The following is a 72,089-nucleotide window of genomic DNA, read 5'->3' on the forward strand; positions in this document are numbered from 1 at the left end:
ACGGTCATCTTATGCTTTCGCAGGAATTTGATTTCTTTCAATTGGAATTAGAGTCAATTCTTGCATTTTTTTTTCATTTTTGGTATTTTAAAACAAAAATTAGAGAATATTTTGGGTGAATTTGTGTATTGTTTTTGTGTGATGATCACTGTAAAATTCATTTGGGTATTTTTGACTTAATAGATGTTTTTAGTATTTGATATATAGACTCGTTTTACTTAATTTGATCATGTAAGGGCCCATTGTTTTTGGGCAATTTAATTTAGTAATCGAGTTTGTAAGTCCGGGTCACTAGTTTTGCAAGTGTTGCTAATGATCGAGATGGAAAACTGAGGTGTTCAACATAAATTTGAAGCAGAATGTTGTAGACTTGGTGTTTCTGGCCTACAACGTCATGATGTTGCGACGCAAGGTGGAAGACAATCTTTTTCGTAGCATGCGCTCTACTCTAGCGTTGTGATGCTACGACCGTTCAACATTAAGGCGCACGCGAGCTAGAGCTTGCCGGTTCGAGGCCTACTACTGCCCTTTTTCCTATATTTTAATTGTAATTTTATTTGTTTATAATTAAATTAGTATGATTCGATTATATTAATTTAATTATTTTTATTAGGGTTCCAAATATCGGTCTATTAATGCATTTTATGTAATTTAATGTGCATGAGATTTATGTTTAAATTATATGATTTATATATTGCATATTGTGTGCTATATAGATTAAAAATCTCACCTTAAGATAAACATGTTTCATCCATCCTTTTATTAGAAGTATGCTTGCATGATTATTAAGCATGTTCATGCATCATACTAGAATATAATTGTTATATAGTATGATAGCATGTGAATTATTTTCATTAGTAGTAATGTATTGTTTTATTGTTTAATGAAAAGGAATATGTATATGTATTTTCATGGGTGATAATTATAAGTGTTATTTTTATTAGATGAAAATAAACTTTGCATTGAGCATAACATTACTTAGATAAATATAATGATTATATTTGATTGATGTCATTAGATGAAAATTATAGGTTTTAATTCATTATATTATAATGGTTATAAGTTTAATGAAATAGATTAAAATATATAATCAAGAGTTGCATGCAAACATAGGTCCAAATTAATTTTAGATAGTTTAAAATTAATTAACTTAAACTTACGTTAAAAGCATTTCTAATGTGATTAGAAATAGGTTAATCTTTTAATTTGTTTTAATAGGATTAAAATAAATTCCGTAAAAGATTAAATTTATAAAATAACTACCTATAAATGAACTTTTGTCCGAGGAACGTTTTGTCTAGGCTGGGGTATTTAAGTTGACGAAAATGAAACACCGCTACCTTAAAACCGACCTGGAAGGTTAATTAGACAAGTATTTTATAAGCATGCAATAAATGGTTTTGTTTATTAAAGAGTTTAATAAATAAAATCACATGTTGTTAAAATATTCAATATAAACCATATATTGAGCAAATTAACAAGGACTTAGATAAATTAATTAGCTGGATTTACTAAAGTAAGAAACCATAATTTTTAAAATACTCAATGGGAGGAAATAGATGTATATGATACATCAATTTTTTCACTCACGTTTCTCCCTTAATGTTCACACTGTGAGTCCCCTTCGATGGTGTTTACATTGGTCAATATCAAGGTGAACGGAGAGAGTAAGTGGGAGAGAGATGTGTGTCAACATGTTCTATGATCTCCTTCATTGGTTTGCATCATGAGACTTTGCACAACCTCGAGGTGCCTTGGGAGCATCCCCATTTGGATAGTGTGTGCATTAGGTCAATATCAAGGCGAACTTCAAAAATGGAGAAGATCACTTTAGTTTTTGCCCCAATTGATTTTTTCTTTCGATTGGCTCATTGGGACGGAACTTTAGGATCTAAATTGGAGGGTCACACTTACAAGAAATTGTTAAGTAAGTCAATGATTTCTTGACCAAATTAGGTGACTAATTGTTATAGGAATAAGAGTTATTCTGGTGTAATGATTAGTTGAGAATGTTTCAGTTCAGTGAAGGGGTGACTGACCACCCTTCAGTGGCTTTTGTCCTAAATCACTGAAGCATCATTGGGGTTCATTATTTCTTTTGCTAAACTGATTGGATTAAAACAAATTTTTGCATAAGTTTTTAATATAAATAATTTGTTCTGTATCAACAAAAATGACTAGTGTTACACTGAACCTTCTTAAAACTGAAAAATTGACTGAAAATAATTACATAACATGGAAAGAGTCGATTAAAACTATTTTTGTGGTTAACGACCTTAAATTCGTCTTGACTAAGGAATGTCCTCCAGCCTCAACCCTGATGCAACACAAAGTGTTCGTGATGCATACAAAAGATGGACGAAGGCCAATATAAGGCTGAGTTCACATTTTGGCGAGTATAACTGATGCCTTAGCCAAAATATTTGACAACATGGTCACCGCACTTCAAATCATGCAATCAAGGCAAGAATTTTTTAAGTGAGTGTTCTCACAATTCAAGCAGGACGGGGTTGATATCGATGAAGCCAGCAATGTCAACTCCCTAATCAAATTCTGATCCATATTGAATGTTAAGGGACTAATAGATGTGGTAAATGTTGCTAACTCTGGTGAAGTTTATCAAAGACATTCATCCTCTGAGAAAAAACTTGAAGTGTACAATAAGGGTTTTCAAGCTGATCCAACTACTCTTCAGAAAAGGAAGAAATCCAGTTATAATAAATCTGATTTACTTGTCTTGGAGTCGTGCCTAGTAGAGAATGGTGATTTTGCTTGGATAGTTCCTTCAGGGGCTACTAATCATGTATGTTTTTCCCATCAGAGATTTAATTCCTGGAGACAATTGGAAGTTGGAGAGATGAATCTTCGAGTTGGCACTGGTGAGGTTGTTGCAGTTGTTGTCATAGGCAGACTTAAGTTATTTTTTGACAAGAAAGATATATGTTATTAGATGATGTATATGTAGTTTCTAATATCAAAAGGAACTTAATCTCTGTTTCTCGTCTAATTGAACAGAAGTGTTCTCTCTCATTCTTTGAAAATGAAGTGTTTATTTTTAAAAATGGAATAGAAATAGGCTTTGCTACAATAAAAAATAACTTATATTTTCATAATGGAAACAATTACTAAGAGACCAAGTGTTTCTCCTAAAGAAAACGCCCAATTTTGGCATCTAAGATTAGGTCACATTAATCTCAATAGAATTGAAAGATTGGTTAAAAGTGGACTTTTTAAATGGTTTAGAAGAAAACTTTTTACCTATATGTGAGTCATGCCTTGAAGGTAAGATAACAAAACGACCTTTTACTCTACAAGGTTACAGAGCCAAAGAGCCCTCTGAGCTTACACATTCACATTTATATAGTCTAATAAATGTAAAAGCAAGAGGATGATATGAATATTTCATCTCTTTCATAGATGATTATTCAAGATACGGGTATCTTTATCTAATGCAATACAAGTCTGAAGGACTTGAAAAGTTCTAGGAGTATAAGACTAAGGTTGAAAACTTGTTAAGTAAAAAGATAAGAATGTTGTATTGGAAAGGAGAAATAGAACCCTGTTAGACATGGTTCAATCTATGATGAGCTATGCTCAACTTCCTGACTCATTCTAGGGATATGCAGTGGAGACTGATATTTATATCTTGAACAACGTTCCCTTACATAGTGTTTCTAAAACATCTTTTGAGTTATGGAGAGATTGTAAAGGTAGTTTATGCCACTTCAGGATTTGGGGATGTCCAGCTCATGTACTCATGAAAAGTCCCAAAAAGTAGGAACCTCGTTCGATAGTATACCTATTGATAACTCTCCAAAAGAGCTACTTTTATGCCTTTAATCTATCTTGGTTGTCATGTTTAATGTGCTTAAATGATTATAAGTGTAGCTTCATCATCAAATCATGCATTTTGAAGCGTTACGGGCCACTCAAGTTTAACTTGGATCTATTATAAGTGATCGGGCTCTTCCGAGGCTTCAAATGGAAGAGAAAATGTCAAAACAACCCTCATGTGAGAGCACAGCGGCGCCATACTCGGCGCCATGCTCAGGGCTCTATGCAGAAGCCGAAAATAAGGCACAATGCCGCAATGCTGACCTGTAGCGCCGCTGTGTTATTGTGCTATTATAAAAACTGCTCTTCGGTATTGTGGTCGTAACTTTCAATCGAGGTGGCCGATTTGGGTGAGTGACCACTCATTTTCTTCGTTTTTTCGTTCTCTACTCCATCTACAGTGTTAATGTTTAGGTTTTCTTTCGTTTTTTTTTTATTGCTGTAACATGGATTAAGTGCTCCATCTCTTCTTCATCTCTACAAATTGTTGAGGTAAGTGAGATTTTCTAGTTCTTGGGGCAAGTTTATGTATATTTCTTGAGATTTTATTTTGATTGAACTGAATGTATTTGGATTTACGCTTCTTTGAATCTATTTTAACTTCTAAATGTATGCTTATGCTTGGATAGACGCTCCTCTCATGGGTATATGTTTTTGCCAATCGATTTATGGCTTGCATGTCATATTCTTTTTCATCTAGCTATAATCACCATTAGTAGAAATTAATTGAGTATGTATGCTAGGATTTATAGGCTGGACTTGAATCTTAGGATGCATACTTTAACTAGGTTCAAAGAGTAATTGGTTAATTAATTGGGCTCCTTAGTTAGTTAATCACACAATGGAATCCTTAATTGTAATGGACATGATTTTATCTCTTTTTGGATGTTATCAACCCAATAGAATTTAGAAGCATGTATAGAGCTTTAATTGATGATTAGGGCGCTTAATCGATTCGGTTTTAATTAGTTATCCACCTTTGAATAAGCTAGTTAATTTGTATCGATTAGGTCATTGTGCACGCATAATCAAATATATGTTCAATCGATATATTTCAATGATAGAGGTTACATAGGAATCCACTTGCTCCCAAGACTAGATTATCCCATCCTAGGTTACATTGGAACCCACTTGCTCCCAGGACTAGATTATCCCATCCTAGGTTACATTTTCCCATGCACTTTATTTTTCACGCTTTATTCTCATCCACACCAGCCCCCTCTCCCCCATTTACTGCTCTAGTTAGGAAATTGGCTTATGAAACGAATCGCGCTTCCTTGCGGATTGACCCGAACTTTCAGAGTTGTGATGATCACTTCTGCCACACAGAACTGTAGCAAACGTGTTAGGTAACTTTGTCACGTTCGTTGTTGCAATTGTCGGTGGTCCCCTCATATGCGTTTGGCTATCTTGTTCATCGCATAGGTTGCCTTGCCACATAACTTGCTTTACGTTGTTGTTCTGCATTATGTGTCCTATACATAGCTCCTCCTCTTTATGATTTCATCTGTATTCATGCATATTTAACTCATCAGTGATGTAATCACTTGAACTCTTCTTTTGAATTATTGAACGCATGGAAAGGAAATTTTGCCCTATTCTTTTATGATTTCAATGCTTTTTTAATCAAATAGTTCTAAATATTGTAACTTTAAAAGATATTAACTTGTACAAATACAAGTTATCAACCATATTTGAAGAGTTTGAATCCCCTGCATAAGCGATTGATCGCATATACTTTTAATTAAAGTTTTGAATTTACAAAATAACAGAGAAGAATAAACATATAATTTTAACTAAGCATGCAAAAATAGGGAAGAGTTAATACATACCCTTGAAGACTGTCTTCAAAAATCTCCTCTCTACATGAAATTTCCACGAACGAATCTTTTGGAAGACAACACCGCTTAGTTACCTTACTATTCTTCAGCAATGATTTGGACTGTGGGATCCAATAACATTTTGGAACAAGGGAAAAAAGAAATATACAAGGAGGTTTTTTCCTTCTATGTTCTTAAGAGGGTTAAAGATAGAAAGAGAAAAAACTTTTATTTACAGTATGTAAAAAAAACTAAGGAGGTGTTTGGCTTACCAACATGAGTTGAGTTGAATTGGTATAATATACCAACTCAATGTTTGGACCGCCAACTTTAAAATGTTGGTGGAGTTGAGTTGATATACCAACTCACTCCAACTCTCCCTTCTTCTAGTATTTTCAATTGCTCCACCCATCACCATTTTTAGCAACTATCGTGTCACGCTCTGGGAACTAACTCTGAGCTTCGACAACCACCTTCGATGACAACTCCAACGACCAACTTTGACAACCATCTTCGCACGACCAACTTCGACAACCAATTCGAGGCTTTGAAAACCATGTCCAATGACAACTGTATGACCTAACTCCGACAACCACCTTCGCACGACCAACTCCGACAATCATCTCTGACTACAAACTTCAGCAAAAATCATCTTCGATGACCACCTTCGTGTGACCAACTCCAGGCTCCAAAAACCACCTCCGATGACCAATTCCAATACCACCTTCATGTAACCTACTTTAGGTTCCGATAACCACCTTTGACTACAAACTCCAACGAAAATCATTTTCAGTAATCAACTTCGACAACCACTTCTGACTATTATAAGACTGATGACTTTTAAAGTATATTGTAGGGTTGTTGATATAAATATAATAACATTTTGCCAACATCAAAAGCAATGTTTATACTTAAAAACTCGTAAAATTTATTTTCGTTTAATTGAATTCACATACCAAATGAGTGTTAAGAATATTTAGACAAAAAGTATGTATGTGGTTGAAAAGTATATAATATATAGCAAAAAAAACCTATAAAATGAAGATTTTTTCCTGTAACATTTTGTAACAATAATTAGTGAAAAATGGAGATTCGCTCTTTGATGATCCTCCAAACTTGGAGGAATTGAATGTGAAATTGTTGAAGAAATGTCATGACATTCAATTGGCTATTTAGATGATGAGGCAGATTCAATTAAAAGAATCACGACAGAGTAAAAATATGGAGCAATAATAGGAAGAAGAAGAAAAAGAAGATGGTAGTGAAATTCAGAGAAAATTAGGAATCAAAAGTTTTGATTTCTCTTTGTTTTTTTCATTTTATTTAACCATATTTCTGCAATAAATGTAATGAGTTAATTGTTGTGCAATACTAGAAAGAAAGAAGAAAAATTAAAAAATTAAAAGAAAAAAAGAAAGAAATTGCAGTCCATATTTTATTCAAACAGAGATGGGTAGAATTATTGAATAAAAAGTATAAAAAAATAGTAATCATAAAAACAGATTATTTAGAGTTCAAAAAGCTGCACTAGATACCCCAGAGATATGAACTCATACCAAATAACTTTGAACCTCAAGCACATATATATGAACTTCACAAATATATGAATTTTACAGACATATGAACTCCAAACATTTTATCTTAACTCAGCATCTAAACAGTCCATTAAACTTCTTTCATGAATCTACATTAAAGAGAGAAGATGAATTAACTTTATTATTTAATTATTATAAATTACATCATATTTAACATAAATAAATAAATATTAATTAATTAATACATTTGAATTATATTAAGATGCATTTGAATCATATTAAAATGCATATCTCTCTCATAAACTATAGTTTAAATATGAATCTCATTCATATTAATTTTAAACTTATAGTTTTTATATGAATCTCATTCATATAGTTAGATTCATGTAAATAATATTTGAATTTTATTCAAATATCTCTCTCTTGTATTATATAGTTTAATTTTGAATCTCATTCAAATTTATCTTTATATTATAATGTATCCACATACATTATATTAATTGTATTTAATATAATTAATTTACATTCTCTTATTTAATTCGAACAGTTCAAATTATCCCAAAACCAATAAATCATCATTTTCTTCTTAATGAGCTAGCAAGTGGATCTAATGGACCTACATATTAGAAGTTCTAATGATAATTAAACTCTTTAATTAAATTAATCAATGCTCATTGACTGTGGGTCACTCCACTAAAGATCAATGACAGCACTCTTCGCACTGCAAAATATTCATGTGTCCATTGATATAACCATTACCAATAAGCCAATCCTTCACAAACTACTCGTAATTACAGTTGGGTCAAATTACCGTTTGCCCCTATAATTACCTCATACTCCTTAAGTCTCATTGATTCTCTAGTGAACTATCTATTTATGGTCATATCATAAATAAGTCCCTCTTGTGCCAATGAGAGAGAGGGACCCCATTGTTCAAGACCCAAGTCAGCACTTAAGGGAACAATTAATCTACTTACTCTAAAAATGGAAAAGAGTGAATTCTATCTTATGTAGCTATGTTCCCAGCTCCCTAATCGGACAAATCTCCAAAATGGTAGTTTTATTGAGTCGCCGACTCGGGCCACTCTCACGCATTCCAATCAAAGGATTGCCTGTATAGACATGAGTTCATAACTGACTCAAGATTGAGGTCGAGTTACCTATGACCATCCTATGAAATGTTAATCTATTTAGTCAACTGTGTTATAGAGAGAGAATAATCATTTCATAGTTCGATCTTATACAAACTCTTTATATAAGATACCTTCACTCACATGTCTCCATATGACTGATTTTGATCAAAACGTTTGTAACACTTACAACTCTTATAACATATACAAAGTGGGTTGTATCCGTAGTGTCACCAAGATAAGACACCCAACTTATCCATATACTACAGACCATATAGGTTATTACTTGAGTATGATCCACCTATATGTCTACAATGAACTATTCAAATTACGTAAAATAAACTTGAATCTTAGTTTCTTGGATCGAGTCACACGAGTCTAATTATTTTATTAACGAATTTTGTTTATATATTACAAACTACAAGATTTATGACATAATCCTCAACAATATTATCGTTTTTTTTTTAAATCTTATACCTAGTACAAAGAGAAAAAACTGTTATAGTAATTAAATTATCAAATTAATATGTTAATATTCCAATGTTGTAATATATATAATGCAATTTTTATTCTAATGTTATTATATATCTACTGTGAAGTCATTTGAAAGAATGCATTGTTTCACCGTATTGATTATTACTTTCATTCAATTAAATACTCTATCTTTTGTATTTTTCTTTAAACTTTGGATCTCGTAGAATTATTGTTTTAAGAATGTAAATGTAAGTATTTATTTATTTTTCTCTTATACGTGCATCTCACATATGCATTGGAAGAATCAATGCACAAATGTGATGTGTGTAACCACATCCGCCATGAACAAATGAATCCAATTGGCATCTATTTCATTTATCTCAAAGAGTCGCGTCCAATTAACATCAATTGCACTTATGTGACTCAAGACTTTATTTTTTAAATATATAAATTTATTTTGTAAACTAAAAATTCGAAAAAAACACCACCATGGACTTTCAAACGAACATCTACTCTTGAAAAGTCACAACCACTTGATGAAGGGTGAGTTTATGAAAAATGTAAGAGTAAAAATGGCATGCAAAAATTCTCCCTACATGACCCCTTTTAATATAGTAGAGATAGAGATATTATTCAAATTCTCTTATTCAACGAATATATGTTTGACACATGGTTTTTAAGACAATTTTTGGATTATGTGATATTATATAAATAGTATAAATTATGAAAAATAACACATTTATATTTTCATCATATATCGATTTGAATGTGAAATTTTAAATTAAAAATTTTTAAAACTTTTTATTTTGATCTTTTAATTAAAAAATATATATTTTGTTAAATTAAATCGCTAAATTAAAATCGAATACCTATAATTTAGAAAAAAGTTAGAATTTAGTTCTTACGTTTAAAATTTAGAATTTTAATTCTTAAAATTTGATAATACTTCCTAAATAATTCTCAAGGTTTGGTAAAATTCTCATAAATAACGGGTTTATTTTTGAAATTTTACTAAACTATAAAAATTATATTATAATTATAAACATGAATAAATTCTAACTTTCGCCCCACCATAGACCAAACGTGCAGTTCAACTTAATTAGATTCAGAAATATTTTTTAAAAAGAAAGATTAGTATGGTGTGGAGTGACTAGGCCATCGCGCCTTTATTTGCACAGACTGTCTTTCGTGTCTTCCCAATCGATCATCTTCCTTGCAACCGATGCCCGTACATACATACGAAACTAGAGAGACCTGGCAGGGATTGAACCAATCCGATTGTTTGTCCGTCCTTCCATTCCATTGCTCTAGCTTCTTGTTTTTGTGCAATTCAGTCCCGAAATCTACATCTCTAGTTCTGCCATGGGTGCGAGTCGAAAGCTCCAAGGGGAAATTGACCGAGTTCTCAAGAAGGTCCAAGAAGGGGTTGACGTCTTTGACAGCATTTGGAACAAGGTTCATTTTCACCATCCACCCACTCGCTTCCGAGAATGCAAGCTTTGCCTGTAAATTTGGAGTTGGGCCTTACTTTTTCTTGTTTGTCTCGTTTCTAGGTTTATGACACCGACAATTCCAATCAGAAGGAGAAATTTGAGGCGGACTTGAAGAAGGAGATAAAGAAGCTTCAGAGATACAGGGACCAAATCAAGACCTGGATTCAGTCCAGTGAGATTAAGGATAAGAAGGTTTCTCTCCTCTTTTGTATCTTTATATTCTCAAAGTTACTGTGGTTTCTGTGAACTTCCAGTGGCACATTGACTCCTCCGACGGCGATTTCTTTATTTATTATTATTATTTTTTTATTGTTTTTGGTCATACAGTCGGTTCTTAGTAGTTAGTACATATCAGATCAATTACTCGCGCAAGCATTTTATAATTGGGAATTTAAGTCCGTTTACCTTTTAGAGATCCAAAAGTTGTAGCTCGTAACTTCTAAACATAGCTTATCTGAGATGGACCAAATGTGAAGATCCTACCTTGGACTCTATACCCCATGTTGAAACCATCCTGCTGAAGTGTTCTAATGGAAACCTCAATTTCTCTTGGCTATTCATGCTTGGTCTTCCATATGGCTTTGGGCAAGCTGTCATTAACAACAGTAGACTGTAGGGCTGGAGTTGGTTGGTTGGTTGATGAAAGAGAGCCTAGAGTATTCACCTTAGCTGTCCAGCATCCATTGCATCTTATCCTGACCCAATACTTGGCCACACTGTATCTTTATTGCAATACCTGAGGAATTAATCTTATACTTCTTGTCCATTCCATGGAAATTTTGGAAAAACATAATGGCCTTTCCCACAACCCTCAGTGGATTCGCCACATATTAGCATCTTAAAGGTCGACCGTCCAATTTCCCACCCCGCAATGGCGTCCTCCAATAACCAAAGTTTTCTGGTTCTCTATTCGAATCTTCAAATTTAGAATTGTTCTTCTATTGTTCACAACATAGTGGCAGCGACTTGAATTCTCATTCTCTTGAACTTAGAAACTTTACATCTCTGCAAAAAGTCCATGCTCGGCTCTTCTGTAAAGCTCTCCCTTCCGCTATGAGGTGTATTTCTTTGATTCCATTAGCCAAGTTTGTTCTTGAAGAAATATAAGGTTGCCAAGCCTTTTCTTGTTCCAGATAATAATATGCTCCTTTGCTGCTTTAGGATAATGCTCCAACGCAAAGTCTGGCCACCCCTCAACTAATTTCGTTCCACCATTTTTCCAGAGAAAGGCATAAAGGACTATTGCTGCAGTTAACAATTTCAAATTTGAGAGGGCTTTTGGACCCCTGCAAGAGAGCCAATCTTCAAGAGAGTCTGCTTATGATCTGAATTAGTCCTTACTTTCCTTGAGAGCCTCAAGTTCTGAAATGTAAAGAACCAACCTTCCTAATTCTAAGATTCGTGGAAAGTTATATCTAATTTATATGTTGTATTCTAATACCTTTTCTTGCTAAGTATTCTAGTTACTACTTATAATATCTGTTTTATGTTCCTTATCTAGAAAAATTAGAATATTCATGTTCCATCAATTTATTTGATTGTTTTTTTTTTTTTTTGTTAACCAAGAGAGATATGCAATATATTTGATGAAACTTTTGTTTTTATCATAAATCTTGATGGCAGAGGCTAATTATTTTCTATTTTGATTTTTGTTGGTAAAGGTCAGTGCCTCTTATGAGCAGGCTTTGTTGGATGCTCGTAAACTTATTGAGCGTGAAATGGAAAGATTCAAGATTTGTGAAAAGGAGACAAAAACTAAAGCCTTCTCGAAAGAAGGTTTGGGTCAACAGCCTAAAACTGTATGCTCTTCAACTCTATTCTCTCTCCTCTTTGAACCTAAATCAATTGATAACTTGCCAAACATGCTTGTACAAAATTGCTTCCATGCTTAGATGTGATTAGGTACTTGTGCCATTAATTTGTAGCAATTATCTTTTGGAGATTTGGTTTTAAAGAAATAAAAAAAAAAAGTAGGAGAAAACTGTATGCTCTTCTCTCTATTTCTCTCTCCCTCTTGCGTTTGCAACCACCACTTAGAATAGTTCATATCGGCATAGCAATGGTGGTTCTAAATTTGGAAAAGGACAGAGGAAGTAAGTTATGCACCCACGACAAGGACATCTAAGTTGGCTTGTAAGTGTTGTGTGGAGAAGCATGTTTTTTCTATAGATTTTATCCGAGATAAAAAACTAGGATGTTATTGCTAACAAATAATAATTTCTCGCCATATGGCAGGAAAGAAACAATAGAGTGTTTCGAGGAAGGGATAGGGACTCTTGTGAGGTTTGGTCCTTAATGAGGTTTCATGTGTCCCTTTGGGCTTCGGTTTTGAAACTCTTTTGTAACTATTCTCTTGGTAACATTTTTCTTGGTTGGAACCCCTTCCTTTAGTAGGGGTGTGGTCTTGTCTTATGTTCTTGCATTCTTTCATTTTTTTTCTCAATGAAAGTTGTTGTTTATATATATAAAAAAAAAAATTCTCGCTATTGTTTGAGGCAGCTCTAAAACCAAAGCTTGTAGTGTGGATAAATGATGTTCTAGAAGCAATGTTTTAAAAGGCTTAAGGCGGTCTCGAGGCGTTTTCTCTTTGAGAGGCGAAGCGTTGAGGCTTAAGCCTCGAGGCGGTATGAGGCTTAAGCCTCATTTTAAATTAAGAAAACATGATTAAATCATAAAACATAGATCTTATATATTTTAACATTATAATATTGCTAAAAAGTACATAACATACTCAAAATTAATCACGACAAAGAAAAAAATCTCAATAATTAATCACAACAAAGGAAAACAAATCGCAATATTCTATCTAAATCTGTATTTAAGAAAATAAAGAATACATAAAAAATGTGTAAAATAAAAACTTTGTGGTAAAAAAAAGTAAGTATTAAAAATATTTAAAAGTTGGAAAAGAAACTTCCACAAATCAACTAGATAGTAACTATGAAGGAAAAAAAGTTAAAAACTCTTGAAAAGAAAAGAGAATAGAAAACAGCAACTATTAAGGGAAAAAACTCTTTTAAAAAGATATAAAATAGAAAATCTTCTATTAGGAAGATAAAAGAAGTGGAAAAAAAATCTAACCTTGGTGTTGATTAAATTGTGTTTTAGTATATTTTTTTGTAGAAGAAAATTGAAGAAAACTCTCCCACTTGGTTTGGCCACTGACTCCATCGATTATGTTTAACCCAAATCTTTGTCTTTTAGTGGTTTTAAATTAATATGTGGTTGGATTACACTTTAAAACTCCCAAAAGAAAAAAAAAAACTTAATTAATAATAATTTTGTTGTTGTTAAGTGATAAGTCTGCCGGTTCCACATTCCCAATTTGCAAGTTTGAAGACACATGCAAAGAACAATATTTATTGTTCTTGGTGGGTGGGCCCAACCCATTTAATTCTCGTTCAAATACCTTGAGGCTTTAGCCTCCAACGCCTCAATGCCATACCAAAAGGCATAAGCCTTCATTGAAAGAGGCGTAAGCCTCTTTTTTTCTTGATGTAATTGCATGCCTTGAGGCATGAGGAAGTCGCCTTGCCTCAAGGCGTGTGCCTCGACCGATTTTTGAAACATTGGTTTGAAGATCAACTTTTAACACCTATCAATGTTAAGTTCTTTTGAAAGATCCACTATGAAATTGGTTTTATTTGGGTATTAAAAGTGTTTTATTTTTTATTTTTATGTGGAGAAGGGAAACAAATTTTATTGGTGAATGAAGTAAAAAGAGCAAAGCTTTGAAACACTGTAATCTCCAAGTGGAAATCAAATATGAAAAAGGCCCGTATTGTTTGTACCAGTGTAGAGCCTTAAAAAAAAGTAACTCCCAAAATCAGATAGACGAGGTAATAGAATCATTGAAAAGTCTTTCATTCCTTTCGCCCCAAAAAAGCCAAAGGCACACTCTATTAAGAGCAGGGCATATAGTCTTCCTGTCATCATGAAAAGGGTGACCATATAAAATGCAGCCAAGAAAATCGTAATGGACAATTCTGAAAAGCCAAACTCCAACCTAAAGCTTCAATAATGATTTCCCAATAATGAGAAGCATAAGAACAATGTAGAAAAATGTGGCCTAGAGATTCATAATGGGCGGTACACATGGAGCAAATGGAAGGGGAAAGACACATAAAAGGTATTTTCCTTTAAAGACAGTTAACCATATTAATAGCCCCCAAGACTAAGCTCCTGAAGGAAAACTTTTATCTTCTTGGGATAAGAATCTGACTAGATCACCTTATAAAGACCACAGGAGTTAGGGTCAGGGGAATCATCAGTATCAACCTTGAGGGATTTGGCTGTAAAAGTTTTGGAAGGATCATCAACCTTGAGGTGTGATGATTGCTCGACACAGAAACGTCAGTAATATGATTGAGGAGTTCTTCCTCAATTTTCCTTTTGGGAGGAAAGATTATCTTTTATGGTGTGCGGGGGTGGGTGCAATTTTGTGGATTTTGTGGGGCAAATAGAATAGGAGAGTGTTTAGGGGTGTCTATAGGGATCTTTCAGATGTTTGGTCCCTCGTTTGTTTTCATATTTCTCGTTTGGTTTTGATTTAGAAGGACTTTTGTAATTATCCTATAGACATTTTGTTACATAGTTGGAGTCCCTTCATGTAGAGGGAGCTCCTTTTTTTGTTGGTTTGGTTTTTTTGTATGCCCGTGTATTCTTTCATTTTTTCTCAATGAACTGTTGTTATTTTCAATAGAGGAGATGAGGTAAGAAAGATTAGCCCATTCAATTGTTTCCAAATCAATAAAGTTTTGACGAAAATGTAAGTTTCAAGCACTTTGATTTACCAACCAAGCATTGCTGAAAATAAGATGAGGTCTACAGTTAAATGAAACAACCGGGGGAAACAAAGGAGAGAATCGCACAATTAAAGCCATAAATCATGCCAAAACGAAGTAAAGGAGCCATTGCCCAAATAACATGTAGTATGACTTCGAACAATTTTCGACTCTGAAGTAGAGCTGATAAATCATGAAGGAGATTTAGGAACCGTGCTAAATATGTCATGGCCAAACAAATAAATCAGATATGTAGTATTTAGCTGCAATATAATTACACCATAAAGCTGAATCCTCATGAAGAAACCGCTAAATCCATTTAGCCAATAAAGTTGTATTCCTCCTCTTGAATTTTCCAATTCCAATACCCCCTAACAGTTTTAGGAAGCATCCTTTCCTAAACATTATGGGTGCCACCATCGCCTCTAGAAACCTCCCATAATTTTCTTTTGAAATATATGCATATATTCAGTTGTGAAGCTTTTGCTGCAACTCTCAAAAACTGGTTGCCAAAAATGCACAGAATTCGAATGACCTCCCATAAGAAGCCCTAGATACTTAGTAGGCCAATGCCCTTGTTTGCAACCAAAAGCAGAAAGAAAATGATCCATTTTCGACTTTGAATTGGTGCCCAATAACTCACTTTTGGTAAAGTTGATATTTAGTCTAGAAGCCTGTTAAAAAGTCCTGATAATTTTGAACAAGTTGTCCAATGTCTCAAGATATTTGGTGATTGAAAAAATGAACAAGAGGGGTTGATTTGTAGTTCTAAAGTGTTCTCCTTAGGGAAAAAAAGTGAACTTGGTCATCCATGCATGGGAAAACTTGAACAGCTGGAAGGAGTTTTAGAAGAGCCTAGAGGAGTAACAAATTCTGTGTAAATATGAAGATGTTTGAATAGAACAAGACAACATACCCGTTAACTCCTCAAGAATGCAAGAATGTTATCATGGGAAAAAACTTTAGTAGTGTCAAGGAGGTGCTTCCATGATGAACGGATAAAAATCTGAGACTCAATGTGACACCGTCCAAAAAATGTTAATCATAGATTCTTTTCATCTGGACATGGCCCTTCCAAAATGCCTGGATACTAACTTTGCCAAAATAGCGGCTTTGAACAAAGAATGGACGGTGGTAGGTAACTACACTCACAAATTCGAGTTTTGTAAAGAAGAGTTGCACAAAAGAATCAATTTCAATATGGAGGTCATATCATGTGAAGTTGTGATTTTGCTGGGGCGATCTGGCATACTTTTTTTTTGAGGTGTTGAGTTTAAGCTTGGGTAGCTATCAGAGTTGCAAAGAGGTGAATGGGCATATTTCTGGTAAGTTGGTTTTTTTTTTTTTTTGTATGGCATGCATTCTTTGATGTTTTCTCAATGAAAGTCAAGTTTCTTCATAAGGAAACATATATACATATGTAGGTTGGTTATATTATTCAATATTCTCCTACATTTATGGAGTTTGGAGACATTTAAAGCTTTAGGCGATGTGTGTGGGAATATATTGAATACAATGAAAAGTGCTTCTCTCGTGGGTCAATCACCTTCCTAAACTTTTAGTAGAAGGATCTGGAGTATTTTGGCATTTTATTTGGTTTGAATTGGTGCATGCCTCGGTCTATAGAGGAGTAGATGGTGGATTCCCTAAATGGAGGAGGATTATAAGATAACACTTTTATGTTGTTCTCATAATTCTCTTATGTTTTGTTGTTTTAATTTATTTTATATTATGGTTTTGTATCATTTTCTGGGTTTCTTGTACTTTTGAACATTAGTTTCTTCTCATCGTATTGTTTCCTTCAAAGAAAAAAAGAAGTTACCTACAACTCAAAAACCGAAATTGATTTTATTTGCCTTCTCTGAACTATTTTGGTTTTTGTTTAGGATCAGACTAGTAAGCTCTTCTTTGGTCAGTTCTGACTCCCATCTGCCCACCCCACCCCCACCTCCACCTCCCTTTTCTGGGAAAAGTAATTTATGAAGAGCCAAAATTTCAAGGGGAATGGATGGGAAGTGCTGAAGTACAACTGGAAACAAAAAGATCCTTAATAAAATCTAGGATATGCCTATGATCTCTCCAAAAGTATAACAGAGACCCGGTTCAATCATCAAGAACAAGGCTATATGATAACAAAAATTTCCTTTTAATTACTATTCAAATTGTTACATTTTTGGCTAAATTTTAAGTTTGGTCTGTTTGCTTCTTGGTTTTGGTTTTATGTGTTTCTCTTTTTTCAGCTCCTATTAATTTGCTAAGTATCATTTTCAGAAATATTGGCAGTTTTCTATGTTATGGGTGATATATTTGTAGATTGATCTAAAACCATATTTGTTTTTACTTCCTTTTCCTGTCAATAATGGAAATTTGTCCTCCTGTCTGTCATTTTAGTCATTTTCAATTTCAATTCATTTTCTTTTAAGTGCCTCTGAAGGAAAATTCTAGTTGTTTTGTTTGTTCATGTACAAATAACTTGTAAATAGTAGCTTTGCGTACACTTGTGAAAAATTCTTTACTATTTTTATTGTTGGCTCTAATGAAGCTTCTCTGTGGTTTTTATACATAGGATCCAAAGGAGAAAGCTAAATCAGAGACACGGGATTGGTTGAACAATGTGGTATGAAAATCTACTTGTACGGAATCTCCATAGACTCTGTCTGCATTGAAGAACAATGCATTTGGTTAAAGAATCAGCATGTTGTTCTTAGTTGCAATGGTCGCGCTTCCAGATTTCAGGAAAAAATATTATTATTATTATTTTTTATAAGAAACCCAAACGTATGTAATTATAGCTTCTTCTTGGTGCTCCATTTTCAAAGATTATTGTAATCATGATTTGGTGCAAATTTTAGGCAATTGGGAAGTGCTTTTGTAATCCCTCCGTGAGGTGGGCATATCTTGTCTCCTCTCTTTTCTGTGCTTCCCTTGCTAATGAAATATTAGTTTTGTATTCAAAAAAGGGGGGGAAAATAGTTTGTTCCATAAGATGGTAAGTGCAATCGACACATCTAATCAGAGCCTTTTGAGGACTACTTTCTCTTCCTTCACATTTTTGACATTCCAACATATCTGTTTCAAGTCACTTGACCTTCTCCCAACCCTCATACTAAGGAGTCCTATTTCAGCTTCTTGGGCTTTTCTGGTACCTATTTTTTTTCTCATTTGATTTGGTTTTCTTTTTGTGATCGAGAAGTTGTCAACAAGTTTTCTCAGTTTGATTTTGGGTGGGACTGATTGGCAGATAAGTCTTCCAATCAATTCACATATACTAGAAGAGGTATATTGGAAAGTAATTGTGTATGGTATTTTTTATGAGGGAGAGAACATCTTGTATGAAAGAGTGGGAATGGTGGGTCCCCTACTAGTTATTTGAGTAATTGACGTTTTTGTGGATGGACCAGCCCCTTTGAAACTCTTGAACCTTGTATAAACCTTTTCTTTTGTTGTTTATGCTTGGTAGGAAAAAGAAAAATTCTGTCCAAATTGCTTAACAGGCACTCAATGTTTTTATCCTTGTCAGGTTAGTGAGTTGGAATCTCAGATTGATAATTTTGAAGCTGAGATTGAGGGTTTGTCTGTGAAGAAGGGGAAAGCAAGGCCTCCTAGATTGGTTAGTAGTATTATACTCTGAATTTTCTAAAATGATGTGTTGTTCTTTCCTAGAACTTCAGTTTTACAATTATCTGTCCATTTTGCTTTTACAGGTTCATCTTGAAACATCTATTACCCGGCACAAGGCTCATATAATGAAGCTGGAACTAATCTTGAGACTGCTTGATAACGATGAATTGAGTCCTGAGCAAGTCAATGATGTCAAGGACTTCTTAGAAGATTATGTGGAAAGGAATCAGGTTGTTATTCGTTCCATATCTTTTTTGTTTTCATATTGTATTGTACAGGTGCTAGTACTCTTTCTCTCCTTTTATAAGAAAGTAACATTCATTATGATTATGCATAAAGAAATGACCCAAACAATGAAGCAAAAAAAAAAAAAAAAAATGGAAGCCAGTTACAAGGGATCGTTCTCATTGTTTGATAAGAGAGTGACAGGTTGCTCTCATTAATAAGAATTAGAAATAAAGAAACATTACAAACTCCTAAAGATGAGGGGTGCTAAAATGAACTTTGACTTTTCGTTCCTTGTCAGAGGGATACTAATGGTATGATTGAGGAGTTCCTCCTCAATCCGCCTCGTGGGGAGAGAGGTCGTTTTCTTGGCTCGTTAGGGTTTGTGAAATCTTATGGACCTTGTGGGGGGTGACTGGAATAATAGGACTTTTAGAGGGGTGGATAGGGACCCTAGTGAGGTTTGATCTCTGGTTCACTAAATGTTTCTTTGAGGCCTTTGATTTTGAAAACCTTTTATAACTATTCTATAGGAGTTATTTTGCATTGCTGGAGTCCCTTCTATAGAGGGATGTTCCTCTTTGTGGGCTTGGTTTTTTGTACGTTAATGTATCTTTCTTTTTTGAAAGTTGTTTCAATTAATAAAAATCCTAAAGATGAGGAAGCTGAAAGGATGCTTGGAAATTCCTTCAAGACCTCTCTTAGCTGTTTACCACCTCATGGTCATCCGAGTTAAGCCCTACCAATCTGTTTTCTTCCTATTGATATGAACTTCAAAGTTTTTTTTAGGCAATTCCAAATATAGAAGAAATTATCCAGCTCACAATAACACTCTGCTGTTTGCAACAGAGAATGATGATACGAACTTGGTTTTGGTCTACTTTAACACCCTTCAGAAAATCTGCCTCTATGTCTCCAAAACTCATTTGGATAAGGATGTCTGCGTCAAATACAAAAAGAAAGGGGGGGCAATAAACCTCTTCTCTAACCTGTTTAGAAGTATAGATCCTCTCCTTACTCTCCCATTAGCAAATACAAAAAACTTAGCATTAGTAAGACTTGTTTATTTACATGGCCCACTTGACCTATATTTTGGCTTTTATGGACGGAAAGAAATTTTAGAGTTTTTTTTAGATACAATTTTCTCTCTCTTCTTTTTGTAATTTTGGCTTCATCAATTTAGAGTGGCAGCTCTTTTGTAATCTTCCTTTGGTTTGAGGTATGCCTTATCCCTTCTTTCCTAAGGTTTTTTTTTGGCTCTTGCAAAAGCCGCAAAACATGTTTATAAATTAATTAGTAGTAATGGAGATTTAACCTAATATTTAGTTGATAACTACAACTATTTTTATAGTTTATAAATATATTATCAAATATATTTTGAATAATCGTTTAAATTGGGATCCAGTTTCTAAATTTGCTACTGAAACATAAAATACAATTTTTTTTATTTTTATTGAATCTCTTATCTTCGAAATTTTGCTTTCGATTTCTAATTTTATGTCGTTATATATTCCATTTCTTAGTTTGATTTTATATATATAGACGTGCATATGTATGCATATACAGACAGGACATATGTATGCATATATACACACACATATGTATGCATATACACACACACATATGTATGTGTATGCATATACACACACGTTTATTTATTATTTTTAGTTCTTCTAATTTGGCTTGGAAACCTTGGTTTTCTAAGTTTATGTAAGACTTCTAGTTATTAAAATAGTAAGATTAGTAATAGAATATTAGTGTGGTCATTAAAAGGGGGCAAGTGAGTAATTAGATATGAAGTTTGTTAGAGATTTTACTTATAAATAGAAGGAGAGGGGTTGGAGGGGAGTGTGGAGAATTTAGTGGGATTTCCTAATTGGGAATTTGGGAGAGGATTTCTCAGCCCTCTAGAATGTGCTATGTATGATCTTGTTACTATTTCTTTTAATATTTCAATATATTTTCATGCTTGATTGATTGTTCTTTAAGTCCATTCCTTGTTATTGAGTTTGTTCTTGTTAGGAAGGATTCTAACAGTTTATTAAGTTAATAACATAAGAATCATTGTAATCTTATGGTGGCTACCTATGTAGGATGTTAATTTTCTTTCTTTCTTTCTTTCTTTTTTTTTGAAAAAGGTAAAACACTTTTCAATAAGAGAATGAATGAAAAGAGACTATCACTCCAAGATACAAACACCAAAAGGAGCAAATATTAAATAGTACAAAAAGAAACAATAAGATTCGTCCAGCTTTGAACTTTTTGGGGAGAGAACACCATGGAGGTGCCTTTAAATTGACAAATTCAAAACTTTGACAATGCAAGTGAGAAGAGCCCTGAAAAATACGCAGATTTCTTTCCATCCATAACTCAAAAAAGGGTTTTGACTACATTAATCCCAAGAAAATATGCATTCAAGCTCAACAAAGAACCACATAGAAGCTGCACGACATTATCCTTCAATTTGTTCGAAAATTCCCACCGAAGGTTGAACAAAGGTAATAATTTGAACCAACTACTGTGAATAAGGGCACTTGAAAAAAAAATGGTTGAGAGATTTTCCAACTACCAAATAGAGAGAATAAACTGAAGGCATAAAAATATGATCGGAAAGCTTTTATGCAAAATATTCGATGATAGTGACGGGGAGGGATAAGAAACAGTCTGAGGCTTCTAATAGTTGAAGGCTTGAATCAGGATAGAAACATAAGATCTGGAGATGAAAGTCAGAGATGAACCGATGTTCAAAGAAGAAGTACAAAAAAACCCAAGGTTAGAGACAGAGAGGAGAGAAGAAATGGTTGAAATGCTGTCGGAAGGCGGCGGTTGGAGGATAGGGGAAAGAAGAGAGAAGAGAGCATTGTGCGGGGACAACCGAATGTTTACATAAGATGTTAAATTCAAATTTCTTATAATCAAATGTTGTAAAGTTTGGTGGATGTCTCATTTGATTAATTGAGGTTTGTGTTAGTTGGTCTTGACATTCACGGATATTAAAGAGAAAAAAAGGAATCATGGTTATAGAGGAGAGTAAAAATGGTACCCCATGTAGCAGTATCATGTACTAGTTTAGGACTATTCATAAATAGTTGATTGATATATCTGCAAACACATTTTTATGTCTTTATCTGGACTTATGTTCATTTGACTACCACTACTGAAACTATATACTTTTATTTCTACATCCCATTTGATTGTGTTCATGTGACTATATTTCAGTTCATGGAAATATCACTCACTCTAGCCATTGACCTCTCAAAAACTTGTCTGTATAGGAGGATTTTGATGAATTCAGTGATGTGGATGAGCTTTACAGCTCATTGCCACTCGATAAGGTGGAATCTCTTGAAGATCTGGTTGCAATTTGTCCTCCCAGCCTTGTGAAGGTATGGATTTTCCTCCCTCTATTCCATCTTTTTTATTATTATTATTTTTTGATAGGAAACAAACTTGTCTATTCCTTTATTCTTTGAGTGGAGGTGCATGTTAGATGATATATTATTAATTTTACCTTCTCTCATAAGTTTATGCTTTTGGGTCAATCGGTGATTTACTAGTGCAAGCCTCCTCTCTTAAGCAATGCAAGCTTCTTGTATAACACAAAGAAGGCATAAGAAAAGAATTTGAGCTTAAGACACAAGTCTCAAGAACCTTTTGAATAATAGTATTTTTGATAAAAGAAAGTTAGAAATTTAGTATCTAAATTGATATGTTATCTTTTGTCAGGGTACACCAGCTCTCAACTTGAAGACTACACTGGCAACGTCGGCAACTCAGGTTCCTGTATGTCTTTCTCCATCAATAGTCATATAGCAGAGACATTTACTTTTTTTTTATGTACTTGATATTGTAAAGGATTTAGATGAATTTGAAAGGTATGGAATGTCTATTAGCCATTAGAGATTTAAATTTAACAAATATTTACTTTTAAATTTCTTCATGATTTACGTTCTGCTTTATTTGATGCATGATCCTTAAAATGTTTTTTGGGCGTCTGAAGAAGTACCATATTGTGGAAATCAATGATTGCCCATGTAATTTGCGTTCTTGATGTGTAATTTGCGTTCTTGATGTGGTCTAGACCAAGTGAAGGTTCTTTATTAAAAATGTTTTGAACTCCAAATAATATATATCTATTCCATATATATATTGTGGTTATAGAGATATGTTCAGAAGGGGTTGTGGGCTTTGGTGATGCATGGATCCTCTGCAGTAGAGTTGGTACCTTTTTGTACCTCGAACTAGGTGTTGTCGGTGAATGAGACATTTGTTTAGTTTTTTATAGAGTGGATGGCATTTTGAGGCTCTCAGTCGTTTATCTTTGATGATGTTATGGTGGATACATTCTGTAGGGTTCGTCCCAGGGAACGCTTGGAACTTTCTTTCAATGTTTCTAACTGGAAATTCTTAATCAACTCTCCGCTCTTTAGTCTCCACAAAAAAAAAAAAACCCTCCAAAAGGACAAAGCAGCCCATATTTATACAGAATGGGGCTGGAAATAATTAGGTCACCGCAAATAAACTAAACAGCAAATTACCCAGACTGTAACAACTAAAGGTAAATAAACACAGTAAAATAAAATAACTATTAGGGGAAGTTTCAATTTACACCTCTAAACTTTGGGGGTTGTATTAATTTAAACCCTAAACTAACAATTGTATCACTTTAAACCTTGAACTTTCATAAATGTATCAATTTATACTTTTCTTTAGACTTGGTTCGAAAAATATTGTCCAAACATATAATAGTTTCAATTAAACCTCAAAATTGTTAGAAGTTTAGACCCTTTATTTAGATTACATTTGAAAATTATTCATTCATTCAATTCTTACACGTGTATAAATTTCTTCAAATGTTAGATTAATAAAATGGACGATTAGACTTGATGCGTGGACAATTTTCAAGAGAAATCTTGATTGAGAATCTAAATTGGTTTGCTTATGAAAGTTTAGGGGTTTAATTGATAAATTTATAAGTGTCACATGATGTTTATTCAAACAGAACATAATGAAGGGTGTAAATTGATATGCTTACGAGAAAGTTCAGGGTTTAAATTGATACAATTATTAGTTCATGGTTTGAACTGATACAATCTCCAAAGTTTAGGAATGTTAATTGATATTTTCCCGAACTATTAGTTACATCATGGTGGCAGCCGTCTGTAAAATGCTCTTTTCCCTGTATGAGAGGATAAGATGTGCAGAATCAACTGTAGAATTCTGCAAGGCATGATGGGGTTTGCTTGTATGGAATTAGTTTCTGTAAAACCCATAGTATTCCTTTTTGTCAGTTGTCATGTAAATGAGGTCTAACCTTTTGATATTGAATTGGCTCCTCACTTCAAATTCTTGCTGATATATTGCTAGGCAAACAAACGTTCATGGCCATTTTGCTTTAGTTTTAGGAGACATGTCATTTACAAAATTCTATTTTTGTTAATGATTTGGAGAATTTTCATAAATATTTATCCAGATTTAGGTGTTTGATTGTCTTGTACAGAGAACCTTTTAGGATTTGCATGTAAATTAGCGTGATGCAGACTTCGCGCTAACTGCTTTTTTACTGTAGCTTAGGATTAAACAAAATAATTGCACATGTTAGACCCTTGTTTTGTCCTAAATATCACACTTTATAGTTGCTACCTTGCTGGAGTACATTGGTAACGGATGTTGAATTTTCCAGGTTACTGCTGCTCCAAATCATCAACAAAATACTGTCATTCCAGATCAGGTTGATGATTCAACTTTGCCAGATGGTAACAATGACATTCTTTTGAAGACCCCACCTCCTAAGAGTAGTGTCCTTGGTTCTTCTGCGGCTACAACACCCACTGGGAACCATGCAACCTCAACTTCCTTGAATGGTGCAGTGCATGGGTCTGGTTTATCCTCTACATCGGCCATTCTTCCTGGTTCAAGTGCTGTTCGTGCTGTATTGGAGACTACGGGTGCTCCTAATTCATCTCCTGTAAATATGCCCACTTCTGCAAAGGATGAAGAAATTGCTAGCTTTCCAGGCCGTAAACTGTCTCCATCATTTTCGGATTCTGGACTTGTTAGGGGTGGCATGGGAAGAGGTGTGATTGCTAATCAGCCACCCTCCACTTCCTCCCACACTTCTGGTATTGTGGTTCCTAGCAATATAACTCTTGGTAACGTTTCTTCTGCCTCTGAAGTGACCAAGAGAAACATTATGGGAGCTGAAGAACGGGCTAGTAACAGTGGCATGGTTCAGTCCATGGTTTCCCCTCTAAGTAATAGAATCGTTTTGCCTACAGCTGCTAAAGTTAGTGATGGAACAACCACAGTTGATCCTACCAATGTTAGTGATGCAGCAGCTATAGGTGGTCGAGTTTTCTCTCCATCTGTAGTTCCTAGCATGCAGTGGAGGCCAGGAAGTTCTTTTCAAAATCCGAATGAAGGAGTATGTTGCTCACCAGTCCATGCAAAACTTGAGCTCATATTTTGAATTGGAATGCTTATTTATTATTATTATTATTTTGCTTATTAATGTGGATTATTTAACTACTGATGACTAATGGGAGATTTAAATCATTTGCGGGGTTGATAATGCATTAATCTTTTAAGGATGAAGTATTACTTAGTTATATACATTTTAGTATAAAGATAAGAAAGATATTTTTAGACCAGTTTTGGTCTTTTTGGTTGAGTTTGTTTTAAGTTGATTTTTCCTTTTCTGTCTCATTCTAATCGGTCTCTTTTCATTACATCGATGAAAACCGCTATTTCCTTTCCCAAGAAAAAAAAAGATTAATAATAATAATAAATCAAGATAATTTTAGATGTCAATACGAGCCTAGCTCAACAGTTAAGGTATCTCTTTCTTTTGAAGTCAAAGGTTTCAAATCCCCACTCCCACATTTGTTATACTAAAAAAGAAAAAGAAATGGAAGGGGAGGAAAAGATAAGTTAAGCTAAGGTGACTGTTTCTGTTTCCTTCTCAAGAAAGCCAGGGCGCAATCAAGTTTGTCCTGAACCATGTTTGTTTCCTTTATATAATATTCACATATATCTTTAGGGGTAAATGGTTTAATTTCAGATGACTTTGATGTAATGATATTTTATATCCCACATTCTTTGATGTAAAGTACTTGTAATAAATTAATCTGCTGAAGCTCCTTCTTTTTTAATCTAACTTATTACTGGCTTATACCCAAAATATTCTATATAACAACTTCTCTTTCTTATGTGCTTAACCATCTCATCTTCCGGGGCAGTTTCGTGGAAGAGCTGAAATCGCACCAGATCAGAGGGAGAAGTTCTTGCAGCGTCTCCAGCAAGTTCAACAACAGGGCCATAGTACACTTCTTGGCATGACTCTTGGTGGGGGAAATCATAAGCAGTTTTCTTCACAACAGCAAAGTTCACTTCTACAGCAGGTTCTCTTATTCAAAATTCTAAGCTCTCATTCTTCATTCCGCTTAACGGCAATTATTTTTTTAAACCAGTGGCCTTTCTACTGCTGCTTCTTCATGACTTTTTTTTTAAAGTTTTTTTTAAGGTTACTCATTGAGGAAATGAAAAGAGACCGATGCTCTAAAATACAAAGATAAAAATTGCAAACCATGATAGAGAAATGATAGAAGAGAACAAAGGACGACCATAAAAGAACAAGTGAAAAGTAACAGTAACAAAGCTGAATAAAACACTGAGAACACCAACTAGAAGTTTTAAGACGAGCTGAACCAAATCTCTCATGATAAGAAAGATAAGAACTTTGGAATAATCTCTGATTTCTTTTGAACCATAATTTAGAAAGAAGAGCTTTAGCTGCGTTGATCCAAAAGAGATTTGTCATAGGAGCCAATGTAGGAGCGGTCAGAATTTGAGAAACAACAATTTTGAGAAATATTATCTCTCACATTATTTGATATACCCATTGAATGCTGAATAAACTGAGAATCTTTCCCCAACAAGAATAAGCATAAGAACACTAAAAAAAGAGACATGATTGAGAGATTCTTCTTCCGCCTTATAGCATAGAAGACAAATCGAAGGAAGAAGACATTGATGAGGAATCTTCCATTGCAGAATTTCAGCTGAATTAAGATTTCCATTGAGCATAATCCATATGAGAATGTTGGTCTTCTTTGGACATTTAAACTGAATATAAACGATCATCCAAAGGAGGAGACGACTCCAAAAATCTAGACAAAGACTTCACTTCACTGAGAACTTGCCCGATGGTTCAAGAGACCATTTTTTATAATCATCATTCAGAATAATCAAGTAGAGGTGAGCATTAAAAGATTCTAGAAATCATCAATTTCTTCATCCTTTAACAAACGTCTGAAGGAGAATTCCATGATAATGTTCAAGAGTCCCAAAAGGCAGAGACTGAACCTCCTTGATTCAACGATAATGCAAATAAACGAGGAAAGCAAACCTTAAGAGGATAACTGTGGATCCAAGTAATAATCTAGAAATGAGTCGGATCTGATATGACTTTCTCTGGGCCTAGCTTAGTTGCGCAAGCTTGTGACCCAAGTGGGGGCATTGAAGTGATGGAACGGAGGTCTTATTCTATTGATTTGATATGGCTTTCTCTGGGCCGCCCATTTAGTCCAGAAATGAGTCCTTTGTCCATTCCCTAAAGTGAAGAGCGCCAACTTCTCAAATTTCCTTCAGGTTGTAGAGATACTCACCTATGGACTTCTAAGCCTAAAGTTATTGCTGCCACACTTGTGCCAACCAAAAACTTGAGAACCATGAATGCTCACAATTAATTTTCTCCAGACGGATTGGGGTTCTTAAATGAACCTCCAACCCCATTTAGAGATAAGGGCCAAATTTCAATGCTTCAAGACTCCAATTTCAAGTCCCCCATTAGCTTGAGCTTGAGATGTGAAATTCCACCTAACCAGATGGTTTATTTTACTGCCTTCGTTGGACCTTTCCATAAAAAAGCCCTCAATAAACGGTCCATTTCCAAACTAACCACAGAAGGCCTAAGAAATAGGGACATATAATATAAAGGAATACATGATAGCACTGAATTACACAAGGTCATGCGGCCTCCTTACTCTTTCTGAATTCATTTTTCATTTTTTTTTGGGGGGGGGGGGGGGGGGGGGGGGGTTGGGGTTGAGAAAGGTACCGGAAGTAAAACCCCCCTTTGGTGAAAAAGAAATGAGTAATGGGAATGTTTTTCCCCCTTAATTCAGTGGCTTTTGGGAGAATGCCCTATCCTCCCATTTTCCATATTCTTTATCCTTCTCTCTCTACTTTCTCACCTTCCATCCTCCCTCTACTTCATCTTTCCCTCTTTAAATTTCTGCACTCTCTCTATACTCTCTCCCCCAGCATGTGATGAATATTTCACTTAGTGAGGTTGATACTGCAGTGTTGAGGACAAAATTTGACGTTCTCTGGTGTTTCGTGCTTTTTTCCAGTTGCATTCTGATATAGTTGTGTAAGTTTTGCTTGCAAAATTCTTCGTTTTATAAATGCCTGAAAGATAAGGCCTTCATGTGAGGCAATAGCCTGATGAATCATCGAAGGTGGTACATTTCTGTGGCATGAAGAAAGTATGTGGAGCATAAGTGCTCGCTTAAAAAACTGGTATATGAAAACAGAAGTTAAAAGAAAACAAATTAACATTTAGGAGCTTGTTGTTAATAAATTAAATAAGCTGACTTGCCTAATTTCTTTTTTCTTAAAAAAAATTAAGAACTAAAAACACTTTGAAACCAAAGCCCAAAGAGGAACATGAAAAACTAGAGACCAAATAAGCTGACTTGTCAACTTGAGCATATCTCAAGTGTTTTAAGTCATTATATGAACCAAGAGGTGGAGATTAAATATCAATCCCCATCTCTACTTGCAGAACGACAACAGAACGATAGCTATCACTAGCAAGCTAGTCCTTGTGCTATTCAACATGCCGAGAAGTTCCTACCAAGTGTCACATGATCGACCCGCTTGAACTAAACTGAATAAGCTTAGCATTGCGTTAGAACCTTTTCTTGATTGTTTTGTGGAATCTTTCTTCATTGTACATGTTTATCGTGGATATTTATGCTTGTTGATCACCATGTTCAGTCTGTCCATAATTTGGCGTCCTTAAATAGTGTCAGTGATTTGTTTTGTTGTATTTGCAGTTCAACTCCCAAAATTCATCTGTTAGTTCTCAAGCTGGTCTGGGAATTGGAGTTCAAGCACCTGGAGTAAATGCTGTTACATCTGGTTCATTACAGCAGCAACCAAATTCCTTCCAGCAGTCTAATCAGCAGGCATTAATGACAAGTGGGGCAAAAGATTCTGGTATGATCTGTCTTCTTTTCTTCATATTCCAATGAGTTAAGGCTCCTCCATCCCTATGGTTTACCCTTCACATTCAATTTTTGCATGGGTGAAAAGGGGCACAATTGTAGTTATGCCCCTTTGTAATTACCTTGGGTAGAACATCACATATAGGAAGTGATTGGGGCATCCACTTGACTTGAGTTGAGCTGGATTTTGAATCCAACTCATTGTTTGGCCCACCAACGTCAAAAGTTGGTGCTAAATAACTCAACTCCACCGGCTTCAACTGTGTTCACTATTAAAGTTTGCACATTTATTGAAGAATTCGACATTTTCCTCTCTCTCTCTCTCTCTCTCCCATCAACCACCGCCATCGACAAACTTGACGACAGTCATTGCTGATGAAATGCTTTGATGACCACCTTTGATGGCTACTTTGGTGACCACCTTCGGCGACCACCTCTGACACCCAACTTCGACAACAATCATTGTTGCGTGATTAGTGCCACCTCACTTCAACGATATGTTCCGGCAGCTAAACTCCAACAACTACCTTTGGCAATCATCGCAAGCACCTTTGATGTCCAACTCTTGGTAACTACCACCTCTGACAGCCAACATCGACGGTCGCCTCCGTTGACCAACTCTGACCACCAACTCCATCGATCGTCTCCAATGACTAACTCTAATGACCAACTCAGACGATCGTATACTAAAGAAAAAAAAAATGGCCAGTGAAAGTGTTTAGAAATACATAATTGAAATTGTTAGTTCATAGTGTTTAATATTCTGTTTTATATAGTAATTTAACATTGATAGAAACACCTTGAGCATGTAAAAAATTATAAAATATATGTGAAGTTTTAAGTTGATATCTCAATTGACTTTTAAAAATTTGCACCAGATACCACTGATGGAATAACGAAGCTCTGCACTCTAAACCCAAACTTCCTAACTCCAGACCAAATAACTTTACAATCGAAACACAGACTTCTTAATTCCACAGACATATTAATTCCAGATTTCAAAACTCAACTTAGTGCCCCAAACAACCCCATAAATGTATAGTTTATTTAATCATCTGCCTAGATTAGTGACTAGTTGGGCAAAAAAATTTGGTATGATCTTGCTTCTTGTCTTCATATTCCTTTCGCCTCATTCCCTATGGGTGCCTTTCATATGCAATGGTAAACCAAGGGGTAAGATCAAGGCGACAAGGGGTCTTTGTCAAGGTGACCCCCTTTCTCCCTTCCTATTTGTTTTGGTGGTTGATTGTTTGAGTAGAATTTGGATCAGGATGGTAAAAAAAATAAAATAAAATTATAGAGGGCTTTGATGTTGAGAATGGAGTCCTATCCATTAATCATCTTCAATCTGCAGGCAATATGATTCTTTTCTCATCTCTTGGAGAGCAAAAGCTTTCTTCCTTGTTTGAGTCTATTATTTCCTTTTAGGAAACTTTGGGGCTTCACATCAATCACACAAAATCTGAAATTATTGGCACTAACATGGAATACTGCATGGTCGCATCCTTGGCTGTTGATTTTGGACTTAAAGTTAGAGAATGGCCATCCATCTATCTGGGTTTTACCCCTAAATGGGAAGCCTCATACGGTTACTTTTTGGGAGCCTATCTTAGAAAAGACAGAGAGATGATTAAAGGGATGGAGGGGCACTCACAAGTACTCATCCATTCTCGATTATGGAAATAGAGAGAATGCTTCTTGGGACCTTGGTTTGAGACGACATCTCATGAATGCCGAAATCATTGAATGGTCACTTCTCTCCACACTAATACATTTGCCACTAAACCCTTTGGTGGAGGATCATTGGAAATGGAATCTTGACATCAAAGGGGTATATACAGCAAATTCTTTATCAAAGACCTATCTTCCAATGGATCTCATCACTTAAGGATCTCTATTCGAACATATGGCATGGTCCAATTCCTAAAAAGTTCAAATTTTTTCTATGGGAAATTAGTCATGGTTGTATTAACACAGCTGATATTATGATAAAATAACAAAACTCCATGGGTTGTTTTTACACCAAACTGGTGTGTTCTTTGTGAAAGAATGAAAAATCCATTATGCACCTTTTTGTCTATTTTGAATTTGTTCAGATGTTTTGGATGTTCTGGACTAATATGTTGGCTGCTTGTAATTGTCCTTTGGGAAGAGTAAATGATCCTCTCACTCTCCTCCAGATGCTCCTGAACGGACCACCCATTCAAGAAGGATAAGGAAGTGTTATGGACTTACTTAAGCAAAGTTTTTTTTTTGGAATATATGGCTTGAATGTAACAAATGCATCTTCAAGGATAAAGCTACAAGTTTCGCTTCCCTTGTCGAACACGTTACTCACATTTTGTTATGTTGGTGTAAATTCACCACATTCTTTTATGATTATAGTCTTACATCTCTTATTTCACTGTGGAATTGCATTTTGTAATCATCATGGCATGAGCATCCTTTGTCCTTTTTTAATTTCATACTGTCAATGAAATTCAGTTACAATTTCTCATCAAAAAAATAAAAAATAAAAAATAGAAGGGGGCACAACTGAAATTGCGATGTCCTAATGTAATTACAGATTGGACATCACATATAAATGCATGTTTTTATTTGGCCTTCCTACCCAGATTCAAATCTTGAATTTAGGCTCCCTGCCTATGACTCCACCTCTTTTGTTATGAGTTATTACTTATTAGAACACCTTGTATTCTGTTTTTGGAATTATCTAAAAGCGTGAGGCACAAATGCTTGCTAGACATTAAAAGTAAGCAATGGAAAGAAAAGTAAGGTTTCTTTTTGGATAAGGTGTATAATAGAAAAACTTTGAAGTTATTTTATATATTAAGAAATTCAATATAATGAATTATAAAATAATAAAAATCTAAGAGTTGAGCATTACTCTTTTCATTTTTTCAATGAAAAGTTTTGCTTCCTTTTTAAAAATAATAGTAATAATTATAATAGTAAAGATTTAAGAGAGAGAGAGCTTTTTATAAGAAATTGGGGAGAAAAATTGAGTTCTGAAAGCATTTTGTAGATATTTAATTAAAAAATAAGATGTGTGCTTCCTGACACTAAAATGTACACACTTGCATTGAGAGGCTTAGCAAGGATGTGAGGTGCTTAACTTCTCTTGAGGATTTGAGGTGTGTAAAGTTGCTATTTTATCACACACATGGATTGGGAGTATCCCTTTCCATAATCATATATTAGTTTTCTTCAATGGTAAGGTGAGATTGCTTTGAGAAGTTTGAGACAGGCGATCCACTCCCATCCTTCCTCTTCCTTTTAGTCGGGTGTTTTTAGTAGAATTGTTTTGAGAGGTGTGGAAGGTAACATTCTCAATGGGTTTCTAGTGAGGAGGGATATTTTGACTCTATCTCATCTATTGTTTGCAGATGGCATGATATTGTTTTGCTCGAGGAAGGAATTGTCTTTTGTTTATCAAGCTGGAGGGGGTCCCAAGTGAATGTGAAATGTAGGTTTCAGAAAAAGTATTGCTTTTTGAGTCTATGTCAAGTCAAAGATTAACAGAGATAAAAGTCGTGTTAGCTGGCATTAATTGAGACCCTTTTAAATTGGGTAGGTGAGCGTCTACGGTGGGCTATACCTATCCTTTTCCCTCGTTGTTCTTGGGTATCCCTTTTGGTAACAACCCTGGAAGATGTCTGTTTTTAACCCAGTGATAGAGAAGTTGCAAAAAGCAATTCTCCTTTTGGAAATTATGTTTTTTCCTCCAAGGGGTAGACTCACCCTTATTAAGCAGAATCCCAATGTACTTCCTCTCTTTTTTATGAGAAGGGGTTGAGTTGGTGAAACTTGAAAGGCTCTCATCCATAAAGCGGGAGGTAATGGCTAAAACCATTGTACTTGAGTGTCTAAGCATTCATAATTTAAGAGTGCGTAATGGGGTCATATTGACCAAATGATTGTGGTGCTTTCCTAGAGAGTTTGAGAACTTCTGGCATAAGGTTATTTTGAGTATGGTTCCCATCCATTTGAATGGTCCTTATGTTGGAGTTCAAGAAGAACTTATATTAATCCTTGGAGAGCGATAGGTAAGTGGTTTCTGTTTTTTCTCTCAGTTTGTTTGGTGTTTTGTAGGTGATGGGCCTAAAACACATTTTTGGTGCCATAAGTGGCTGGGAGATGGACGATGTTGTTCCTTGTTTCTTCATTTGAGTTGTCACTTAGTGGCTTTTGTCTGTCTTTTGGTTAAGTGAAGTCGTCTTACATCTCATTGGAAGTTCCACTCCCTCAATCTTGGGTGTTGTTGTCCTTTGCCAATGGGGAAACAACAGATATTGTGATGCATTTGTTTCTATTAGGGTATTCTACTATACTCTGGAGAGAAGGGGCATTTGTTTTGGGGCCCCTATCCTTTGAAGTCGAGGTGTTGATAGATGAGAGGTGGGGCATCAATGATTTTGTGGAAAAGGTGGTGCTATCGTCAAGCTTCCATATTCGGTTATCAGATCGATGAGAGAGCTGAATGTAAGGGATGAGTTGCATATAGGAGGCCCATTCAACAATTGCATCATCTTTGAAATTCCTTCTAAAATTCAGAGTCTAGGATATGTTCCCACGGTTCCACACATGATTAATGAATGCAAATGTAGATTCAACAATAGCAAAGAACTTGGAGAATTACATATCCATAGTTCAAACCAAAAAGCCATGGAGGTATGGTCCCCAATATTGTACCGAAGATTGCTGTAAATGAGGTTCTCCTGTTTCAAAATGAGATCACGTTATGGTTTTTCTTTCAAGTGTTAACAATCTGGTCTGTTGAGGTCTAGGCATGGTGAAGGACGGTTGTCGGGGTTAAAAAGTCAATGTCTTGGTTGCAGATTCCAGTGAGAAGGATGGTGGGAGGGAAGGAGAGAGGGAGAGAGAAAACATGACTACCATAATTTGAGGGATTATCGAGAGATTTAGGGCATGTTTGATAGGCAACTCAAATTTTGCTTTATGTTTTCAGATTTACTGAGTCCAAGGAATATGTGTTTGGTAGGCAGTCTGAATTTTGTTTTCAAAAACTGTTTTCGGATTCCGTGATCCAAACAATGCAAATTTTGAAAATAACATTTTTATGTTTTCAGTGTATTCAAATTTAAGATAAAAACATTAACAAATATAGGATTTCATGTTATAAACTCAGTTATTTTTATTAAGTTTAAATATTTAATATATTATATATTATATTACATAATAATAATTATACAAACTTTTTAACGTAAAAAGTTCATAAAATAGTTAGTAATAATTTATATTCAACTTAATATTTAGTGAGTGACTATAATTAATTTTATGGTTTATAAATATATTATCAAACAATTTTTGAAAAAATGTTTAAATTTTAATTTAAATTTTGAATTTTCTACGAAATACATATCTGAAAACATGAAATACAATTATTTTTCATTGAATTCCTTGTTTTCAAATTTCTGTTTTCAAATTGTCTACCAAACAAGTCCTTAGGGAAGCGGTGGATCCAGTTAAATTTTAACCTCTCGATGATGTGCATTGCCACATATTTTCCAAGTTATCCTTCCTTACCATGAAATGAGATATTGATAACTGAAATGTTTATGTTTTCTCATAGAATTAAATAAGCAAGACTGAAGAAATTCTTGTGTAATGCAGATGTTGCCCATTCAAAAGTTGAAGAGGAGCAGCAGCAGCAACAGCAGCAAAGTTTACCTGAGGATACTACTGATTCTGCTGCTGGTTCTGTCCTTAGAAAGAATCTGATGAGCGATGATGATTTAAAAGGATCATATCCAGTAGATACTCCAGTACGTTTTATTTCTTCAGCAATACTTCAGTGCATGAATCGTTCATTGTCAAACAGGCTGTTAAATGTTATTACATTACATATACAATATGAACCTGTATATTAAAGAGACTACGTCTAAAATTCCTAATGTTTGCTTAGAGCTTCTACGTAAATGAAAATAATCAAACAAATTTGTTGGATATTCAGTTTACTTGCAGATACCTCCTACCTATGATTAGGAGCTGAAATATATTGAAATATAAAAGATAAAGAACTACAAATAAACCAAGTTTAAGGCACTTGGAGCCTCCCCTCTTGAGTATGCTAACCCAAGCCCTAAATCACTCAACAATTGCTTGCCTTCCCTCAGTCCCCTCCCTCTAATCATAACCAAATAGACTAACTCCCTAACTCATTACCTTTATGCCTTGCTAATACCATACTAATATTCCTAGCTAAGACCCTTCAGTATCCTCAATGCTCTCTCTCCCTCCCTCCCTCCCTCCCAGTCTCCTCCCATCCACCGGAAGTTCACCCCAACCATGCTGTCGATCCCTGTACCTCTAGACCATCACCATTCACTATGGCTCTCCCCCAACCATCCCAATCAGTCACCCTTGATAGGAAATCTTTCTCCATTGAAGTTTACCCTTACCTAGAGGTGCCAGAATGCGTATATCAGAAGCCACAAGAGACAAAACTTTCTCCATCTGGATACTGGAGTACTCTTTGATGGATTAGAGACATCCTAAACCTTTCGTTATTTTGCACCCCTGAACCAAAAATATTTCAAGGAGATTTGAGTTGATGGTCAAGTTCTCTGGCTCAAGCAGATATCTAGCAGAAAGGGATACACCATGGACCTGGTAAAGCTGGACTACAATGGTGGAAAAACAGGCTTCTGATATCGGTAGGAGAGCAAAGAAAAGGTTGGAGTACATTTCACGTAATTACACAATTCTAAGCTCTTAATGTCTAGTCTAGGTAAGTAACCCTTAATTCAAGAGTTATCACCCACCCCAAAAAGTTGCAAAAAAGAGAGAAGACATTGTCTAGAAGTGTGATTGCTATCCATCCAGGAAGCTTCTGATAATGTTAAGTGAAAAAAATTTCAATCTTCTCCTTTGAAGAGATGATTAAGGAGAAGAAAGATGTGGCTACACCTTCTGATCAAGAGACATGACTATCTGAAAGTAGAATAAAGCAATTTTTAAAATATGGTAACTTGATCTCAATGAACAAAAGTATTATCTTCAGATCAGTTAACTCTTTTATAGATGATGCACCCATCAGGATTCAAGTTGGTAAGCATGTAGCCTCACACTTTTCGAATAAATATTCTTTGTCTTCATCTTATAGAAAGCAAATACTTTTTTTTGGAAAAAGAAACATTTCATTGATAAATGAAGGAAGGGAAAGCCCCCAAATACCAATAGATGATTACAAAAGAAGTGCGCCAATTAGTGACTAAGAAAGATAAACTATAATGAATGAAAGGGTGCTTAATTTTGCACCAAGAAAATGTAGAAGACAAAACAAACTCTATAAAAGTATTACAGGAGGAAAAAAAATGTCATGGAAAACCCTTCGATTTCTTTCACCCCCATCTTCTTACGACCACCACAAGGATGACCTACCAATAAAGAAGCCAAAATATCATATATGTTATTGGGGCAAGTAAAGGACCTTCCAAAAGCCTGCAAATAATATCCCAAAAGCTAGCAGCAAAAGAACATTGTATGTACAAATGAGCAGGATATTCAACATGAAAATGACACTTGTGGCACCAAGAGGAAGAAAGATGCATACAAGGCATACAGCGCTGCAGACAATCATTAGTATTTATGGCACTCAAGCTAAGCTCCCAAAGAAAGATATTTATCTTTTTAGGATAACGGTCTTTCCAGATCACAAAGTAGGATCTACTGTGCCAACCAAATAAGCCATGAGGGATTTAACAGCAAAAACCGAGAAGGGATCTAGAGGCCAAAACCAAGAATCAGAATAGGAATGCAATTTGACAGAAGTCAGGTGCTGAGATAAGGATGCCCATTCTGAGATCTCCAAATCAGTGAGATCGTGTTGTAAATGTAAATCCCATGCCTGTGAAGATGGAAGCCACACATTAGCCACAGTAGTCTTCGGATGAAGAGTAAGACGAAAAAGTCGAGGATAAATGGCGGAAAGAACACCAGAAGTTCAAGAACAAGAAAATAACTGTAATATGTAAAGTAATTGGAGGAAGTTGGATGGATACCTTCCATCCCAGAAAACTATAAAATTGTTTACGGTCTTCACCTCACACATTCTGTCTTTATCTACTACACCGCACTAACCCACTCTCCATTATGACTAATATACCGACATTGACAATGCCCAAGCCTTATCGCAATCCTATTATTTTCTTGAGTATATCTTTGATATCAATGTGTCACGTCTAAGTAACCAACTTCTTTTCAAAATACGGAGTTGGAGGTCTAATGCAATATCACCTAGGATATTATTTTTTGAAAATAAACAACTTTTGGTTGTTTTCATTCAAGAGCAGCTGTTGCACTAATTCCATAGAAGTGTTCTGGACCTCTGGTCATTCATCCAAAAATTTAGTATCATTTGTCTATTTTTATTTATTTTGTTCTCTCTTCTTAAGAGTATTTGTATCTTTGAGCATTGATTTCTTTTCACTATATCAACGAAAAGTTTTGTCGTCTTTTTTAAAGAAAAAACTAGGATAATTTTTTTGTTGCCTTTTCTTGGAGTGTAAAATACTTTGTGATTATTCCATTTTCTTTTCTAAATCCAATTGGAAAATGTTTATATATATATATATATTAAAATAACTTCTGTGAGAGGTTTTTCCTCTAATACTTCTTATTAAATTATTTGTTTTATAGAAACTGTATCACTTGATAATCAAAACAGCGATCTAAATTTCCACTATCTGTATGTTGTAGGTTGGATCATTGACTGAGACAGCTTCAGTGTCGAGAGAAGATGACCTTTCTCCTGGTCAACCTTTGCAGTCTGGCCAACCTTCTGGGAGTCTTGGTGTCATTGGCCGAAGAAGTGTTTCTGACTTGGGTGCCATTGGTGATAACCTTGGTGGGTCCTCGATGACTACTGGAGGAATGCATGATCAGTTCTATAATTTGCAAATGCTTGAAGCTGCATTCTACAAGCTACCTCAGCCGAAAGACTCAGAGCGTCCAAGGAGCTATACTCCAGTACAGATACATATTTCTTTGTTTTATTTACTTTATTCCATAGAGTGTCTTACTCTAAGCTTATATCATCTGCAGAGGCACCCTGCAATTACTCCTCCGAGCTATCCTCAAGTACAGGCCCCTATTATAAACAATCCTGCTTTATGGGACCGATTGGGTCTAGAGACCTATGGCACTGACACCTTGTTCTTTGCATTTTACTATCAACCGGTATTACTCTCTCTCTCTTTTCATGTAACGCTATTCTTTGAAAATGAGTTTAATGATGTGCTGGACCACAGAACACCTATCAACAATATTTGGCTGCTAGAGAATTAAAGAAGCAATCTTGGAGATACCACAGAAAATATCAGACATGGTTTCAACGACATGAAGAGCCAAAAGTTGCTACGGATGAATATGAGCAAGGAACTTATGTGTACTTCGATTTCCATGTTAACAATGATGACCTACAACATGGATGGTATGTTTACATATTAATCTCACCAAATTTTCTGTTTGGTACCTCATTTCTTGTTGACTTGTGTAAATGTAAGGTGTGATCTTGTGTTTCATGACAAGGCCATTTCTACTTTTATGGATATGTAACAAAAATATTGCTTGTGTATTGTGTCAGTAACTATATATGAATTATTTCTGTAATGTAGGTGCCAAAGGATTAAAACTGAGTTCACTTTTGAGTATAACTACCTCGAAGATGAACTCAATATATAGAGGTTGTAATGGCTTTGATCAAGTGACCGAGGTTTGAACTTTTTCCCCATCCTTTTGAAGTGCTAACCCTTTTCTCGTTTTACAGAAACTAGAAAGAGAGATATATCCGTAGCTTGACAACTACTTGTATTAATTATAGTGGGTAATGGGCGAAAAGAATGGAAGTCAGCACATTTTAGTCTTTGGTGAAGTCTCGTTTCTTCTTTAGATGTTTGAATTATTTCCACTTTGTAATGAAATTTTCAAATAGCAGTTACATATTTTGTGTGTAGTTTAGATTTTGTAATTTTTAACTTTGAATTAGTATGAAGGTCAATTCGATCATCTTTATTTTCATTTTACACTTGCAGGTTCATTATCAGGGAAGATTGCAGTCAGTTAAAGGTTGACTTAGCCTTTTTGTTTTCCTTTTTCTTTTTAATTGTAAAGGACACATGGTTATCGGTTATAAAGATATTATATTGCCTTCCCTTATAATATATCTTTTTATGGTGTTCATTGGATCAGATCAGACCCTTTATTAAGCCTCTTTATAATAGACTTTGGAGTGAGAACTTAGAATTTCCTAGGCTACAAGAAGCCCAGGAGAAAATGAATTAAATCTCAACCTTAGCTTTAGTCTTGACAACTTATCTGAGTCGTATCGAATGATTTTGATTACTAAGATCCATACTTGTTTTCCTGTAATAAATGTTCTCAAGAAGCATTTAACAGTACCACTGAGTTTTAAGAAGTATGGGCCTAACATGTGAATACATGGGCCTTTTACGGTGTAAAGATAACCCTTTTTCACTGATACCTTCAACTTTTTGGTGCATGGATGAATTGATGGGAAAGTATGGAGGAATCGTTATTTGCTTTCTGATGCGATTTTATTATTAGTGCCTTGAAAATATTAGTTGACCAGTACAAATAAATCATGTATGTTCATAGAAATTATTGTTATTTGTTAGATCAACAATTGCAGGGGTGTTGAGTAGAACCGCCAACTTTATCTATCGAGTTACGCTTGGATTGACGTTAATGAGTTATTAGTCCGTCGGATTTTCCTTTTTAATGTTGAAATGGAAGTAGGGCCTGCCTAGTATGTAATTGAACATAAAAACTTGATGTTTTATGTGCTTAGTTTTGGAATGGTGTGGCTGTGGGTGGCCCATCTCCAAATTGACTTTCCTTGATATTGTTTTTCTTTTCCCCCTTTTTCCACCTTAGGACATAATCTTCACTTTTTTTTTTCTGTCTAAATTTAACTTATTCCAAAAGGAACAGCTGAAATCTGTTTTGTTCATTTCTTAAGTTATAATTTTTCAAATTAGAAATTCAAATTTTCGTGACACTTTCATTATTGCATATTAAGACAAAGCTTACCTAAACATAAAATTATGAGATATACCTAAGTTTTGTCCATTCGAGTGTCTATATTACATATGCACTTAGAAAATATAGGATAATAAAATTACATATTTCAACGTGAAGTTTAATGGTTCAAATGTTCTAATATTTAAAATACCTTTATTTGGTTAGTATAAAAAACTTTTAAAAGTCCTGATCTTGGAAAAAAGCACTCTTTTAATTAATTCTTAATGCTAAATAATGAATTTGTCTCAATCTGACTGGAGATTGAGAACTGATCACCACGGAGGCATCCTCCGGTGCAAAGGAATCATGTCCTTTTTTATTTTAATCTCTATGAGATTCTCAAAAAGTGTCGACATACTTCAATTTATCACTAACAGCATATAAAGTAAATAATCATCCATTCTAAATTAGAATGGAAATTATAGTGTTCGACAATAACTCAAATTTGTTTTTGAAAGATTTTTAAAGTGTTTTTAAACTTGTTTTTATCCAAAGAATTTAAATAAAAAAACATTTTTTGAAAAATATTTTTTTTTTGCTTAGTCAATTCAAACAAGCTCTTCTTTTTATCGATCATACAATTTATATGATTACTTTATAAAGTTCATCGACGGATTCTTAGAACTTTTAGATGTGCTACGATCGTATTAGACTATGTAGACTAAATTTTGAAAGTTTGAAAAATATATATATTTTTTATTTTCTTTTTTTTAGTTAAACATATGGAAGGATGAAAATACAAACTTTTTCAAAATTTAGTAAAAAGGTATAATGGCTTTTGCTAGTTGTGTTATGTTTATGTTAGCAGGTTCTATTTGAATTAGCTAGGATAAATAGTGTTTTCTAATAAAAGTATTTTTATTTAAATTCTTTTATAAAAATTATTCAAAATAAACTTTGAAAGTGTTTTAAAAATTATTTTGAGTGGTTATCAGATACCTCAATTTTTTTTTTCTCAAAATGACTTGTTATCAAAATCGAACACTTGAAAAGTTAAATACACACTGTTTTTCAAAAAAAAATAAAAAATAAAAAATAAAAACCAAGTCTTAAAGAAGAGAAATCATATTGGCATTTTAAACTTTTTTTTTTTAAAGCCAAATTGGGGCACATGCCCTACCCCTTTCTATTAGTTGAAATATAAATGCTATTCTTTTGTTGTGTTTACAAGGAGTTGTTTTGGAATTTGGATGAGAAGTCCATTAATGTTGTTTGTTAGAGTTGACAAGGAATCAAAATAAAAATTACATACTATTTTTATATTTTTAACTGAATGTTAAGTTAAATCAAATATAGCTCAATTTGTATGGTTAATGATTCGAATCTTTCTTTTCTCAATTATAGTATAAAAAAGACATTGTTAAAAATATGTCAATATAGTTTGTAATTAAAATAATAATAATAATAAATTTAAGTAAATATCACCAACGAGATCCGATTTGAATTCTCACCTCTCAATGTACTTAAAAAAAAAGTTAATGAAAATTAAGGTTGATGGGAAGAGTGGAGTAAGCCTTGCTATGTTTATTTTTATTATTCTTCTTTTAAAAAAAAAATAATGAAAAGAATGTTGAATCTCCGTTAAAAATAAGAGATAAATAAATCTGATTCCTCGTGTTCCACCTTGTCCATCACGTGTGAGCTTAGATTAAAATGTAATCCAAATATACAAACTTTATGTTATATTTATATACATACATATAAAATTAAATTCTGTGATTGCGTCGGCGACCGACCACCATAACACATAGGCACATATGAAATGACAATTATGTCCCTTGGGGCCACGTCAGCCATTTTTCTTCAAAATCTTATCATTCATTTGCCTTTTAAGTAAAAGACAAGGAAAGTGGGCTACCTTTTTTCTCCTTTCCTTTTCTTCATCCCCAATCACATTACCATTTTATTTTATTCCTTTCCTTCCTTCTTTTTTTATTTTATTTTCTTTTATTTTCTCTTTTTTCGTATTATACTTTGTATTATAATTTAAATAATATTAATGTCTCTCCAGTTTTCATACACGGTTTGGGGTTTACCATTCTACGTTTATTTTTTCTTTTTAATTTTATAAAATGCCTTTTTGTTATATAAAAAAATGCTAATTATGACTATTTCCATTTTCTTCAAAAAAAAAAAAAAAAACCCTCCTAAATTTAACGTTTGAATGTAATAATTTTTTGCTATTAAATACTTTTTATTTAAGAGTTCAACCATATATGGAAATGACAAGATTAAATTTTTTTTATCGGGTACTTGAAAGGAAGCTTGTGTCTTAATTAATTGAGTTATATTAAAATTAGTCATACTACCACTTAAATGGAAATGTGATAGATTGATTTAGTTTGGAAAATGAAAATAACAATTTAATAGGACATTATACGAAAAAAAAGTACATCAACTATCGACTCGAGCCTAGTTTAACTTGCTAAGTCGATTGTCAAAAGTGGAAAAGAAAAACTTGCTAAGACAAATAACTTCTAGAAAGAGGTTAGTGGTATAAAACCCCACTTCACTTTGAGCTTGCTTAAAAAAAGTAAAAGATATATCTAAGATTTAAAAGATCATGCCAACAAAATTATCAAAATTCTAATTTTATGCAAATGTCGATAGAAATATAAAAAAAAAATGTCAATATCGATGATTTTTTGAAAAGATATAAAAAATAATTTAAATTAGTAATTACATTAGAGACATTTTGTTGCTTATTTTGTATATTTCATAGATTTTTTTAATGGAAATATTGATTCACCCTTACGTTGATGTCCAACACTTAGAACTATGAAAATATTGATGGAAAATCACTCATTACCGTGTCAACTTTTTTTTAATAAACAACTGCAGGGATAGAGGATCGAACCTTCACCTCTAGAGAAGAAGGTCATGTCAATTATCGTTGAGTTAATCTTACTTCGACAGCCACAATAAATACAACTCAATTGATATAATATTTGTACTATCCATTTCTAAATTAAAAGTCGATTAAACCCACCCACTTATTGTCTAAAAAAATGGAGCCCACTTTGGCATTATTTTGTCAACTTAACGCTCATTGAATTAGATAGATTTTTTTGGGGGAAACAAAATCAAATTTGAGAATTGTTTAGCCACGCAAGATGTTATGTAAAAATGAACTAGATAACGCAATGAAAAAAATTAGAGGATAAATTTAGGCTAACATACAAAATATACTTTTCAACTTTATTTATTTTTTCTTAAAATACCTCTATTATTTTACTAGTTGTTGTATCCTAAATGTTTCAAAATTAACATTGTTGTAGAAATAAGTTAAGATGTTAGATGAAAATTGAGATACGAAAAGTTTTACTCTAAAAAATTGAGATATGTAATAGTGACTTCAAATGGTGTGGCGATGGAAGTTTTGAAATATGTGTTGCAACTTCTTTAAATAAATAGAGTTAGTAATATTTGGGATGCATTTATTTTTATGCAGCTCATTTCAATCCTAAAGTAGAAAAAAAATAAAGAAATAATAGTTTGTGACTTGTCAACAATTTGGATAATTGGATAGTTGCAAAGAGATCTATGAAAATTTTTTCTAGTAGTATCATACTACATTTATTCATATTACAAATTTGTTCATAGATACTGGCGAATTCACATTAATTTTAGTAAGTCTCACTCTAATATTAAAAGTTACACAATAAATGGAGGAAGTACTAGAAATTTTCTCTATATCTAGCAAGGATGCACCATTTTCTTTTTTAAAAATATAAGGTTTCTTTTTGTTGTGAATGGTGGAATTGAGTCTCCAATTTCTAGTTTGTACGTTTTTATGCCAATTGAATTATGTCTATCTTAACAAAGTAAGATTGTTTTATCCAAAGGAAAGATATATTTTTGATAATTAAGTCATAAATTTATAACACAAAGTATAAGAAAAAAAAATATTTTCCTTTTTATTTGGGTTAAGAAAATATAAATATTTTCCTTTTTGATTGGGGTTAAGAAAATATAAATTTTTTTCCTTTTTGATTCAAGGTTAAAAATTATATATATATATAATTTGAAGAATTTCAAAAATAGAAAAAATAAGATAAACTATTTACAAAATTTTATTTTATTTTATTTTTATACAGGTTGGTCGAAGCTATCACTATCTATCTATATATATATTTTATTATTTCTATAAATATTTTGATATTTTTTCTATATGAAAAAATTTCTATATATTTCTTTCGTTTTTGATTGGGGGTTAAGGTTAGTAAATAAAGGCAACATAACTGGTACAGATACTGCTGAGTTGCAGAGACAAAGAGAGAGACAGAAAGAAACCTGATTCCTCTGTTTCGCTTTCCAACGCCATTTTCCACACAAATCCAAACGAGAGAGAGAGCAAAAGGCTTTCTCTTCTCATTTTGAATTTTCAATCCTTTGTTCCAATAACATATCACCCATTTCTTCTTTTTCTTGTTCTTCAAATCACAACGCTCCTTCTCTTCTTCTTCGTCTTCTTCTTCTTCTGCTTGTTCACATTATACTATTCTTTAATCCTCCATTCAATTATAACCGTTGGGGGGCCCCATTTATCTATTATTTATATCTCTCTCATATACCCATCTCTGAATTTTTCCTTTCCCACTCTCCACTTTCTCTGCTGGCGGTTGTGGTGTTCATCTTTTTCAGCTTCACGTTTTTTCAATACCACATTGGATTCATACCTTCCCCTTTCATTCTGTTTTCTTAATTCAATAACAATCCCACAACCCCACAATATACTTTTCTCTCTTTGTTTGATTTGTTCATTGTTCGTCCTTTTTTGGGGCTGTTCTTGTTCTTGTTCTTCCTTTTGCCCTGTTTCACTCTAACCCTTCTCTTTTGTCAGTTTTTCCTTATTTGGGTTTGTTTCTGTTCACTCCAATCGTTCTGTTTCCATTGAAGATCCGGAAAGGATTGAAATTCTCATCACTTTTCTTCTATCGCGTACTTAACTTTATTCGTAGTGTTAATTCTTAGCTTTTGCTCTTTTCTGTTCTTCATCGCTTTATTGGATTCTTTTCTCTCTCTCTATCACGATCTCTATAGTCGTGGGGGGGAAATATCGCTGGATCTTCGGTTTTTTCAGGCCGCCATCAGTACCAAATTAGGGGAAGAGGGGAAACGCTGAGTCTTTCTTCTTTTTTTCTCTTTCCTTTTCTATAATCAATCTATTGAGACCACTTTCATTTGCTCTTCTTTTGAAGTTCATCTGGGTATAATTGCTTTTGTTATTGGATTCCTTTTTTCCCTTTTGTTGGTTGTGAAAGAGGTGGGAGAATGGGAAGATTAGGGTTCCTGAAGTGGGTTTTATTGGTTGGGGTTTTGGGTTGCTATGTTGAAGGTCTTGGAGTTAATTGGGGAACCATGGCCAATCATAGATTACCCCCTAAGACTATTGTGCAGATGTTTAAGGATAATGGGATTAAGAAAGTGAAGCTGTTTGATGCAGATCAGTCTTCCATGGGTGCTCTGGCTGGGACTGGTATTGAGGTCATGGTTGCCATTCCTAATGATCAACTTTCCGCCATGGGAGACTACAATCGAGCTAAGCAATGGGTGCAGAGGAATGTCTCCCGTTACACCTTTGATGGAGGAGTTACCATCAAGTAATTTATTCCACTTTCTATAACTGTTTCAAACCACAGAAAATTGATTGTGTTTCCTTTGTTTTGATATTTTCTGCTTTCTTTTCTTATGCTAAGCCTGTTCTGTTATTCTATGGATCTTGCAAATCCTCATCCCATGTAGATAGTTATGTTATTTCCAAATCTGAGGAAGTCACTGGGTTTGCACCGTCAACTTTGCAATCATTTGGATGGTTGTTTGAATTTATTTATTTCTTGTTGAGAATTAAGATAAGTCTCTTCTATTTATTACCAATCTGAGAAACATGGTTTGAAATTTTTTTCCTGAGATGGGTTTTGGAAATTGAATTTCAAGTTCTTTTTTCTTTTTTGTAAGCATTGACTTTTCTGATTATACTAATCATAAAATAATATATGAATCGTTGGCTTCTCCAGCTTCAGCAAAGGGTGGAAAGTTCTTTAACTATTTAAAAACAGGTCGTGGATGTGGTTTACTTTGACCGTGAATCCTTGAATGGGTTGATCTTTTCTGCTCATGAATTCAGCTTAGTTGATTTTCTATGAAATTGGATCTTATGTTTCTTCAAATAGATCAATAATATGTATAATTATAGTGCATGTCAAATCTTTTTCTTTAAATAGACGCCTGTCGTTTTCTTATTTAAATACCAAAGTTTAAAGTACAGTTAGCAATTTCTTTGTGCAAATCTCCTTGCAAGAGGCTAATTTTATCTCCTTGGATGGAAGGTATAAGAGCCTTTTTGGTGGAGATTCTCATATTTCGCTGCATCAACTTCATCCAATTTCTTTCGAGGAATACATATGAGTATAATATAAATAAATCATGTAAAACAAACAAAAAAAGAAACTGTGTTCGAGTACTTAGCTTTGATCAAACTCTTGGGAAGTTTCATTTATCTTTCAATTGAGTTGTTCACTTGCTGTTGATGTTTAAATTAGAATATTGGATGGGTTTGCTTTGTTGATTTTGTCTTGGGGTTATGAGCATAAAACTAACCTTTTCCTTACTTTGCTGATCTTGTTCAGATATGTTGCTGTTGGCAATGAACCATTTCTGTCATCCTATAATGGATCATTCTTGAATGTTACCTTTCCAGCCCTTCAAAACATTCAAAACGCACTCAATGAAGCAGGTCATGGAGACTCCATTAAGGCAACGGTGCCCTTAAATGCTGATGTTTACAACTCTCCGGTTAATAGCCCGTATCCATCTGCTGGTAGGTTCCGTAGTGATATTAATGGACTCATGACTGACATTGTCCAGTTTCTAAGCAAGAACAATGCACCTTTTACTGTAAACATTTACCCTTTCCTTAGTCTTTATGGCAATGACAACTTCCCTTTCGACTATGCTTTCTTCGATGGTGCAAGTAATCCTGTTGTTGACGTTGGCACTGGGATCCAGTACACCAATGTTTTCGATGCCAACTTCGATACCTTAGTTTCGTCTCTGAAAGCTGTTGAACTCGGGGACATGCCCATTCTAGTTGGCGAGGTTGGATGGCCAACTGATGGTGACAAGAATGCCAATGCCGGAAATGCATACAGATTTTACAATGGCCTTCTACCAAGGCTTGCAGCCAACAAGGGCACCCCACTGAGGCCTGGATTCATTGAAGTATACTTATTCAGTTTTCTTGATGAAAATGGCAAGAGCATTGCTCCAGGAAATTTCGAGCGGCATTGGGGTATTTTTGGGTATGATGGTCAGCCAAAGTTTGCCATGGATCTTTCTGGTCAGGGCCAAAACAAACTACTTGTGGGAGCACAAAATGTTCAGTATCTTCCCAAAAAGTGGTGTATGTTCAATCCAAATGCAAAGGATCTAAGCAAACTTGCAGATAACATAGATTATGCATGCACCTTTTCTGATTGCACTTCCCTTGGATACGGATCTTCTTGCAATAATTTGGATGCTAATGGGAATGCGTCTTATGCATTCAATATGTATTTCCAGGTGCAGAATCAAGATGAATTGGCCTGTAATTTTCAAGGTTTAGCCACAATGACCTCACAGAATCTTTCGCAAGGTACTTGCAATTTCATCATCCAGCTAGCTTCCTCGCCCTCGTCCCAGGCTGCTTCATTTGTTAGTTTAGCATCTATGGCCTTGTTATTCACAGCACTGCTGCTATAATTTGCTTCTGTAGATACCTTATGATGATGACCCATTTTGTTACTTTTTTACTTCAATTTTTTTTCTAATGTATTCGTAGGTATACATTAAAGTTATCGATTAATTGATTGATTCTATTCAATCACTATTGTGGTTCTGATCATGGTCATGTGCCATATTGGACTTGGAATTTTAGTTGAATCTTTTATCGGTTCTGCATATGAAAAGAGGTATTAACGGGGGGATATAACTATTTCCTACCAACTGTACGGATCTCTGTCATGAGCGAATAAATAATGTAAATAAATTTAATTACTCGGTACTACAAGTAGTAATCAGTCTATTATACTAGAAATTGGACACAAGGACGGTTTATGTGTGCTTGAGAGTTAAATGAGGAGCTGCAGTACTCTAATTTGAATAGAAAGGGTAGTATACATTGAAGAACCAAATTGTGTTGCAGCTTCGGGTTCGGTGTGTCGGTAGTAGGTTTTACGAAGAGGAGGGAAAGGTAGTAGGAGTAGAAGAAGAGGCATTCATCATTCTCATCTCCATAACTCTCTTATGTGAATTGGAATGCAATAAACTCACAAAAGTAGGGCTGTTGGCTGGTCTATACTCTGGTAACAATCTTCCTGACTTCTTGTATCTAACTCCACATGCATTGCATAATGTCTTGGGTCCCAATGGTCCACTTCTCCACTGTGGAGTCCTCTGTGCTTGACAATGGCTGCATCTCCTCCCACTCCCTGCACCCTGTTGCTGCTGCTTCTTCATACTCTTCTTGACTGTTGTTTCTATCTGATCCATATCTATCGTCTTCTCTGTTTCTCCTCCTCCTCCTCGAGCCTTAGGCGGAAGTAAGAGCTCACTATCAGCCAACCAATAGGTTTGTTGCAACAAAAGAGGGTCTGCAGAGGAGGTCAACTGTAAAAAATGTTTGTTCTGCAGCAGGTTCAGTTGATGGAGATGTTGACCAACGAGAGGGCGAATGATTGCTTTGGAGGGCGCTCGCCGCCTTCTCTTGCTTCTGGCCTTGCCAGGGACTGCAGGAAAGTGGGTGAACGACGAGTTGGAAGAAGGGGGTGCAGGGTGAGAAAGTGAACTTGGTTTTGTAGAGGGGCTGTTTAGCTGTGTGGATAGTTGTAGGGGTGGGAGGGGGAGGGTGCTTCCTTTGGTTGATGATAAGCATTCTTCCACAAATGCTGACAGCCACTCCAAGCTTACATCAACATCCTGTTTCATCAAATGAAACTCAACATTGCTGAGATGAGAATAAGGCAAGCAAAGCAAGCAATGGATTTTAAAATGACATACCATTGTCATCCCCTGTGAGGAGTAGAGAGCGTCGTCGAGAGTGGAAGAAAACTCAGCCCCAAGTTTAGAACAGTCGTCTTGCTCGTATTGGCAGTTAACCGACACCATTTTCGATTGGTAATCCATGGGGAATGGAAGCAACAGCAAAGGGAAGAGAGAGGGAGAGAGAAGAAATACAATAATAATTGGAGGAGTGTGAAATATGAATGTGTAGCAGTAATAGTGTGTGTGGTGGTGATGTTTATGAGTTGGTTTTGGACTCTTTTTTCTGTCGGCAGATTACGATGGTTTTCTTTTGGCAACTAACATAATTACTCAAATCAACGTCCCCATCTCTCCCTCTCTCTCTCTCTCTCTGGTCTATCTGACATTTTTATTCCCTATACTCTCATTCTCGGGGCGTTTGATGCTCGATAAAAACAGAGAGTTAAGTTGAGTTGAGTTGGTAATTATTATATGGAGAGTTACATTGTTTGTGTTTGGTGTACAACGTTAGTTAAATTAGTAATTATTGTCTGTATTTGGATGCTAAATTGAGTTAAGTTGAGTTGGGTATCTTGTGCTATTTTTGTAAATGAAATTGATTTTATTTTTTTTTTTATTGTCAATTTTAATTTTCAACTATACACATATATATATTTTTAACTTTTCTATAAAGGCAAAAAAAAAAATAATAATAATAATAATAAAAATAATAATAATGAAAATAAAGTTTCCAATTCTTTTCCATTCTCAAAACATAACAAATTCCCTACAAAATATTCATATACAAAACACAAAATTTTGAATTTATTTTTTCAAGCACTCAAATATAATTGATTATTCCATTAGAAAACCCAACTTGATCATTAATTACCGTAAAAATTAAAAAAAAAACTTAAAAGATTAGTGTCATCAAATGAAACATACATTGTTTTAGATAGAAGAAGAATAGTTAGATCTAAAAGAACAGTCATAGAAAGAAAAAAAAAAAAAAAAAAAAAAAGAGAAAGGGAGTTGAGAAAGAAAAGGAAAAATAAAACTCATACGAGCCAGACAAAGAAAGAAGAGAAAAAATGAGAAAGACGAATGAGACGATGAAAGAAGAGGGAAGATGAGAGAAGGGGAGTAAATATGAAGAGAACATGAGAGAAACAACAAAGTAATGAGGGAGTTGGGAGAGTAATGAAAACGCATGGGAAAACGGGTGAGAGTGATAAAATGGTGGGTAATTAAACCCACTGTTTTATTTTTATCAGTGGTCGTCGAAGTTGAGTATGCGAAGGTGGTAGGCAAAGTATGTCTCCGAAATTGCTTGTGGGAAGGTAGTTGTTAGAGTTAGTCGCTAGAGTTGTCACCAAGTGGTTGGCGAAGCCCGGAGTTCTTCGTCGAAGTTGGTCGTGCGAATGTGGAAGTCAAGTATTTTTTTTTTTTTTTTATCAAGGTGGTTGTTGGAATTGGTTGCCGGAGTTTCATTGGAGGTGGTTGCCAGAGTTCAGAGTTGACCATCGAAGGTGGTCCTTGAAGTATGTCGCCGGAGTGTGGTAGCGGTAATTATCAACAGAGACCTATGGGTGAAACCATTAAAAACATTAGAGGGGGAGAGAATTGGGGAGATGTGGGTGAGTTGGTTGTAAAATAACCAACTTAACCCTACCAACATTTAAATTTGGTTGTCAAACATTGAGTTGGTAAAAAATACCAACTCAACCCAACTCTCCTTGGTTATCAAACACCCCTTAATGTTTGAGCTCCCATTATAATAGTTGAAGCTTCTAATTACTATAACTCACACTTATTATAATAAAACTATTTGGAAATTACTATTTCCTATCATATTTACTATTTTAATATAGTTTGTACCCCAAACATAGGTTATTATAACCTAGATTAAAATAGTTTACACCCTAAATACAAACTATTATAATTTATCGACTATACTAACTACTATATATAATAATCAATTTAATGCCTCAAACAACCTCAAAATATTAAAAAGAATTGTGGTATATTTAAAAGACAAAAACTCGACTTAAATTTGTTTTACATTTACAAAGATAAGAACTCGATATAGAGTGCCACATCTACTATGATGCCACTTTGATGCTTTGATTTTACCATGTAACTTTTTGGGGACTTCCTTTGTCTTCATGGTTTTAAATCCTCTTGCATCATGGGCCTACCCACTAGTGTTTTTGGGGCTCCAATTAAATTGAGAAATTGTACCAAAAGTAAATAACAAATTTTAAAGTTTCGTTTGAGAAAATGATAATTTTTTTTAAATAATAAAAATAGTAAAACGAATTTATACAATAAAAAATACTAATTAGTAAGTGACAAAACTATCCTAACAAATACCATAAATACATCCTACCTAAATATTTTAGAACCACAAAAACATAGTATCTAAACATTCCAAAAATTAAAAATAATCCAATATGGTTCTTAATGGAGGGAAGATGACGACCAGGTGGTGAGAATCATTAGAAACTTATAGATGTTTACAAAATGGATTTCCTCCAAAGTGAGAAAGAGTAAAGTTGATTGTACTAGTGAAGTTAAGTTGATTGTACTAGTGAAGTTGTTGTTGGCCAGTAAGTATTTGAAAGAATTGCAACTTCAGGACGACGTGACTGTTGTAGGGAGTTTCATCGTCTTCCTTCCATGTGACCATTTTGCTTATAGGATTTTAAAAGCCAGCTTTAAACAATATCATTCTTAGAATGTCCTTGTTGAAAATGATGTTCAAAGTAGAAACAAAAGTAAGAAATATGTGTGCAAGCGAAAAAGGTCGGTTGGAATTCAAGAAAAGGTTGCTGAACTAATGATCGCAGCATGAGATTGAGAAGGAGAAAAAGAGATTTTGGGGACGGTTAAGTGAAGAGATGAAAAAGATAGATTTAGGGATATGAAAATTTGAAAACATTGAAATGAAGAAAAAAAAATCAAATTAATTTGATAACAACATGCATAAAATAATGAAACAAATATTTAGATATAATTGAATTTATAACAAACATTTAAAGAAAGTTGGATAAAATCAAATTTGATAATAAAAAGTAAATTCAAATATAAATTGGAGAGAAAAATCAGGAAGTTTTTGTTTATTATGATTAATTTGATAAGTAGTTAGATAAAATCTAATTTGATAATAATAAATTCAAATATAATTCGGGGAGAAAAATCAGGAAGGGAGTTCGTTTATTTACGATTACACTATATTTATAATTTCATTTTCATTTAAGCTTCAACAATTACTCTGTATTTATAACTCCAATTACAAAATCTACGAAAGAAACCCAACTCGTTGTAGAGACATAGCAAAAACAATAAGATTGCAAAAGTGAGTACTTATTTGTTTGTCAAAAAAGACAAATTAATAGTATGATAATATAGTAAGAAGATAATCAATAAAAGGTGATTAAAAAAAATACAAAAAATGATAAAATTTAGATGAAATATACAATTTGTTAAATAATAAAATGTACAAAATATTAAGTAAAATCTTAATAAGAACAAAAAATTTTGATCCAAATTTAAAATAATAAAAATGAATAAAATAATGTAAACTCTAAATGTATACTATAAATTAAAATCAAAATGATTATAAATATATTAAAGATTGATTAATTCTGATTTTTTTTTTCAGAAAATGGTTAAATCAAATAAAAATATATAGCTAATTTAAATCAATTAGGGGAGAAAAAATAAGGAAGATAATGATTTATTTTAAATCAATTTTATCAAAATCTAATTTAATATTAAAAATAAATTTAAATTCCAAAAGATGATAAAAATTACGGAATAACACTTATTTTTCAGTTTTGAAATTAGATATGTTTGATTATAATATGATTAATTTGATTATTAATCAAACTCTCCAATTATATTGTATTCATATCTCGGTTATTAATCAAAGTATTTATATCTTGGAAAGGCAAGGTAGGTATTATCAAAATTTAAGCTAAAATAGTGATTAAATATGAAATATGTACAATTAAATCTAATAACATATACAAAACAATTTAAACCTTTAAAAATTTGAAAAATATCATGTTAATTTATTAAGAATATGTATAAAATAATAAAAAACAAGTTAAACATTTGAATAAATTTAAAATTTGATAGTATATGAATATTTAAAATATAAATTTGGTCGAAAAAATTATATAGTAAAATTAATTCAAAAAGTGGTTAAATCCAATATAAAATAATAATACAATCTACGTTGAAATGAGAAAAATTAGAAAAGACAGTTATTTTGAGGATTTTTAGTTTTTCAAATAAATCGGTATTAATAATTACCTTGTATAAAAAAATCCGTAGTTATTTTGCCCACAAAAAGGTTAGTCTCACGGACATGTAGGCGCTTCACACGACTTTTTCTTTACTTTTTACCCATCCAATCCATTTATGTCGGGAGAGAGACCATGAAACTGTAACTCACATTCATTATCGGCCCCAACTCTGATCTCAATGAGCCTAGGACTAGGAGGCCTATAACCAGTTGACTCAACTTTCCATAGTCAAGTTGATAGTCCAGTCCTTTAGAATCGGTTTATGGGACTAAAGTGTGTTGAGATTGGGTTAAATTTGGGTGGATTCATTGGAACAGAGTATTAAATTAATTATTTACTTATTTAAAAAAGTATATGTATTTATATTTTCTTAATTAAATGTTATTAATTTTTTTCAAATATAGAAAAATGAACTAAAATATTTTCAAATAATAACAAAACATCATAGTTTATCTATGATAGATCGCGATAGACTGTGATATTTTGCTATTAGTTATAAATATTTTCAATAGTTTTGTCATGTAAAATCATTTTTCTTTAAAAATCTATTTTTAATTAATTTTTATTTTTATTACTTTTTTTCCTAATAAAATCATTGACATTATAACGATTCATTTCGTTTTTATTTTTCAAATCTTACCTCAAACAATAGAATCTGATGGAAACTAACCACGATCTGACGACAGATGGGGCTGTCCGTGTCAGTTCTGTGAACGAGCATTTGGGCTAGGCTGACGATGCAGTGAAATCCCAGGGACGAGGGGAGCGACACGATGAGAGGCAGCGGTTGGCAAACTCAGGAAGGAAACAGGCGACGTGGGGCAGACGACCAACTAGAGCGCGATGAGGAATCGGCAACATGACTTCACCTCTAGCATGGGCTTGATGGCACAACATAGACGAGGAAGGAGGGGAGGCGGTCGCGCACTGCCCTACTCCACTTTTCTTTTTTTTTTTTTTTTTTTCAATGCATGTAGATCGAGGCCCCTCTTTAACCTACAAATAATTCCTTAAAACCCAAAACCCTAAATTGTTATATATATATATATATTATTTATTTATCCCCCATTTTCCTCTTAAAAAAATACTCAAACTACCAAATCTCATTCTAACAAATCTTCTCCAAACAACAACCAAATTAAAATAGAACCAAACAAATCATTCTATTGCCTAAGCTTTGGCCTTGAAATAAAAAGAAAATCCAATAATTTCATAAACTAATTTAGATTTACCTAGATCCCTAGATGTTACAATCTTCCCTCCTTAAGAAACTTTCGTCTTTGAAAGTTCTAGTTCTAGAAGAGCTCTGGTTATAGTGCTCTCATCTCGTCCTCTGGCTCCCAAGTTGCTTCCTCAAACTGATGATTCTGCTACAGAACCTTCACTAGTGGCACCTCCCTATTGCGTAAAACCTTCACTTCCCTTGCAATAATCTATGCAGGCTTATCTTCATAACTTAAGTTTTCATTCAACTGCAAGGGTTCAAAGTCCACCACATGAGATGGGTCCATTATGTACTTCCTCAGCATGGAAACATGGAAAACATTATGGGCCGCAGAGAGACGGTGGCAAGGCCAAATTATAAGCCATAGGGCCAATTCGTTCTAAGATCTCGAATGGCCCTACAAAACGCGGACTTAACTTTCCCTTCCTTCCAAACCTCAGAACACCTTTCGTAGGTGCTACTTTCAGGAAAAATTTATCACCTGCCTCAAACTCAAGATCTTTACACCTAACATCGGCGTAATTTTTCTGTCTACTCTGCATTGCTAATATTCGAGATCTAATCTTCTGCATGACTTAATTTGTCATTGCCACTAGCTCAGTTCCCACCAATTATCTCTTTCTAACTTCACCCCATCAAGCATGAGACTTGCAACCCTTACCGTACAGAGCTTCAAATGGCAACATGCCAATGGTAGCCTGATTACTGTTATTATACGCAAACTCTGCCAAATGAAAGTGGGAGTCCCAACTCCCTGAAAATTCCAATGCACAAGCATGCAACATATCCTCCAACGTCTGATTCAAGCATTTTGTTTGTTCATCAGTCTGGGGGTGGAAGGTTGTACTGAAATTTAACCGAGTTCCTAATGCTGCATGGAGGCTCTTCCAACAACTAGAGATAAAACGAAGGTCCCTGTCAGACAGGATTGACACTGAATGTTGGGGATGATACCCTAAAATCTCGTATCATGTAGTTTGTAAACACAGTTTGTAAGAGCGCTTGTGATATATAATATATGATATTTTCTTCACTACTTGACTTTGCACATTGGATGTTTTATTTGCTTTACCACAAACCAATAAACTAAAATCCCTGGTTGTCATTATGTAACTTAAGCATGTATATGGTGACATACAAGTGGATTATGTCTTAAGTGATAACCAAAATGGTCTGTAGTATATGGTTATAGGAGGGAAACCTTATTCTGGTAATACTACAGGTGCGGCCCGCTTTGTGGAATAGCTACAAGTGTTGTGACTTACTACAGATGGTCTGATCCTGAACATTCGTGTGGGGACATACAAGCGGGGGCATCCTATACAAAGAGTTTGTATAAGTCTTGACCACGAAGTGTTAACTTCTCATTATATAACGTCGTTCATGACAGAGACTTCACTTCACTAGGATGACCATAGGTAACATGATCTCAATCCTGAGTGAGTTGGGAACTCCTGCCATTGAGGGTGATCATTTGATTTGCATGGATGTGGGTGGCCAGATCACCGACTCAAACCTACTACTTTGGGGATTCGTCTGATTTGGGAGCTGGGAACTCAGCTACACATGATGGAATTTACTTCTTTCTCGAAGCAGAAGTAAGTAAATAGATTGCTCCCTTAAGAACTGATCCTGGGGCTTGAACGATGTGGCGCCACACACCTTCTCATGGCCCGAGAGGTGTCCACACATAGTAGAACTATGTTGTATTGTTCATTAGAGAGATCAGTGGTACTTAAGGAGTTAGATGTAACTACAGGGGCAAAACGGTAAATTGGCCTAGCTGTACTTACGAGCATCTGTAAAGGGTTATCGTACTGTTGATTGGTTAAATTCGATGGACACCGAAATATATCTGTGGTAAGGAGAGTTCAGCTGTCGGTCTTTAGTGGAATGCCTGGCAGTTAACGGATGGTGGATCTCGTGGCTAAAGAGTTTAGTCAGCTATTCACATACCGTTAGAGCTTTGAGTCATAGGTTCATAAGGTCCCCTTGGTAGCTCAATAGATTCAAGTTGAGAATCCGTTTTTGGGTCAGTTTGAAATGTTCAAATTGACAAGAAGGAGTTCAATTATATATGATATGATTGAACGGGTTAATTATATATGATATGATTGACTTTATGTATGAGATACATTAAATGGAGGAAAATAGATATAAATATGATTTATATCTAGTGGAGGAGAAAACACTATAGTTGATATATGATATTAAACTATAGATTAATGAATATAATATGATTATATTTATTATTTTATTAATTAGATAGTTATGGGATAATTGACCACCGTTTTCTCCGTAACTGTCCGTTAGTGGGAAATTCCATTCAGTTTTTGTAACCGAAGAATAAAATGAAAATTGTTTTCAATTTGTAAAGTACACGGTTATTTGCTCACAAAGGTGTTAGCTGCCTATTGCGTAATAAATCAGAGACTATACGATAGCTTGAGTTTACTAGACGATTGCTTACACCCGCGCGCTTCTTTTTAAACGGTTGCTCACGTTTTACTAAATGGTCACTTAGCGTTGAGCATTTACTAAACGATCGTATAGAGGATCGCTGGCCTTTTCCTACACGATTGTATACTTTATCTAAACGATCAAGCACTTTGTCTATACTTAGCTTTCTCCCACTTGCTTGATCGTTGTATACGATCTCTTTTTCTCCTCTCCTCTACCAAATATGAACAGAACCCACTCTTTGGATTCTTACACCGAGAATACTAAGGATTCCAAGTACTGGTGTCGTCCCCATTCTTCGTGTGTTTGTGTGGTGGCCGTTTGTGGTAGACGACCAGAGTTTTGTTGAACGATAGCTTGTTGTTCCAGCAAGAGCGAGAGCATCCGTTTGTGGAGAGATCAAATTTTGCCGAGGAGAAAAGTTCTTCAACTGGTAAGTTTCCTTGTTCTCTTGGTTGTTTATTTCTAAAGCATGCAAATTTTCAGTATGATGCATATCTGTTTGTTTGAATGTAAATGTGGTAATTCTGTCACAATGCTTTTGGAAAGACCCGCTTTCGCTCAGAGGTACTCTTGTATAAGAGTTCCTTCAATTGGTATCAGAGCCAGGTTAGACTTGTACTTATTTTATTTCAAAGACAAAAGTTGTTTTTGAACTGATTAAAAAACGACTTAGACTAAAATCAGTAGTCGTATTGTCTAGGTTAATGAACCCTTAGGTAGAACATTTAGTGGGAGGTACTTGGGGCATTTGATGCTTCATTTAAACCTCTCATGTTTCTCCCTTATTGTCCACACCATGAGATCTACCATCGGCCTTGTGGCACCCTGGGAGTATCCCCTTAAAGGATGGTGTTTAAGTAGGTCAATATCAAGGTGGATGGAGAGAATGTTCATAGTAAGTGGGAGCGAGAAGTGCGACAACATATCCAATGGTCTCTCTCGTTAGGTTGAATAAAGTTTCTACGCCTTGCCTTGAGGCACCCTGAGAGTGTCCCCCTATAGGATGACAGTTTTGTGCGTTTCTTTATTTAATCTCCTGTAAGAGGATAAGGTACTTAGTCTCTTGTTCTAATATGCTTCTTCCCTACGGTGGGTGCATTAGGACGGGACTCTGGGGCCGAAAACGAGGGGTTACACTTACGCGGGATTGTTAAGGGTTAATAGTTCTGGACCGAATAAATGGTGGCTGTTAGGTTCAGTTCCAAGAGTTGGTTCTGCCTAATGGTTAAGAATGTCTCATCCTAGTGAAAGGGCATCTGATCACCCCATCGATGACGTTTGTCCTGCCTCACTGAGGTACATTGCAAAATAAAAGTTTTCATCACTTAGGGTATTTAGAAACTTTTTTACTAAAACTAATTGGTTAAAATGTGGTCTAGCAAAGTCTTATAAAAGTTTGTTCGTTTTTCAGCAATGGTTTTAAAAATGGCTACAACCACAATTGCATTACTTAGCACTGAAAAACTTATTGGCAACAACTATTCGAGTTGGAAACATATGATCACGACGATACTCATCATCGAGGATCTCATGTTTGCCCTTATGGAGGTCTGTTCTTCTATCCCAGCTCCAAATGGCGCTCAAAATGTTTGGGAGGCGTACGAGCGATAAACATGGGCAAGCGAGAAGGCCGGAGCCTATATCTTGGCCACTCTTAGTGACATGTTGGCCAAGAAGCATGAGCCCATGGTCTCAACGTGTGAGATCATGAAGTCCCTATAGGGGATGTTCGGACAACCGTTTGGACAGTTGAAGCACGAGGCTCTAAATTACATCTTCAACTCCAAAATGGAGGAAGGCACCTCTGTTCGTGAACATGTGCTTAACATGATGGTTCACTTTAATGTGGTGGGGATAAATGGGTTTAGAATTGATGAAAGCAATCAGGTTAGCATAATCCTGCATTCATTGCCGAAGAGCTTCCTCCACTTTGTTAGCAATGCGATTCTTAACAAAGTGGAATATACCCTTACAACTCTCCTCAATGAGTTATAGACATATCAATCTTTACTAAAAAGTAAGGAGAGAAAAAGGGGTGAGGCAAATGTTGCTTCGTCTTCTAAAACGTTCCATCGAGGTTCGACCTCAAGGACAAAGTCTGCACCTTTTACTTCTAACTCTAGAAAGGGGAAGAAAAAGAAAGATGGTAAGGGGAAAGGGAAAACGCCTACTAACCCGCCACCTGTCGCCCCAAGGAGGCGTCTACCGCCAGTTGAAAAAGGAAAATGTTTCCACTGCAACCAGGATGGACATTGGAAGAGGAATTCTCCTTGCTAGCTATAGGAAATGAAGGTAGACAAGGCTAAGGCCAAGGCAGAAAAAGGTAAATATGATTTACTTGTGCTAAAAACTTGTTTAGTGGAGAATGATGATGATTCAGCCTGGATAATTGATTCGGGCATGTTTGTTCTTATTTTTAGGGGATTAGATCCTGGCGATAGCTGAAAGCTGGTGAGATGACGATGCGAGTAGGCACCAGGCATGTCGTCTCAGCTGTGGCAGTGGGTGGCATCTAGTTATCTTTTCATAATAGATTTCTTGTTTTAAAGGATGTATTTGTAGTTTCTAAGTTAAAAAGGAACTTAATTTCTGTAAAGTGTTTGTTACAATGTAAATATACTCTTTCGTTTAATGTGGATAAAGTGTTTATTCATAAAGATGGAGTTGAAATTTGTACAGCTAAATTGGAAAATAACTTGTATGTGCTAAGACCGTTAGCCTTAAGTTCCCTCCATAACATAGGGATGTTTAAATCTGCCGTAACTCAACCTAAACATCAATATATTTCTCCAAAAGAAAATGCCTAATTTTGGCACCTTCGATTAAGGCACATCAATCTCAATAGGATTGAGAGATTGGTGAAGAATGACCTTCTAAACGAGTTAGAAGAAAATTCTTTACCAGTGTGTGAATCTTGCCTTGAGGGTAAGATGACTAAAAGACCTTTTACTGGAAAAGGTTATCGAGTCAAAGAGCCTCTTGAGTTAGTACATTTTGGCCTCTGTGATCCTATGAATGTGCGAGCCCGATGAGGCTAAATATTTTATCAGTTTTACTGATGATTACTCTAGGTATGGGTATGTTTATTTGATGCAATAGAAGTCTGAATCCTTTGAAAAGTTCAAAGAGTTCAAGGTTGAAGTTGAAAATGCATTGGATAGACGAAATAAAACACTTCGATCGGATCGAGGTGGAGAGTTTTTTAATTCGGGGTTCCAGGACTATTTGATAGAACATGGAATCGTTTCCCAACTCTCAGCATTGGGTACACCTTAGGAGAATGGTGTAGCAGAGAGGAGAAATAGAACCTTGCTGGACATGGTTTATTTGATGATGAGTTACGCTTCCTTACCGGACTCGTTTTGGGGTTTTGCAATGGAGACGACGATATACATACTCAATTGTGTTCCTTCCAAGAGTCTTGTAAGAGCACATCTGGATTTTTGGAATGGGCATAGAGCTAGTTTACGTCACTTCCACATATAGTGTTGCCCAGCACATGTCTTGAGGCAAATCCCAAAAAGTTGGAACCACGATCGATGTTATGCCTCTTTGTAAGCAACCCCAAAGGTACACGAGGGGGTTACTTTTATGATTCGTCGGAAAACAGGGCGTTTGTTTCCACGAATGCTACTTTCCTAGAGGATAATCATATTAGGGAGCACAGTCCACATAGTAATGACGTGTTACATGAGCTTTACAATAAAACTACTGATACTTCAATAAGAGTTGTAGAAGGGTCTGTTTCATCAGTAAGAGTTGTTGATGATAGTTCATCTGGTAGGTCGGTTCCACCTCAAGAGTTGAGGGAACCTCGACGCAGTGGAAGGGTTGTAAACCCGCTCGTTCGCTATCTGGGTTTCACGAAAATTCTGGCTATGGTAGCCAATGGTGACGTTGAGGATCCGTTGTCTTATCAAAAGGCAATGAAGGATGTTGACCGAGATGAATTGGTTAAAGCCATGGATCTCGAGATGGAGTCGATGTACTTCAAATCAGTTTGGGATCTTGTAGATTAGCCTGATGAGGTAAGACCTATAGGTTGTAAATGGATCTACAAGCAGAAACGAGGTACCGATGGGAAGGTACAAACCTCCAAGACTAGACTTGTGGCAAAGGTTTATACCCAGGTGGAGTATGAGAAGTCACAGGTGCGGCAAACACATTGAGCGAAAGTATCACCTAATCCTCGAGATAGTGCATTGAGGGGACGTGATCGTCATAAAGATCGCGTCAGAGCACAACGTTGCTGACCCGTTTACGAAGAATCTCATGGCTGTAGTGTTTGAGTGTCACCTTCAAGCATGGGTCTACGGGACTGCCCACGGCTGGACTAGAGCAAGTGGGAGATTTTATTATACTGGGCTTTAGTGTCCTAATTTATTATTTTGTACTAGTTTTTGTACACCCCACTCGGTTTAGGATAAAAGGGAGATTGTTGGGGATGATGCCCTAAAGTCTCATATCCTGCAGTTTGTACGAATGCTTGTGATGTATAATATATTATATTTTTTTCATTACTTGACTTTGCACATTGGATGTTTTATTTGCTTTACCACAAACCAATAAACTAAAATCCTTGGTTGTCATTATGTAACTTAAGCATGTATATGGTAACATACAAATTGATCATGTCTTAAATGATCCTGTTTTGTGGAATAGTTACACATGTTGTGACTTGCTACAGATGGTTTGATCCTGATCATTCGTGTGGGAACATGTGAGCAGGGGTGTCCTATACAAAGAGTTTGTATAAGACCTGACCACGAAGTGTTGACGTCTCGTTACATAACGCCGTTCATGACAGAGACTTCACTTCACTAGGATGACCATAGGTAACATGACCTCAATCCTGAGTGAGTTGGGAACTCCTGCCATTAAGGGCAGTCCTTTGATTTGCATGGGTGCAGGTGGCCAGGTTCACCGACTCAAACCTACTACTTTGAGGATTCATCTGATTTGGGAGCTAGGAACTCAACTACACAAAATGGAATTCACTCCTTCCCCAAAGCAGGGGTAAGTAGATAGATTACTCCCTTAAGAGCTAATCTCGGGGCTTGAACGATATGCCACTACACACCTTCTCATGGCCCGAGAGGTGTCCACACATAGTAGGACTATGTTGTATTGTTCATTAGAGGAATCAGTGGTACTTAAGAAGTTAGATGTAACTACATGGGCAAAAAGGTAAATTAGTTCAACTGTACTTACAAGCATCTATGAAAGGTTATTGTACTGTGTCCTATACAAAGAGTTTGTATAAGACCTGACCACGAAGTGTTGACGTCTCGTTACATAACGCCGTTCATGACAGAGACTTCACTTCACTAGGATGACCATAGGTAACATGACCTCAATCCTGAGTGAGTTGGGAACTCCTGCCATTAAGGGCAGTCCTTTGATTTGCATGGGTGCAGGTGGCCAGGTTCACCGACTCAAACCTACTACTTTGAGGATTCATCTGATTTGGGAGCTAGGAACTCAACTACACAAAATGGAATTCACTTCTTCCCCAAAGCAGGGGTAAGTAGATAGATTACTCCCTTAAGGGCTAATCTCAGGGCTTGAACGATATGCCACTACACACCTTCTCATGGCCTGAGAGGTGTCCACACATAGTAGAACTATGTTGTATTGTTCATTAGAGGAATCAGTGGTACTTAAGAAGTTAGATGTAACTACATGGGCAAAAAGGTAAATTGGCTCAACTGTACTTACAAGCATCTGTGAAAGGTTATTGTACTGTTGATTGGTTGTATTCGATGGACACGGAAATATATCTGTGGTAAGGAAAGTTCAGCTGTCGGTCCTTAGTGGAATATCTGGCAGGCAATGGATGGTGGATCTCGTGGCTAAAGAGTTTAGTTAGCTATTTACATACCGTTGGAGTTTTGAACCATAGGTCCATAAGGTCCCCTTGGTAGCTCAATGGATTCAAGTTGAGAATCAGTTTTTGGGTCAGTTTAAAATGTTCAAATTGACAAGAGGGAGTTCGATTATATATTAAATGATTGAACTGGTTAATTATATATGATATGATTGACTTTTTGTATGAGATACATTAAGTGGAGGAAAATAGATATAAATATGATTTATATCTAGTGGAGGAAAAAAATACTATGGTTGATATATGATATTAAACTATAGGTTAATGAATATAACATGATTATATTTATTATTTTATTAATTAGACAATTATGAGATAATTGGCAGCCATTTTCTCCGTAACTGTGCATTAGTGGGAAGTTCTATTCAGTTTTCATAACTAAATAATAAAACTAAAATTATTTTCATTTTGCAAACTACCTAGTTATTTGCTCACAAAGGTGTTGGCTGCCTATCGTTTAGTAAATCAGAGACTATACGATAACTTGAGTTTACTAGACGCCCATTCTTTGGATTCTCACACCGAGAATACTAAGGGTTCCAAGTGGTGGTGTCGTCCCCATTCTTCATCTGTTCGTGTGGTGGCCGTTCGTGGTAGACGACCGAAGTTTTGTTGAACAATAGCTTGCCGTTCCAGCAAGAGCGAGAGCATCCATTAGTGGAGATAGGAGAAAAGTTCTTCAACTAGTAAGTTTCCTTGTTCTCTTGGTTGTTTATTTCTAAAGCATGTCGGTAATTTTCAGTATGATGCATATTTATTTGTTTGAATGTAAATGTGGTAATTCTATCACAATGCTTTTGGAAAGATCCGCTTCCACTCAGAAGTACTTGTGTATAAGAGTTCCTTCACACACCATGCAACCTTACTATCTCCTTCATGTACAACTGAAGCCTACTTACTCATCAGATACGTGGGCTTTCGTAGAATGAAATGCGCCACCTTAGTGAGCCTGTCCACTATAACTCATACTATGAAAAGCCTTTTACCGTCTTGGGCAAGCCCACAATGAAATCCATGGATACACTTTCTCACTTCCATTCTGGCACATTCAATGGTTGTAGTAAGCCTGCTGGCTTCTGCCTCAGGGCCTTCAGCTATTGACAGACTAAACATTTGCTAACATAGTCGGCTATCTCCTTTTTTATATCGGACCACTAATAATACCGCTTTAAATCTTGGTACATTTTGGTATTGCCTGGATGTATCGAGAATGAGGAGTTGTGAGCTTTTGCCAACAATTCACCCTTTAGGTCATTATCTGTAGGTACGCATAACCGTCCCTGATATAGAAGGCTCTGGTCTACAGATACTGAAAATCCACTGACTTGGCCTGACTCTACCTGATGAAATTTCTAAACAAGATTCGAATCACCCTGCTGCGCATCAATGATCCTCTGCCTCAAAGTCGGTTGCACCATCAACTTGGCTAGCTGCAAGGTGACTTCCCCTCCTACAACTGCAATCTCCGCCCCCTCTAGATCATTACACAATTGAACCTGCTTAGTGACCAAGGCAGCCGAATGAGCGATCTTCCTGCTGAGAGCATCGACCACCACATTCGCCTTTCTTAGGTGGTAGAGAATCTCACAGTCGTAATCCTTTACTAACTCGAGCCACCTACGTTGTCTCATGTTTAACTCGTTCTGGGTGAAAAAGTATTTCAAACTCTTATGGTCAGTGAAAATCTAAATCCTTTCCCCATAAAAATAGTGCCTCTAGATCTTCAAAGCAAAGACCACCGCTGCCAGTTCTAAGTCATGAGTAGGATAGTTTCGCTCATGGTTTGTCAACTGGCGGGAGGCATAGGCAACCACTCTAACGTGCTACATAAGCACACAACCCAAACCCTTCTTAAAAGCATTATTGTAGATCACAAAACTCCCAGAATCTTTAGGTACTGTAAGAACTGATGCTGAAATCAACTTCTACTTGAGGTTATAAAAATTGTCCTTACAGGCTTTGCTCCAAACAAACGAAGCTCCTTTCCTCGTTAACTAGATTAATGGTGTGGCTATGCTAGAGAAATTCTCTACAAACCTATGATAATATCTAGCCAACCCTAGAAAACCGTGTACCTCGCTGTCTGTTGTGGGACGAGGTTAATTCGTAACTGCCTCAATCTTTCTTGGATCCATCGAAACCTCGTCATTTGACACCACGTGCCCAAGAAAGGACACCTTACGTAGCTAGAATTCACACTTTGAAAATTTTGCATATAGCTTACTCTCCCTCAGCGTTCCTAGGACTTTCCAAAGATGTCCTCGTGTTCTGCCTCTATCTTGGAATGGACCAAGATGTCATCAATGAAAACAATTACAAAGGTGTCAAGGAAATCCTTGAACACTCAGTTCATTAAATCCATGAACACCCCTGGAGCATTAGTCAAACCAAATGACATTACGATGAACTCGTAATGTCCGTATCTAGATCGAAATGTTGTCTTCGGGATATCACTGTCCCTTATCCTCAGTTGGTGGTAACTTGACTGTAGGTCAATCTTGGAGAATACAGTAACTCCCTGTAATTGATCAAACTGATCATCAATCCTGGAGAACGGATACTTATTCTTGATGGTTACTTTATTCAACTCCTTGTAGTTTATGCATGAGCATAAGGGTCCATCCTTTTTCTTTAAGAACAACACTGGTGCACCCTAAGGGGATACACTAGGTTGTATGAACCATTTATCAAGTAGTTTTTGCAACTGGACCTTAAGTTCTTTCAATTCAACTGGTGCTATTCTATATAGAGCTTTGGATATGAGAATAGTGTCTGGCTCCAACTCAGTCGCAAAATCAATCTTCCTGGGTGGAGGCAAACCTGGAAGTTCCTCTGGAAACACATCCGGGTATTCTTTCATAATTGGTTCTAAGGTTAAGGTAACCTCTGTTTCTCTGGTGTCAACTATGCTAGCCAAGATACTCTAGGTACATTGGTTAAACAACCTCTTGGCCTTCACAGCTGAAATCACCTTGGGCAAGACCACAGTCCCGACCCTTTTGAACTTGAAACTAGCTTCTCTAAGGGGGTTAAAAATCACCTCCTTACGAATTACATCAAAGTCAACCAATCCATGTTGGCATGATTGGCAGCCAACCAATCCATGCCTAGAATTACATCAAAGTGCCGCATATCCAACACTATTAGAGTCACATCAAGGGTGTGGTTTGCTATTTCTAGTTGACATGCTTTTATCTTTTCGCTTCCTATCAAAATTTCTCCTGACAGAGTAGACACTGACAACATAACCTAAGGGTTCTAAAGCTAGCATAACATGCTTTACAATCAATGAAGAAATGAAACAATGGGATGATCCATAGTCAAATAACACCAAAGCATAGTGCCCCAAGATTGGTAGCGTACCTGTCACTATTGTTCTCGAGTGCTTAGCTTCTCGATGGTTGGTGGCATAGACCCGACCGTGCTGCTGTTGTCGATTTGAATTACCTTGATGTGAACTCGGGGGCTGACCCCTCGCATTCCTAGGACCACTACTAGGGCATTAGTCAGCTGTGTACCCTGCCTGCTTACATTTGAAGCAAGTCCCTGTGCTAATCAGACAACATCCCCAATGATGCTTCCCACATGACTTGCACATTGATCTATCCTTCTAGACCCCTCTGAAATAATAGTTTGCTGCTTGATGTGCCCTAGCAATCTGTCTGTGCTCCGAACCTTCTGTGGAGGCTCCGGTGCTTTCTGCTCAGTTTTCCTCTTCTGACTGGGGGTAGGTTCTGCCGTTAAGGACTTTAAGAACTCTATCCCTGAAGGACAGCCCACTATGCTACCATTTGAAATGTTGCTGCATAAGTGGGAGGCTCAAGAGCTTGCACAATACCTCGCACCCATCCTAAAGTCCCTGCATAAATCTTTCAGCCCTCTTTGCTTCAGTAGACACCAGATCAGGGGCGAAGCAAGATAGTTTGTCGAACTCCTCCTCGTACTCCTTTACTGTCATGGTCCCCTGCTTCAAATTCATAAACTCAGCCTGCTTGTTACACATCACGTGAGCAGAGAAGTACTTCTCATAGAACCACTCTTTGAACTGGTCCCACGTTGCTTGGCCCCTATTAGCTTCTATCATTCTTTTGGCTGAACACCACTAACGCTTGGCATTATTGACGAGAACAAAGGTAGCACATTGCAACTTCTGCTCTTCTGGGCACTTCATGTACTGAAAAATCCCTTCCACAGTGGATAGCCACAACTTTTCTTTAGTGGGGTCTTTTAGGGATCGTTAAACATCGAAGGGCCATACTTCTTGAAGACCTGCAGATATCTGGCCTCCAAAGATGGACCTTTCAAAGCATGATTCGGTACCTTGTCTTGACTCTGAACTTGTAGTGTCAGGGCCGGCAGGGGTGGCATCTGTTGCGACTAAGCGTGCTAAGCTATCTGCTCGACCATAATATCCCTTAGGTGTCCTACCACAGCCTGCGTAATGACATTCCCAATTTGTAGTCATGGTCCTGGTGGTAGCAAGGTCGAATTGCGAGGCCCGATTCTTGGTCTAACTCTTTACTAGGTTGACCCAGAAGGGTCAAGAGGCGGCGAGTCCTGTATCTCTTGTCTTTTCACCTCAAGGTCTTGTACGTCAGGGTCCTGCTCCCCAGTATCATTCTTACCTCGACTGCCCTTTCCTCTAGTTTGTGGTGCCATACCTAATAACCAAATGGAATGCTTTAACAAAATGCATGCAGGGAAACCCGTCAAATACGACTATACAACAGGTAAAGTTTCATGCATAATTCCCTAGAGGACTTAAGGGACATACCTGACGATGACGAGAGATTCGTTTGTGGCCATAAGAAATATTTTGGACTCACAATGTAAGTCAGTCTACAGAACCTAAAACTTAGGCTTTAATACCGACTGTAATGACCCAAATTTCTATTATGTTTCTAGGACATTACTAGGTGCATGCATAGGTTTTATAATGAAACCCTCGAGGTAAAATTAAATAAAAGAATTAAAACTTTTATTTCATTACATAAAGTTAAATAATAGATAAATCCTGAAAAAACACTGTTCGGGGTACCCCTGACCCAAAATTTAAAATAAATATCAATTAAATAAATTAACAAATGAGATAAAGGAATATCTATGAATCTTAAAATACTAAACTCCTAGATCAGACCCTATCAAACGGAACCTAAGTGCGGAAGCAACAACATGTCCAAATGGTCGGTTCACGGATCCCTCCTGTCATTCGTCGGTCTATTCTTATCTTTACCTGAAAGAAAAAAATAGAAGAAAAAGGATGAGTATATAAATATACCCAATAAATGACCCACTACGATTTTAACCTTCATTTACGTGTTTCATGCTTTAAATTAGAGGCTCTTCCTGATTTTTTTTCCAACAATATCTATTTGAACCTATTATTTGTTATCAGATTCTGTTTTATTATTATTTATTTGTTTATGCATTTTTTTATTATATTAATTTTTTTTTATATATTATTACTATTTATATAGTTTATACTTTTTAAAATATAATCTAATGATATAAAATATCATTGGTATATAAAATATATTTATATATCTATTTATTATTTTGATAAAATTTGTTTTATATTGTTTCATTTTTTTTTAAAAAAAACCTAACCCTTATTTCCAAAGTTTCAATATATTTATAATTTTTGTGAAAAAAAATCTAAGCACTCTCATTCTTACATATTTAAAAATATATATATACTTTTTAAAAACCCTAATTCTATTTTACCTCCCTCTTATCCCATCTTTTTCTTTCTCTCTTTCTTATTTTCCATTTGAAGGAAGCTTCTGGTCATAACATCTCCACAATCTCTCCTTTAAAATATATGCTAGCACACCCTCATCACCACAGTCGCATCTTGGGTCATCTCTTTTAGAACCTTCTACTCTTTCTTCTTTCACTATCACCTTCTCTGTTACGTTTTGGTTTGCATGACTGTCAAATCTTCTTTTGCTCATCATCAACTAGTTCTCTAAGCAGTTGCATGCCACCACCAGTGACCATCGCACCACAGACACACCATCGTGGTCGTCCATTGAAGGAGCTATGGATGTTCAAAAAACCTGATGATCCGAAAAAACCAATCAACCCAACCCAACCCATGTGGTTTAGGTTGGGTTATCAACTCATTTAGGTTGAGTTGGATTCAAATAAATGAAAATTTTATGGGTTGGGTTGGTTCATGAGTTCACCTAATATAACCAAAACCAACCTAAACCAACCCGAGTTTATTATTAACTTTAAAATATATTTTTTTGGTTACTTATAACACAATTATATATATATATATATTGATTTTAATTTTATTTAATTTCAATATTTTGTCGAATAATTTATTTTTTAACAATTCTTAAAAGTAGTTTCTTTGCACTTTAGAAAGAAAAATTTCACTATATAAATTGAAATTGAGTTGTTAATCTTAATTCAATATATGAAAACAATTAAATTAGATTTTTACATATTTACGTTTTGCTTCTTTTTAGAATTTTGTTTTTTTAAATAAATGACCCGATTTGCCTGAACCAACTCAACCTAAATATTTCATAGTTGGGTTGGGTTCATTTTTTAATAAGGGTTATTTGGGTTCAAGAAATTTACAACTCGAACAATTGGGTTGGGTCTACAAAGTCTTTCAACCCAACCCAACCCAACCCATGAACATCCCTGGAAAGAGTAGGCCCAATTGTTTCTCGGTGAGGACCATATTATGAGTTTTTAGATTTTCAAACCGTTTTAAGATTTTGATTATGCTTTTTTTTTTTTAGATTTTGGTTGAGATTGTAATTTTTTTTTCTTCTAGAAGTTTAGATGGATTGTATTTGCAGTTTTCGAGTTGTTTTTTAAACATGGTCTATTTATACTCAATTTGTTAGTCTTTGGGGTAGTTTGGTCATTTACCAATTTGTATTTTCTCTTATTTAAACTCGTTTTGCTATTTTTACTATTTTGAAACCTTTCTATCATTTTTCCAAATGAAAATTTAAAATTGGTTATTTCTATTATCAGCCCTTGTTTCAATTTATATTTATCCATTTAGTTTACATCGTTATTCAACTATCTCTTTTGTTTTATTTAAGTCACAGTTTCCTTTAATTTCTAGCAAGCTACTTCATTGTTCCTAGTTAATGCTCAAGTTGAGTTTTAGTTCATCTATTGTCTTGTTTCTCTTCTTTACTTTTATTATATTATTTACTCCATCCACTGTATTGTGTGTTTATTTTCTTATATTATGAGCTAAATCTTCTTTTGGATTTCAACTGTGTAAATAATTGAAGAGTCCATTTGGTTTAAGATTTTAAAGATATCCATAAATTAAGTATGTTTGGGAATAAGATTATTGAGAATCAAGAATGACTGTGTTTAATTGTATATGATAATGTTATCAAAATTTTATGGTAATAAATTAATTTTGTATTTTATTTACAAAATTAATCATGGACACATTTATAAGATTTTGATAGTTTAATTGATAAACAATAAATTTAATTCAAACTTTTGAGCAAAGTTAATTATTTAACTATCAAATAGTAATATTAATTACAAATATTTGTAAAATTAGTTATTTATAATTAAAGTTACTTAATTATATAATCTAATGTATCAGATGAATTTATATAAATATGATGTATTAATTAATAAAACAATCAAAATCAATTTAAAAAATAAATATAACATTTTAATCAATTTATATAAATATGATGTATTAATTAATAAAAAAATCAAAACCAGTTCAAAAAATAAATAAAACATTTTGTGATTAAAAAATAATGAATTATAATTAATCAATGATAAACTAATTAAAATTTTTAAAAAATAAGTTCATAAAATATTAATCATAATGATAATTAATTAATTACATATATAATTTATTAATGAATTGATAGTATTAATGCATCAGTTCTTTACAGTTTATTATATAATTAATTAATATGATTATGGAGTAGTTAAATTTAAATATTCTAATTTAATATTTAATATTCAGATATTAATAAATTTGAAGAATATAAAACAGAAAAAATAAATTCATGTATTAAAAAAGGAGAGAAAGTGGACATCAAGAAAACCCACACTTCTGAATGGGTATCATCTATGGGTATAAAGAATGCATGAGAATAGTTTATTCCTATGCTTAAACTTCAAAACTTGTACCAAACAAGGAGATGTGCATTATTTACCCGTTCCCACCTTTATTCCCATCACAATTCCTACAATCCAAACGCCCCCAAAGGTGTTAAATAAAATATGGTTTTCATAAAAGCAATCTAAGAAAAAAGCTTATAATAAGACTTGACTTTTTACTCTAGACATAGGGTAAAACCTTTAAGACATTGGATCGTATTTTTATTTACCTAACTTCAAATTAGGCATAGACATATAGATTTAATGGCTTAAGTTTCTAAGGATATTTTATAGAAGGTCGAATAGATGTTAAATCTAGTTCATCATATTTAAGTTTGAGTCAAAATTACAATTACATAATAGATTGCATCTTTTTTCTTAACGGATATGAGCACGTCTGAATCTCTATTTCCCCCGAATTATGTTCTTAGTTCAAGACATAAATCTAGTCAATTACCTTCATTGTTTTCTTCATTGCTTTGACATTGTAAATTCCATTCTTGTCATAATGCTAGAAAAATGTATTCTTGAAATCGAATTTAACTAGAGAAATGCTTGTGATCTACGAAACATCCATTTCAGAAAATAATAATAATAAAAGAATTTTGTTTCCAGTGTGAATATATATATGTATAAGACTAGATTAACTGTCAATAAATGAACATAATTTAATGTTTCTACTATCAATCTCAAGATTAGAAATTTGTTTTTCCATCCACGCCTAATACTTTTAGGAAAGAAAAGATTAACTTATATATTAATCATTTATATCATCTTCTAAAAAAAAATTATAATCAATAATATACGCCTTCTA

At 34.9% G+C, this 72,089-nt stretch overlaps 3 protein-coding genes across 8 annotated transcripts; 2 read left to right on the forward strand and 1 right to left on the reverse strand.

The window, feature by feature from the left end:
- The first annotated feature begins 9,862 nt into the window (after nucleotides 1-9,862).
- Nucleotides 9,863-39,419, forward strand: LOC120090441 (transcription regulator NOT2/NOT3/NOT5 family protein). 6 transcript variants are annotated; one of them, XR_005485542.2, is made up of 18 exons: nucleotides 9,863-10,248; nucleotides 10,347-10,478; nucleotides 11,948-12,085; nucleotides 17,637-17,687; nucleotides 18,591-18,680; nucleotides 18,775-18,921; nucleotides 22,192-22,302; nucleotides 22,643-22,699; nucleotides 24,600-25,340; nucleotides 26,155-26,316; nucleotides 29,038-29,200; nucleotides 34,843-34,994; nucleotides 37,930-38,199; nucleotides 38,275-38,409; nucleotides 38,481-38,662; nucleotides 38,847-38,915; nucleotides 38,999-39,098; nucleotides 39,264-39,419. XR_005485542.2 is itself a non-coding variant. In XM_039048107.2 (17 exons), the coding sequence occupies exons 1-16, from the start codon at nucleotides 10,156-10,158 to the stop codon at nucleotides 38,911-38,913; spliced, it is 2,691 nt and encodes an 896-aa protein (XP_038904035.1). In that variant the 5' UTR covers nucleotides 9,863-10,155; the 3' UTR covers nucleotides 38,914-38,944; nucleotides 39,264-39,419. The 6 variants fall into 6 exon arrangements, 2 of the variants coding, with proteins under 2 accessions (XP_038904035.1, XP_090162860.1); XR_005485543.2 differs by having other exon boundaries at nucleotides 22,643-22,693; XR_016524426.1 differs by having other exon boundaries at nucleotides 38,847-39,098.
- Nucleotides 39,420-44,487: 5,068 nt separating this feature from the next.
- On the forward strand, nucleotides 44,488-48,136 carry LOC120090362 (glucan endo-1,3-beta-glucosidase 8-like). The gene is made up of 2 exons (XM_039047973.2): nucleotides 44,488-45,875; nucleotides 46,902-48,136. The coding sequence occupies exons 1-2, from the start codon at nucleotides 45,547-45,549 to the stop codon at nucleotides 48,010-48,012; spliced, it is 1,440 nt and encodes a 479-aa protein (XP_038903901.1). The 5' UTR covers nucleotides 44,488-45,546; the 3' UTR covers nucleotides 48,013-48,136.
- Nucleotides 48,137-48,273: 137 nt separating this feature from the next.
- LOC120090363 (GATA transcription factor 12-like) lies at nucleotides 48,274-49,528 on the reverse strand. Its single transcript, XM_039047975.2, has 2 exons — nucleotides 49,309-49,528; nucleotides 48,274-49,227 (listed from the first exon to the last, which is right to left on the reverse strand). Exons 1-2 carry the CDS (start codon nucleotides 49,432-49,434, stop codon nucleotides 48,484-48,486), a joined length of 870 nt encoding a protein of 289 aa, XP_038903903.1. The 5' UTR covers nucleotides 49,435-49,528; the 3' UTR covers nucleotides 48,274-48,483.
- Between the last annotated feature and the right edge of the window lie 22,561 nt (nucleotides 49,529-72,089).

This window comes from Benincasa hispida, chromosome 11 (genome assembly GCF_027475165.1).
Source record: "Benincasa hispida cultivar pf3 chromosome 11, pf3_genome.v1.1, whole genome shotgun sequence".
Classification (NCBI taxonomy): Eukaryota; Viridiplantae; Streptophyta; class Magnoliopsida; order Cucurbitales; family Cucurbitaceae; genus Benincasa; species Benincasa hispida.

Excerpts from the sequence above, each read along its gene's own strand:
- LOC120090441 (XM_039048107.2), top strand. The coding sequence starts at position 10,156 with ATGGGTGCGAGTCGAAAGCTCCAAGGGGAAATTGACCGAGTTCTCAAG. Across the intron at positions 12,086-17,636 it reads TGGGTCAACAGCCTAAAACT|GATCCAAAGGAGAAAGCTAA; the intron begins GTATGCTCTTCA and ends TTTTATACATAG. Across the intron at positions 18,922-22,191 it reads ATTATGTGGAAAGGAATCAG|GAGGATTTTGATGAATTCAG; the intron begins GTTGTTATTCGT and ends TTGTCTGTATAG.
- LOC120090363 (XM_039047975.2), bottom strand. The coding sequence starts at position 49,434 with ATGGATTACCAATCGAAAATGGTGTCGGTTAACTGCCAATACGAGCAA. Across the intron at positions 49,228-49,308 it reads CCTCACAGGGGATGACAATG|GATGTTGATGTAAGCTTGGA; the intron begins GTATGTCATTTT and ends TTGATGAAACAG.
- LOC120090362 (XM_039047973.2), top strand. The coding sequence starts at position 45,547 with ATGGGAAGATTAGGGTTCCTGAAGTGGGTTTTATTGGTTGGGGTTTTG. Across the intron at positions 45,876-46,901 it reads GATGGAGGAGTTACCATCAA|ATATGTTGCTGTTGGCAATG; the intron begins GTAATTTATTCC and ends GATCTTGTTCAG.